The sequence below is a fragment of the Solanum dulcamara genome, chromosome 10, assembly GCF_947179165.1.
Source record: "Solanum dulcamara chromosome 10, daSolDulc1.2, whole genome shotgun sequence".
Taxonomy (NCBI): Eukaryota; Viridiplantae; Streptophyta; class Magnoliopsida; order Solanales; family Solanaceae; genus Solanum; species Solanum dulcamara.
The window spans coordinates 1,917,841-1,986,259 of record NC_077246.1 but is presented as its reverse complement, the minus strand read 5'-3'; the positions used below and the strand labels follow the sequence as shown (position 1 = coordinate 1,986,259).

The window sequence follows — 68,419 nt, the reverse complement described above, 5'->3', positions numbered from 1 at the left end:
TATGGCAAAATGAAACATACCTCAAGGGAGAGTAACGTTGGTTCAAATATCTCAACTCAGAAAGATAAGAAAGACTCAATCAAAGTGTCATAAGTCCAAGGTAAGAATACAATTTTTTTTGACAAAGACCAATCCTATACCATACAATCCAATCCAATCATGTACAATATAATTCAATTAAATCATTCACAATTCGATCCCATCCAATCATGTATAATCCGATTCAACGTAATCACATCGTATATCCAATCCAATAATATACCCTTCCATCGTACATTATCTAATCACATATCATATAATCCAATCCATCGCACATCACCTAATTCGATCATATATAATCAACTCAACAATCAACTCAATAATCAACTCAACAATCAACTCAAAGGACTCAACTCAATAAATATGCAAATTAAATTATGCAATGTTTTACAATCCAACTCAATCATCAACCAATCTCAATCGAACCAATCATATCATGCACGAACCACTCAATTTGGGAGTTTCTCTAACCGACAATAATCCCACCACCTATATATAGGTGATGCACAACGAGTCACGCTGTTGCTCCGTCCATTCATACTTGCCAAGGTATGAACAATTCAAACCAATCATGGATCCGTCAATCAATCAAGTCCTATCATTTCAGAACAATAAAATAGGGAAACATCTGACACGGTACAATCCCTTCCTACGTTGGCGGCGTAGTTTATGGAATTCGAGTATGGACTATACTCTTACCCAATTCGGTGCTCAATACTCCTCCCAAAACTCAATACATGCATAGTTATTAAGTGAGTGAAATATTTAAAATACTCATTTAGCCTCATCGGACTCTTCAAATCAACTCATTTAGTCTCATTGGACTCTCTTCAAAACTCAATCAAATCTGGCCTCATTGGACCCTCTTTCAAATCGACTCATCTCCAATCATCAAACTCTTCTATTTAAAAATCTATGTAAATCTCAAAATTTACATTTTTAAGGAAAATAATGCTCAACTCATTTATACTCCAAATACTCATGTTCAAAAATATTTAAAAGACTTCTCAAACTCAAATCATGCTGAAACTCTTTTTAAATCGTAGATGAAAATAATCATCCTTTAAAACTCCAAATAGTGTATAAATAATTTATGCAAAAATATTCAAAAAAGCATTTATTTAAAACTCTTTCTCAAAAGATTATTTATTTTCAAAATATTCGTAAGACTCCAATCAACTCAAATTATGCACATCACATACCACAAAATCACATTAGACTCCAATCCACTTCATCACCCAACATCGTCAAATACCATTATTCACATCGTCATCAAACATCATCATCATCATATCATCATCAAACATTAGCATCACATCATTGTCAAATATCATCATCACATCAATCGTCAAACATCTACTCCAAGATCCTTATTTTAGTCTTATGTTCAATTTATGGAAGAAAAAGGACATTCTTAACTATCCAATTCATTCTTTTCAATCCAATCAATACATATATACACAAAACCATCCACCTCAACTCAAGACAAATTATGACCAAAGAAATCTCATCTTGGGTTCATGTGAATGAAACATGAATCCATACTCTCAACAAAACTCAACTCAAGAATGTCGTCAACATCTATAAATCTATATACAAAGATACATTTGAAATCAATAATATAAAAGATAACTATTTAGTAACTCAAGTCATTAAAAACATCAATCAACTAATAGTCCTTAAAAACATCCAATAGTTTAGGAAAACTTTCAAGAAAACCTTCTTAGGAGGTTCAACTCTTTCACAACTCCTATCCAACACATCTATGGGCATATGGAAGAAATAAATCCATATTTTAGGTTAGCCTTACATACCTTGTTTGAAGACTTGAAGAAAACCTTGTGTTGGGTCTTCAATGGAGAACTCAAATCTTGAAGCTCTTGGACCCTTCTTGTTGGAAATGGAGAAGAAGAAGAAGAAGAGAGAGAGAGAAGCTCCTAGGGCTTTTAGAGAGAGAGTGGGGGCTGAAAAATGGTCCCAAAACGTTCAAGGATAGGGTATATATAATTAGGGAAAAGTTCAAGTTGTCCCTCTTCAAAAATTTGAAAAATGGGCAAAAATCTTGCTGGCGCTATAATGGCGCGTCGCGCCACTGCAGCGCCAAGTCAAAATAGGCTTAAAACCCTGCACAACTTTTAGTGGCGCGTCGCGCCAAACCCCAAACTACAGAGGCTATTTTCTGGCGCTATAGTGGCGTGGGGTGCCACTGGAGCGCCAAGCCTGAATTTCGCCCAGGCCTAAAATTCCTACAATACAGTCTGTAGTAAAATGGCCATAACTTTTGACTCCGAACTCCAAATATTGCAATCTTGGTGGCGTTGGAAAGAAAACTCAAAGACCTTTAATTTGATAGGTCGTGGTCCACCCAGTTCATTATATCCTAGGATATATGGTCGTTTGAAGTTGACCCTTATACTAACTCGTCTGAAAACTTAATCGATTGGAGTTCTTTGGACTCGACTTGGTGTTAGAGATCCCTCATGACCCCTAAACACATCTAACACATCAAATAATTAGGAATTAATCCTAAATCATGTGTATAATTACAAGTCCTCCGGTCCGAGTCTACCCACACGTAAAGAAATATTTGAGTTTTTGTGAAAAAATTTCCGGGGTGTCACAGATATGGTACTTCAGCACTAAAAAGTTCTTTATCCTCTTCTGGAGGTCGAAATAGATCTTTTTCCACTTCAAGTGATCGAACAACCATTGGAGTACTTAATGGATGTGCTTTGTCCATGTAAAATTGTTTTAAAATTTTCTTAGTGTAGGCAAATTGATGGACAAAAACCCCATCTGCTAAATGTTCAATTTGCAGACCTAGACAAAATTTTGTCTTTCCAAGGTCTTTCATCTCAAATTCTTTCTTTAGATATTCAATCGTCTTTTGGACCTCTTCAAGGATTCCAATGAAATTTATGGCATCAACATAAACGGCGACTATAACAAATTTTGATTCCATTTTTTAAATAAAAACACATGGACAAATAATATCATTTATATAGCCTTAATTTATTAAGTACTCACTAAGGCGATTATACCACATACGCCCTGGTTGTTTTTGACTATATAATGATCTTTGCAATTTCATTGAGTACATCTCCGAGACTTATTACATGCTTCAGACAATTTTAATCCTTCTAAAATTTTTATGTAAATTTTATTATCAAGTGAACCATAAAGGTAAGCTGTAACTACATCCATTAGATGTATTTCAAGATTTTTATGTATAGTTAAACTAATGAGATATCAAAAGGTTATTCCATTCATAACAGGTGAATGTGTTTTTCTTCATAATTGACCCCGGGTCTTTGAGAGAATCCTTGTGCAACAAGGTGTGCCTTGTATCTTACAATTTCATTTCTCTCATTTCGTTTTCGCACAAAAACTCATTTATAACCAACTGGTTTTACACTTTCAGGGGTTTGGACTATAGGTCCAAAAACCAGACGTTTAGCAAGTGAGTCTAATTCTGAGTGAATTATCTTTTGGCATTCTGGCCAATCACATCTACATCAACATTCTTCGATGAATTTAGGCTCAAGACTTTCACTATCTTGCATGAGGTTAAGTGCAACATTATATGCAAAAATATTATCCACCATTTTTGATCGATCTAAATTTACCTCATCATCGGTAGAACTTATTGAAAGTTTTTCATTAACTTGAGTCTCGGGTTCACTGATTTTATCAGGAATATCAAGATTATTCAAATCTTGTCTTTCTTCAAGAGGTTCTTGTGTTGTATCATCTTTATTATTAACCCTCACGCTTCTCTTTCTAGGATTTTTATCCTTTGAACCCAATGGTCTACCACACTTCAGGCTTGTTTGGGATTCAGAAGCTATGATACTAGTAGATGATCCTTTTGGGACATCAATTTGGATAAGCACATTCACTACATGGATATGTGACTTAGTTATCTGTTTCAAATCAGTAAATGCATATGACATTTGATTTGCTATTTTCTGTAACTGGATGATCTTCTGGACCTCTTGCTCACGTGTGCGATTACGTGGATCAAAATGAGATAGTGATGAAACTTTCCACGCAATTTTTCTTGCGGGTTCCTTTTTCTCTCCCCTTAATGGCGGGAAAGATGTTTCATCAAACCGACAATCTACAAATCGAGCAGTGAATAAATCTCCAGTCAACGGTTCAATGTATCGAATTATAGAGAGTGACTCAAACCCAACATAGATGTCAACCTTTGTTGAGGGCCCATTTTGTACATTGTGGTGGTGCTACAGACACATATACTGCACAACCAAAAATACGTAAATGGGCTATATTTGTCTCAATTGGGATGTTTAATTTTTATCATAATTTTTCATTAGCAGTTCGTTGTGGCGTTCAGCAATTAGAAGGTGAGAAACTAATTCGGAATATTTTTTAAATCTCTTTTCGTGATATTGTTGTTATAGAAGCATATTCACGGGTGGAAATGTGGAGTATATTTTTTCAAGTTTATCTTGCTCAGTGATTTATTCTCCGCATAAATTTAACTGAGCTATAATTCTAAATAAGGCAGAATTATATTCAGTTATATTTTTAAAATTCATTAATCTCAGATTTAGCCAATTATGACGTCCATGTGGAAAAATGAACAACTTCAGGTGGTCATATCTTTCTTTAAGGTTCTTCCACAGTTTAAGAGGGTCTTTTAATGTGAGATATTGCAATTTTAGCCTCGTCAAGATGGTGATGGAGAAATATCATGGCTTTGACACGGTTTTGACTAGGTGCCTTATTGTCAACTTTAATGATGTCTGTCAGACCCATCAATTCTAGATATATTTCGGCATTTAGTGCCCATGATAAGTAGCCTTTTCCAGAAATATCAAGAGCAACAAATTCAAGTTTTGAGATATTAGACATTTTAAGAAAATAAAATTATTACCCTTTATTGTTACCTTCTTAAAAATTGCTCAAAGTGATGGAGACTCGTGCTGATAACATGTTATAAACTAACGTCACAATTTAATAAGAGATAGAAATCATAGGAGAAAAGAGAAAGAAGATGATTTTGTGTATGTCCCATTTTATTGTCAAAATCTGGAAATTTATAGCCAGAGGGAGAGAAAAAATATAATGGGCGACTCCACACAAAAAGCATCCACTAGTACAAAGTGGACAACAACTAATTCTCTAACACTTTGTATATATATCAAAGTTTCTTACTTGTCTTTTTCTTCTCTCTGAATTTTGTTTTCCCAATTTTAAAACTCCTACATCTCCGTATCACATTTTCAATTCTCGATTTCGTAGTTCAATTCGTGGGTTCCTTTCTAGTAGGTGAAAAATTCATATCGACTTTGTATAATTTTTGGTTGGGTACGTATATTTTAGTGCGTTGATATAGTGTATCCACCACATTTTGAAATTAATTGTTGTTACGTTTTGTAAATACGCAAACTATTACTATGTTTCTTAATTATATATAAATGCAACTGTCGCTATTTATGAATTTCTCTCTCTATGTATATAATAGATTACGGCCCACTTTTGCACAATTTGGATATGGGCTACGTTTAGAACATTTTACTTGGGCTATATATATAATGGACCCAAAAAGTTAGTTCAACAAATGGGCCGGCCCAGGGGACAAATTTCAATCAAGTGCCTTTATATTAGGAAAAATTACCAAATTACACACCTTATATTCTTATATTTTTAATTATTCCCTAATATTTATAAAAATTTCAAAAATCTCTCTTCTGATAGATAGGAATGATGCTGATACATCGCGATGTATCATGAAAAGTACTTATGTATCAAATCGCGATATATCAGCGTCATTCGTATGTATCATAAATTTGGAAAAAAAAGGGAAATTCGGGTACTTACCAAAAAAGTCGGGATAAATTATAATTGAGTTTTTTCACTATGGTATTTAAGTAAAATACCCTTTATATTACTCATAGATTATGAGGGGAAATATCAATTTTTTTGTGGAAAAATTACCTTAATATATTTACCATGTTCTCTAAAATTTTCTACCATTTGAAAAAATAATAAAAATATCTATTGTCTCTTATTCTCGAATACATCATTTTACGTGATGTATCGGTCGGATGCATCACTTTACGTGATGTATCGGGGCGTAGGATATATCACTTTAGGTGATGTATCGTTATGTGATGTATCGGGACGTTGAGTGATATATACGAAATCGAGACGTGATGTATCGGAACGTTGAGGGATGTATCCAGAATCGAGACATGATGTATCGGAGTGTTTTTTAGATGTATCCGGATTTCACCAAATTTAAGAATTTTTTGTAATTTAAAAAGAAAGTAGGGATAGAATGTAATTAGCTCCTAACACTATGAAATTTGTGTAATTCGTCTTAAAATTTATTTCCATTTACAAGTGTGTCATATAAAATATGCATCAAAAAGAAAACTATAAGTGAATAACGAAAAAATAAAATAAGCAAATTATAAGTCATATATACTTCCTTTACATGTTACCAAATTATTTAGGCCATCTCCGATTCATGCCAAATGTTGCATCAAATTTGGTGTGTGAATAGTATAGAACCAAATTTGGTGTTACATTATTCATCACACCAATTGTCATTTATTATTATTTTATTATACCATACTTTTAATTAAATATTATATAAATTAGTATGTTTTAATTAAAATATTTTATTAGTTTTATGTAATGTTTTTATAATATTAATTTTAGATTAAAATTTTAATTTTTTTATATATTATTTTCCTTTACTTGAAGTTTTTTGAAATTAAATTTATGTTAATTCTACTATAAATTTAAATTGGATATAAATACAATTAACCTTGACAAAAAATAAATATGCAAAAATATAAATTGGTGAATATATTATCTTCATGTATTATAATGCACAACATGATAATTGAGGATAAGCGTGATCTTAACTCACCAATTCAAGATGCTTTAGATGGTTCAACTCCGACGGTAGAAATGATAATAGATGAAAATTATCGATTTTAACAATTTCTTGCTCAACATAAAAAAATTAAGAACAAAAAAGCTCATTTTGAACTACGTAATACATTAATAGAGCATTTATGGAAACACCGTGGTGATCTTAAAAGTTGAATATCCATGTAAAAATAAAATAAAATTTTCACTTGTGTAATGCTTATTTAATTATATTTCGTTAATGATTTCACTTTTATTTGTGCTATCCATTATTATGTACAATATGTAATATTTGCTAGCAATTTATACTATTTAAAAAATTATGATATAAAATAATTTTATATTAAACGACTATAATTTGAAATAATATGAAAATTATATATAGTGAATGTTTTTTAGAAATAATTTTGTTTTATGAAATAAAAAAATATAAATAAAATAAGAAATAATAATATAATAATAAAGAGAGAACCCCTAATGAAACGAGTCCAATGTTTTAGAACCAACGTAATTTATGACATATTTTTTATATGTAAAGATGAATTCAATATTTAAACCTGTGTATGATTATGAAGCACATGTATAATATTTTTTTAAAAAAAAATTAATCAAAGTCTTTTCATAGATATGTAATGTGTGAATAATTCGAAGGTACTCTTAATTCCCCAATTTTCATTTCTAGACACAATCTCAGGTTTAAAAGATTAGTGAGCTAAGTAAGACCGATTAATAACAAAATATTTTAAAGAAAGAGAACTCCTTATAATAATTAGTGGCGAAATCAAAGTTTCACTAAAAACAAAGTAAAATATAAAGAAGTATATACACATAAAATCAAAGAAATTCATTATATAATACTATAGATATAATACAGTATCATTTTGCAAATTAAAAATTTGTTAATTGACACCTTTTGATAGAGTTAACTTCGCCGCGTTTTCGGAGAACTTTTTTGACTATTTACCTTCGCCGGAAGCAAAGGGCCCGAAGGCTGCTATCCCAATAGGAAGGGCGGAACGAGGAGAGGGGCGTTCAGCCACTTGACTGATTGGAGAGAGGGATCTTTCATTTTTCTTTCTTATATAAGAGTGCCCAATACAACCACTATCAGAACCAAAAGAGAACCTGAGATAAGGAATGGGACTTTTGGCACATGTTCGGCTTAGCTAAAGATCCATTTCCATTACTACTTTAAGGAGATTCCGCATATTTTGATTAATTCAAGGTGAAAAATGGGGTTGGACTGTAACCTTGAATTAGTGGGGAGACTGTTGCTACTACTATTTCCTCGCTGAGGGTCTATCTTTGACACTCATCAATCAGCTAAAAGACGCCGATTGCAAAAATCAGCTAAAAGCCGACTATTGCGAAGCAAGAATAGAAGAAATTTGAATTTGCATCATGTACGACCCACTAGATTCAAGATTCGAATTCAAGATTTTTGATTAAATCGGATCATTCGTTACATAGGGCACTAGGTAAGTGGTCAACTACATAGCTATTGCCGCAAGGAATGATACTTCTCCTACGCCAGCCACTAGCTAAGAGGTCAACTACATAGCTATTGCCGCAAGGAATGATACTTCTCCTGCGCCAGTTTGCCCGCTCTGTGTCAGCGCATAAGTGTGAAGTTTGATAAGTTATACGGAAGATGTTTGACAGATAGATAAGAAATAAGTTATTTATGTATAAAATTAATATGACGTTTAGTTCATAATTTATAAATTCGCATAATTAATGCATATATAAGTTATGAAAAATCTATGTATTATTTTATGTGCTATAGAAGTTGGAGTAAGTAATACAATAAATAACTAATTCGACTCTAACCAGCTATCAAATGACCCAACATATATTAATTATTTCATCTTCTATACATAGAATCCCTCGTAACTTATATATGTATTAGTTATATGATTTTTAAATTGTAAACTAAATAACGTATTAATTTTATATATGAATAACTTATTTTTTGACCAGCTACAAAATATAATATTACTTATATAAAATTTAATATTTACATGAATAATACACTTTCAAAATAGCTATCAAACGACCCATAGTGTATTGTTTTTTATCCATTTAATAATAAATCATTAAGCTAGTTGACAAGTACAGCTGTGCCAGTTGTATGAATAATGAAATGTTATATTGGCTTAGATAATATAAGGAACCATAATATAATACTCTAAACAGGTCCAACAACAAAAGTGATTAAAAAAGGAAGAATTTAAATGTATATTCCATTTTGATTAGTGCCATTTGGTTACAGCTTGCACCATTCACAAATATTCCTCACCCAACTATTTTTGACCACAAAAGAGTGTTTAAACGGTAAATATTTCTTCACTCTTAATGAAAATTTTTAAAATTAAATATTGGGTTTTATTAACCGAATAGAATACTTCATATCAAAAAGTACTGTGCTCCATTTTTTTAATTAAAAGTAAAGGAATGTCGATTGATTGATATTTGATATTTAATATCTATCTTTTGATGTTTGGTTCCAAATTCTCAAATATTCTTGACAAATTATTTTTGGTTGAAATTTTATGATGCGTTTGACCACAATTTTTTTCAAAAATATTTGACTATTTCAGAAAATATGGTTTATACTCATAAGTTTTAAAAATTATTTAAAATATCCATAAATTTATATTATCATTTTATAATGACATGTTCTGTTAAAAAAATAAGCTTATAACATAGTTGATAACAATCAACAATAATAAAATAACAATATGCACAAGAACCATACATTAATTGCATACTCAAACTTTTCATTGATTCAGTTGGAATTATAATCCATTAAAAACAAAATGTTCTTTTTTATTAATTTTGTCACTCAAATTATAACTCAAACTTTTTCGGAGGAGATAGATAAATATTAATTGAAATAAATAAAGGCATAATACATAAATATGTCTTTTAACTTGGTCACATTTCACATTTATGCCATCCAACTTTGGCTGTGTACAAGTAGACACTTAAACTTGTATAAAATTGAACAAGAAGACACGTATCCTATGTGATACAATACACGTAGCATGTCACCTAGGACACAAAATTTCCATGTAAGACGAATGTGTCTATTCATTCAAGTTTTGGATAGTTAAAATGTCTGCTTGTGCACTAGTAAAGTTAGAGATCATAATTGTCAGCTGAAGTCAAGTTAAGAGTTATATTTATGTATTATGCCATAAATAAATGATGGATTTTTTTTATAAAATATAAAGTTTGGGATAATTTTTAAATATTTAAACTTTTCAAATACTAGTTTTTTCTAGTATTTAAAAACTTGGGATGTTGCCAAATATATTTATCAAGTTATATGGCCAAACACCACTTTTTAAATTTTTTTCAATTTTTTAAAAAATTATTTCCTAAGAATATTTGTGACCAAACAGGCTACCCGTGTTTTCACTTATTTATAATTTGATGAGTGCAAACTAATAACGATAATACAACAACAACAACCCAGTGAAATCCCACACGTGGGTTAATGATATTGTTAATTATTTAATTAATTTGATAGGTTTAGAAAGATTTATTTAATTAAGACATGGAAATTGGTTTTTAAAATTATTGAAGATCCCTTTTAGTACTTGACTAAATCAAGACCAAGTCTGGGAAAATCGATGAAGTAATAAAAAAATGAAATAAAAGGTGTTAAGGGTCCAAATTACTATTTAGATTTTTTTGGAACTACGTGTTTCACTTTTATATGAGTAGAAATTAAAATATTACACCAATACGTGGATTGTGGTGGATAGTTTGTGATACTTTCATCCTTTATTATAAATTTTAAGTGTTTGAGAATGAACAAAATTTTGTTGGCTGCGCTCAGTGGAGTAAAAATTTAAATTTAGCGATTTTAAAATTTGAAGAAGTAAACACACAAATTAGTTGGAGAGAATTTAATATTTACTATATATACATAAAAAAATATTTTAATTATATATAAATAATATAATTTTCTATCGAAGGGCGGATGAATTTCCTAACCACAAGATGATTCCGTCATTGGATGCACTATCCACATAAATTAATCATGTAATACGCTAATTCAGATTTAGTGAAACTTTAATGTTGTACCAAACATCAAATAAGAAATAAAATAAAAAATAAAAAATAGAATATTTGATTTTATGTGTATCATTGTCAGTGGCGGAGCCTCGGTAAATTACACTATTTAAGTAGCTCAAAATTTTAATTTTAAGTGTATATATTATATGTTGGCTTCCCTTATTTTTATGTATATCGACTTTTAATATATTATGATATTCTTTAGATAAATTTCTAGCTCCGCCATTAATTATTATAATTTCGTTTGAAATGGACACTAATAAAAACACCTCAGCACGTGTTAATTCCCACGCGCCTAATCCCAAAGAGATTCCTTTTTATTACACTATAAAGTGAAAAATACTTTTTCTTGCATTTTATAAAGATTCTATATTATTTTATTTAATGCAACTTTAAGAATTATTCATCTCATAAACAATAATGTTAATAATTTCAAAATTAATAGCGCACTTGGTAGGTAAATGACTCACCCCACGTGCGTCATTTGATGAAAACACTTTTTGCTAATGATCTTTACCTTTTTTCAAAATTGTATTCCTCAAAAATACTTTTTCTTGGGGGGTTTGAATTAATATACTAATGAATTATTTGCTTCAGAATCCTATCATCTTAAAAGCAAAATGTTGATTGAGATGGAGTGTTTTAATTAGCCCTTTCTTTGGGTTTATCCAAATTTCATATTTTCTAAGTGGAACGTAATATATATGTGACATTTTATTAAAATTTTAGTAAATACTATATTTTGCACACCAAATTTTAAATATGTATATATAATTATAAAAAAATATGTGTATGATTTTTGTTTGGTTATTTCTTTATTTTTTTTAGCAAAATAAGATCAAATCAAATATTATCGATTTTAAAAAATATAAAATCAAATCAAAATCAAACTCAAATAAAATTGATTTATTTAATAGTTTTTGCGATCTGAATCAATTGTAACTCAAATCTTGATCGTCCCTACTTAAGACTATATATTAATTAAAATGAGTATTATGGTAAATACTCATATTGATCGTTGTTTTTTAAGAGACATTCAAAGTCCGAAATACACCGGTAAAAGTAAAGCAGAAAGACCATTTGTTTCCTTGATAACCAATTTTAACATATAATCCATTTGTTTCAATTTTGTTTGGCCTACTTTTTTTTAGTCCATTTTAAAAAGAACGACTCTTTCTCAAATTATAAAATTAAATAATATTTTAATACATTCGACGTATTTTTAATTTTAGATCTTAATATTTATAAATCTTCTTTACTTTCTTAAATACAGTGTCAAATCAAAAATAGAGGAAACAAATTGAATCGGAGGTAGCATAAGTATTTTTTTTATTTCCATTCGATGTTCGGTTATTCAGATTAAAATCCAACCAAATTTAGATTCGTGTTAAAATTTTTTAAATAAAGACAATTCCATATTTAAATAGACTAAAATTCAAAATCTTCTAATTAAAGATTAACACCCATCACAATTCTCTGTGGCATAAAGTTAACATATTGAGAGCACTTACTAGAAAAAGGAGAAATGAAGCATATTCTTTCTCTAATTACACCAAAATCCATTTCCCCCCTTCGAAATATAAAATTACGCGGTCTCTCACAATCTTCCCTTTTTTCCTCCTTTCATTCCTTTTCTCTTTCTCTCTCTAAAGTGTTTCTCTCTCTTCTTCTCCATCCATGGTGATTGATCTGAGAGAACACTGAATAACTTGAAGAATTTCTCTCTCTCTGTCTCTCTCTCAGATCTAGGGCATTGTTTTTCTTGCCCTAGCACATTTGAGTTCTCAGGAGATTGGAGATATACATACATATATCTCGTAAAATTTGAAAAAAAACAAGTATATTGTGTGAAAAAAATGGTGACAATTGATTCATTTGATGCTTTTTTATTCAATGCTAGCAGAGCATTGTGTAGTCCTCTTGCAGTTTTCATTCAGATCCAGGTATGGATTGTTTTTTTTTGGCTGCTCTTTTTTTTGTGTGTTTTTGATTAGCTATTTTGTTTGGAAAATGAGGAATAAATTGCTTATTCGCTGTTTTTTTCGGATTTGGAACGGTTCAGATCTAAGTATTAGACTTAAATTTTTTGTCAATTGCTTAAATTTAGCTTACATTATCCTTTTTAACGAAGAATTTCGTTTCGTTCTCTATATATTGCTGAAGTTTGAGTTTTCAATTTGTATCATGCTGCATTTTCATGTTAAATCCCCATACTTTACTTGTGGGATTATAATGTGTATGTTATTGTTGTTTTCTGCGTTCATGTTAAATTGCAGCTTGAAAGATTCTCTTCTTCCTGTAAATTTATTATGTTTCTGTTTAGGATTCAAAAGTGAGCGTTATTGAAAAGCCTATATTTTGTTATTTCCGGTTATTCTTCCCTATTAGTAGGCGCATCAGCGCACTATAATTTCTTTTGTGGAGGACACAGATTAGGATAAAATGCTAGATGACTTATTCTTACACCATACTAGTTGTAGTTCTGCTCAATGTTTATTGCCATTTGATTTCTGCATTGTATTGCTGTTTATATTTCCGGAGCCATTGTACTTTGATTATATTATTTATTTATAGTAGTAAATGCCTTTTTCTTTCCGTACTATTCTATCATGACTTTCTCACTTTTGCTATTTTTTGTTTTCATCTTGTTTTCGATATGGTTGTCCCTATCTTACCTTTTATCTTGTTTTCCTCTCTTGAGCCGAGGGTCTTTCGGAAACAACTGCCCTACCTTTCAAGGTGGGGTTTAGGTCTGCGTACACTCTACCCTCCCCAGACCCCACATGGTGGGACTATACTGGGTTTGTTGTTGTTGTACAAGTTTTTCAGTAATCAATTGTTGGAGAAGCTTATTTGGCAAGAACTCTGGCTTGTATGTTCCTCTAGTTTGTCATTTAAGCAGAAAGGATTTTTTTCCGAAGAAATTAATAAGCTTTCATCACATTTCAATGACTCCACAGCTGTATAGGAAGGCTTCGTATGCCCTTGCTATGAATGACTGCAAGAAGTTGCTCTTCAAAAATCATTTTGTACAGCTTAGACTTAGTGATAGAACAGAGAAAGAATTCGACAAAAAGTGGCTCATTCGTGCTTGTAGTTGCAATGTCCTTTCATATTGGGTTTAATAGGATAAGACGGATACATGGATAAACTAAGAAAGTGAATACCTACGATAACATACTGCACAAGGCAATCAATATAGTGTGAAATCTAACGAAGGGAAAAGGGAAATTATTAGGGTGCAGATTGCCGAATGAATTGATTTAAATTATGTCAAGTCATGCTGGCTTATACTACAGAGTGCATGAAAGCTACTACCTTCATCCCAATTTTAAATCTTAATTTTAAAATATTGGCCTGATCTAATCCAATTTAACTTCAAAGATTAGTCAAATTGACTCTCAAAAAGAGAAAAGTGCCACAAAATTGGGATGGAGAGGGGGGAGTATCTATTTAAGGTTGCTGATAAAAAAAGCTATCTATTTAAGGTCGTCTTCTATGTCTCTTTGTTTGGTTGAGAATAAAAAGGTTTGATATGCCTAAGACAAATGAAACCAATTGTCTGTTAATGTTTCTTTAATATTTACTGTTAATGGTTCAAGTGTCTTGGGTCTTTAGTCCAAGAAAATGAGGAGATCAACGATGATGTCACACATCGTATTGGTACGGGGTGGATGAAATGGAGGCTCTCTTTCGGTGTCTTGTGTTATAATAATGTGCCACCAAAACTTAGAGGTAAGTTTTTACAGACCGGTGGTTAAACCGACTATGTTGTAGTTGTTCTAATGTAAAAAAGATGAAAGTTGCAAACATAAGGATGTTGAGGCAAATATGTGGGCATATTATGAGAGATGAAGTTAGGAATGAAGTTATACAAGATAACTAGTGAGGAGGTGTGAATAGTTGGTAATGGTGGGTGTGAGACGAGGTAGAGGTAGGCCGAATAAGTATTGGGGGGATAGTTGATAATGGTGGGTGTGAGACGAGGTAGAGGTAGGCTGAATAAGTATTGGGGGAGGTTATTAGGCATGTCATTCCGCATCTTCAGTTTACCGAGGACATGACCATAGATATCAGTGTATGGAAGCGTGAGTTAGGGTAGAAGAAGGTTAGTTGAGTTGAGCGCTATCTCACTTTTCAGTGGGATAGTCTTGGTTGTAGTTTGAAGCAACTTATATGTCACATCTGTTTTCACTTTCTTACAGTAGTAATAGCATTATTCTCGTGGTTTCTTGTCTTCAATTTTTCTGTTACCACATGTGTTTCTTGTGCTTTAGTTATTGCATTATTTTACTATTGTCAGTTTTTTTTTTCTGGATGCTTTACTACTTTCCTTTTGTTTGTCATGTCTTCTTCATTTCCGTACTCCCTTTCTAAAACTGCTCTGAAATGCTTTTCTTGAAGCTAAGGGTCTATTGGAAACAACCTCTCTACCTACATGAGATAGGGGTATGGTCTGCGTATACCCTGTCCTCCATAGACCCCTCCATAGACCCCACCTGTGGGATTTCACTGAGTATGTTGTTGTTGATTGTCCGGTAATCAATGTTTGGTGATGTGTTTAACATGAATAAATCTCTGTGCATCTGCTAAACTGTTCTGCGTTCTATCAGTGTGTGTTATTTAATTATTTGATCTGTTACTGATAAATTAAGAAAACTATAATTCTCATCGCACTTTTCAACTTTCCTGTCTTGTTTCTTTATCTATTCTTCTGTTGTTTTTATGGGACTTTATGTCTGCAGGGATGTATAATCGTCTTAGTCCTGGCTCTTGGATGGGCTTTAGCTGCTTATGTTAGGTATGGGATCTTTTTAATCTATCTTTAGAGTTTATGGTGGATATTTATCTTTGCTTGTTATTTATAATCAACTTAGGTAATGGATGGATTCTAAGATTAGTGATTTTCATGCAGCTTTTGGTTTCTTTTTGCAGGGGCAGGGAGATTCGACGCATGAAGAGTAGTATGAAAAGTGGAAATAGCTTTGCATTCCTTACATTGGACATTAATGAACTTGAGCATTCAAATCAGGCCAATTTGCCCCGAGTCACAGTTGTAATGCCTTTAAAAGGGTTTGGCGAGCACAATCTACACAATTGGAGAAGCCAGGTAAACGATAATAAACCTTTTGCCTTGGAGTGTTATTTGAGTTTTCAATTAAGCTGTTTCTTTATGACATCTTCTCAACTTGAAAATAATCTCAAGTTTGCTGCCTAATTTCTTCCTTGTTGCTTCTGAGAAGCCTGCACTACAACATAATGGACTCAGACACATATTGTTGTGTCTTTTAGTCTTTTTGTAAAGTTCTCTACTTTTTGGTATACTTGTCTTATAATGAAAAAATTATACGTCATAAATAACAAAGGTAAATGTTGTCTTTTAGCTCTCCATTTGGTATCTAGTTTATATTCATGTTGTTTTGGATGTGCGATGAAGACCTTGAGTTACATGCTCCATTTTTTCTCACTTAGTCCAAATAATTTATAGTCTGCTCGGTCTGCTTATGTTCTCTTTGTGAATGGTGCAGATCACGTCTCTTTATGGTGGTCCTTTGGAGTTCCTTTTTGTGGTTGAAAGTACAGCTGATCCTGCTTATCATGCTGTGAAATGTTTATTAGCGGATTTTAAGGTGTGGTATTAGGGTTCTTTTGCATTCAAAGAGTTGCTTTCTGTTTATATCTTCTTATTACACAGTTCTCATGATATTCGTTTTCTAAGTTGAGCAAATGAATATATCCAAAATTGAAGAGATTCAGCATTAATTTGATGTTTACTATCATTTTAATTTGAAAAGACTAATATTCTTTGAGAAAGATTTTGCATAGCAGTAATATTCATCACAATATTTCACAAGAAGTGGTTATTGCCTTTGAAACTGGAATATAGGTTTTGTGTTGACTTCCTTGTTAAATTTTCATCATTGGACCGATCCCTTGTACCCCTTCTTTCCCTTCTCTTATTGTTATCTTTCCTTGCCAAGAACCTTTCATTTTGTTCTTCTACTTTGTCTTTCTTGGAATTTATGTTCGACAGTCGCATGTTAATTGGAAATGGACAAAGCAGAGGCATGAGAACAATTTGAAGTTTGCTAATAAAGGAATTTGTGAAAACAGTTTACGAAGCAAAATAGCCTAAAGAAAAAAAAGGAAAGAAAGAAAGAAAAGGAGCATGAAGAAGAATTAGAGGTACTCTATGCACATTACCAGGGGTTTCTTTGAATCAATATTTAGTTGACGGCTGGAGCCATTGATATATGTTTTTTTCCTAAGATGATAAGTAGCTACATTAGGAATGTCATTATTTTAAAGAACCTCCCAGGTATTCTCTCCTTTCTCCTCTCTCTCTCTCTCGTGGGAAAGTAACCAGATTTTCCTATCACCCATCAGATCTCCTGAAGATTCAATCTCTTCCGTTTTCTGATCATTAATCTTGTGCCCAAATCAAAAGATGGTCATTATTATTTGAAGGATGGAAATATTTACCTAAATTATGTCTTTGATATGACATTTTCCTATGTGATGCAGTTATAATTTTACCTTTCTGTGTGTCCATGTCAAGCACATGTAGCATGTATGCATTGCATTCTTAAACTCATCCCTTGTTTCATATTCTGCATGCAGGATGCTGTTGAGGCTAAGGTTATTGTAGCTGGTCTGTCAACAACTTGTAGTCAGAAGATTCACAATCAATTGGTATGCATCATGATTTTATTGTTTACCGTTGGAAATCTTGAGAAGCTCTTTTTTGGTCCATTTTTCTTTATATTGATGAGGCAAACCAATCCTTACCTCTTTTAGAATGAAGGTTACAGACTTACAGGCATTTTTATGACCATTCTTTGCTTTTCTATGATGGAACAATTTGTGTTAGCAGAGTTCAATGTTGTGCTTTTCTTATCGATGCATGAGTTATAAGAGATGATACTCTAAACTTATCATTAAGAGAACTCCCATTCAAATTAAATAATTGAATGATCTCTTAAAATTTCATATACTTTGTATTGTGACTTGTGAGTATGAAAATCTTGAAAATTGAAAGCATTTAATGGTAGGATAAACTGACGAAAGGGAAGCAATAAAGCAAGTAAACAGTTTTCTGTTTCAACTGCTTCTAGGCTTCTATAGGTAAAGAAATAAGTCATTAGCTGCACGAAAATCCTTCCTATTTCTCTCTGGTTCTGTTCTCTTTCTCTCTCTCTCTCCTCTTTCCAATTTCCAAATTATGCTTCTTCAGCTTTTTGTTGAGGGACAATTTGAACTATTGTTCCTTAGAAGAGCCAGATTGCAGTCAGTTCTTGTTCAAGCTTATATAACCCCATTTGATGTGACTTATGGACATAAATTAAAGAAGAGGGACAAGTGTAGCACCAGGGCAGTGTTAGTTAATCAAAATTTAATGTTTGGATGGTCGCTTAAGATAGATTGTTTTATGAACTAGTACTTCTTTGGTCTTCCTTAGCTAAAACAGTGGTGTTTTTTGCAGGTTGGGGTGGATCAAATGCACAAAGATACAAAGTATGTCTTATTCCTTGACGACGATGTTAGGTTGCACCCTGGGTCAATTGGAGCCCTTACTACTGAAATGGAGAAGAATCCAGATGTAATTTCTATCCTGAAGCAACTTCTCTGGCATAGCATGCGATCTCGCTAATCAAATCTTCATTTCATCTGTTTTGGTAGAGATGTAATATTTTGTCTTTCTGCTTGTCAGATCTTTATTCAAACAGGATATCCTCTTGATTTACCATCTGGAACTTTGGGAAGTTACTGCATTTATGGATATCACATGGTATGGAGGCGGTTATGCCCTTATCTCTATATCTATCGTCTGTCAAGTTTGTTTTTTCTTCTATTTTTGGTAGTTCATCTCTCTGTAATGTGGAGGGTGATTTTAGAGTAAGATGGCCTATAAAATATTGGTTGTAGTCTTTGTTTACATTAAATGAAAGGTGTTAGATTAGTACTTTGGTCACTCAGCTATTTGTTTTTAGTTTTAGATCCTGGTCGACCCAACTTGCTTGGGATTGAGGCTTTGTTGTTGTGTTGTTGTCCAAAGTTTTTATTTTTCCATAATATTTTTGATCCTAAAGTAAAAGCTGTAGTAAAGACTTTATTGTTGACACACAAATCTTTCCATGATAGTTTAAAGTTATGTAGTTTGCGCTCTTTGTTATATTAATGTAAATTGAAGTCAGCTAGAGTGAGCTACGCACTATATCTGTAATTGTTTTTTATTTGACTCTTTTTGTGTTTATATCTTGTATGGGCGTGGACTCCAGCTTCTAAATGCTGTTTCCTGTCCAAGTTGAATCTTCTCCTCTAACTCTGACGGTTTATGAGCTTCCTATAAGATGTGGGGTTATGCGTTTATGTTGTCTTTGCATGTCTTTAGTGCAAATGATTTGCTTTATAAAGGTCCCTTTTTAACTTCGTTTGTAGCTTTGCTGACTTTCTTTACCTTGTTGGTTCATTTCCATTTATTTACAGCCATGTTCTATGGGATTTGCTACTGGTGGAAAAACATTCTTTCTCTGGGGAGGATGCATGATGGTTAGTTTTTACCATCACATTTGTTCCCAGTTTCATGAGTACAGTCATGTTCTCTATTTGACAAACATTTTACTTGTGTAGCATCTGGTTACAAGTTGTTTTGTACCTTTTTAATTCCAGATGCATGCAGACGATTTTAGAACCGACCGCCATTGTGTAGTGTCAGGGCTTCGAGATGGGGGCTACTCAGATGACATGACTCTAGCAGCTATAGCGGGTAAAGTTTACCTCCAGTTGCTCACCCCTAAATAAATATTACTGCACAAGAGTGGCAATGCAGCTGGTGCATATCCCCCTCGCTGCTGTTGGGAAAGCCGAAATTCATGGAAAACAGAATTTTGAGTTATTGTCTTATTTTGCAACTATTGACATTTTAAGAGTTGTCCTGACTGCATATCTTCACCTGCAAATATGTATAATGATTTAGTCTTTTCCTCTGAAATTTTGTCTTTTCTCTTTACGTAGTGATATTCTTGTCACTGGAAGATATTTCTCAGGACATTTGTAACTTAATCAGTTGTGTGCATTTTTTGTTGCAGTAATTGTTTTGGTATAATTACTTTTGTTGATTTTATAACCCTCTTGGAGATGAATATTGGCCCTCTTAATGACCACTGGCAATACGGTGCTTTGGTATTTCTTGTTTTTAGCTTTAGGTGCTCTAGGGACTAGTTGTGAGATATGATTCTTTGCAAAATCTTTCTTTTTGGTGGAAGCTATCATTTCTTAATCCTTTTCTGTTTTTTGCTACTTTTTTCTAGGTGCACACAAGAGGCTCATTACATCACCACCTGTTGCAGTCTTTCCACATCCTCTTGCAACCGATCTTACCTTCCCTAGGTTTCTGAACAATAGATTAAAATCTTTTATGACATATTGATATACATTGTGATAACTGTTTTCTGTTGGCTCACCTTGTACTTGTGGTTACGTGTAGATATTGGAATTATTTGAGGAAGCAAACATTCGTACTGGAATCATATACAACAAAGGTTAACTGGATCATGAATCGGGCTTTATTTACATCCCACTGCTATCTGTCATGGGGTTTTGTATCTCCATACGTCATGGCAGGGATTCATGTGGCAGCAGCACTGAGATATTATCTTAAAGAAAGCTCTCTTGAGGAGGATACAGTCATGACATGTAGTGGTGAGCACACTTCTCTTGTGTAAGTAGAAGTAGAGTCCGTTGTGGTAGCCAATTCGGTCACATGTTTTTCCTTTTCCCAGAACTATTACATGTAAACCTTGCCATGTCCTCATTATTTTAGTATTATGCTGATATTATTCTGAATCTTTATATTGGACTGTTTATTTATCAGCATGCTATTCCCAGTAGTTGGAATTACTAGATCTTTGTTTGGGTGGGTGGTGCTTCATGAAATGTTAAGTAGCTCATAGTTGTTCTCGAAATTCTGTCTATCCTATTATTAGTTTAATGTATTCCTCATTCTCTAGAAATAATCTGTTTATGCTAGAGTAAAACTAATATTTTTTATTTGGGAACGGGTCACACGATTTCCAGTTATTGCTTCTTCGGTTGCATATTCACCCTCTTAGATGCACATATCTTTTGTACTTTGTCAGGGTTGTTACTTGCTGGATACCTTGCCATATGCACAGTGGTTAAACTCCTTTCTATGTGGAACTTGACAAGAATTGAAGTTCACTTGTGCAATATGTTGTCTCCCGAAGCACCTCAACTATCACTTGCTTCTTATAACTGGTGTCTTGTAAGTTCATTCAGACTTAGCCATAAACTAAACAGTTTATTTCCTTTTCTTCCAACTTCCCTTTGAATGTTTGATATTTTTCATGGACTACAAGATTTCTGCTGAACATAGTCTTGCTAACAAATATAAGATTAAAATTTAGGCACATTTGCACTTGAATTAGATAACCACATGTGGTTAAAATGTGTGGCTCAAGAAATTTATTTGTTTGTTATATATTGGAAAACAAAGGATTCATATAGTCAAGCCTGACTAGTTCAAAACTGAGGAACAATCGTTGGACCAATGTGGTTTAAAAATGATCAAGATTTCAGTATGAAAATCCTGTATGGTCCTGTTTGCTTTAGTTTTTTATTACAATACAATAGTCACAAATGTTTTATAGATTGATGTCTTAATTGAGCAGGTATTCATTGCAATGCTGGTTGACAATTTTTTATACCCACTATCTGCAATGCGTTCTCATCTTTCTCAGTCCATCAATTGGTCTGGCATCCGGTATCATTTGAAGGATGGGAAGATATGCAAGGTATCCCTTCTGCTTGTTCAAAGATTCTGAGTTCTCTTTATTCCTCAGTCTAGATGTAGCAGAGAGAAATGTTTTCTACTGTGTTGAAAGGGAATGCCTTTTTGTTGGATCTGGAAAAAGAAAACTTCCACTAGCTCTCAATCTGATATTTTCTGTTGCCACATTAGGTGTACAAGAGTATCTACAGGAGTTCACAAAGGTTTTGAGTTGCGCTACTCCACCCTTTAAGGTTTTTGTTTAGATGCTCAAATTACTCACAGTGGAGGGTAGGGTGTTAGAGTCTTATAACAGTTTTTAGAACAACCGTTCCAAACTCCCATTGTCCTTTGTCTTGTATCTCATGTTTATGCCGAATGCTCCAGTGTGTCTGAGTTGGTCTGTTTTGGGTCAAACGTATTGAATAATAACAACGGAGGCCATCATCTCTTCCTTTTTTTCTTTTGCAGATTGACAGACACAAGCATTTGGTTCCCAAAATTACAGATTTGGCAGGAAAAGATTTGCTTGGAAAACAAGGATCAAAACCTAAGGTTGCTATTATTAGCACTTTGTCCAGAACTCTAGCGCAATGGCGACAACCAAAGAAATATAACATTTAGATAAGATTCAATCAGTGGTAAATTTTATGTGATTCTTTTGCTCCCCTTGGTAAGTAGTGACCAAGCATTTGCATGACCAATTTTTTTTTTGGGGGGGCTTTTTTTAATCCCTTCTGATCTTAAGAGGCACATCATTGATATAGGTTGTAAGTTGTAAGTCTTATTGTTTCTGGCTATTAAATTCATCACTTCATTCTTCTCACTCAGGTCTACCATGCTTTGGGCTGGTTTTTGTAATTGTAATGTTTATTTGTAATTTCATGTCCATTTCAAAGTTAGCTTAAGATGTATTTTGGGTGGTGGCTGACCAATAGATAACAGGTGTAAGGTTATGTTGTTTTTGGGTATTTAATTCATCACTTCATTCTTCTCATTCTGGCTTAATTTTCTACTTGTAATGTTATTAAGGGTCCATGACAAAATTACCTTGCACATATATACCTGATTGTGGGATCATTGTTTAAGTAATGTCTTTATGTTTATAAAATTTTGCATGTCTATTCACTTCGGAACTACAAGAATGCAACGTCTCAAGTTACGCTTGCCAAATTCTAACTTCATCTATGTTTCTAACATAAGGGAGAGGAATGATGAAATATTTGTTTGAACTTTAGTTACAGATGGTTGAAGTGTAGCTACTTTTTGAAACTTTCATTCATATGAAATTTCTAAAGTGAGAAGACTTATACATTTAAAATAAAATAAATTAAATACAAATTAAATAATGACGTTCAAATAAAATACTCGTAAATTTTTTAGTATTTGTAAAAACATAAATGAAAAGAAAAGGCATAATGTAAGTGAGCTTGGAATTCTCAATTTGTTCTCGCTGTTGTATTCAATTCTACCAACTATTTCTCTCAAGCAAATGTAGATCCAATTAATGGTTTTTTTTTAATAAAAAATAAAAAATAAAAATTGGGTTAGGGGAAAAGAAAATATAAGGGGATTACAAGATGGGAAAATTGAATCCTCACTAACAAAGTGAAAGTTCAAATAGCCAATCAATTGACCCACTAAAATTTACCGAGTTTTTCTTTTTATATATATTAAAGAAGAAAAAAGTGAAACACAAAAGACTAACTATCTAGGAGATCATAACGACAAAACTAACCATTTTTCAATACAATCTTGATGAAACACATGTGAACAAGGTGTGCACATCAACTCTCCCTCCTTCCCAAGCTCTTCAAAACAAATCACACAATCATCACTCAAAATACTTTCATCAAGAAAATGTTCAACGACGAATATTATACCAACATATACCTCCACTTTTTTGCATCCCTTGTTAGACTCATTATCCACAATGTCACGTACTTCGTCTATCACATCACAACGATAATTATTCTCAAACTCTTCTCTCAAATTCTCCATATTTTCTAGCAAGGCGTGGTAGAACAAGTCGTATGACATGTATATTGAAGGGTGAAGTGCATTGGCAAGAGTAGGTCGATACTATTGGAATTGTTCATGGTCATGGGGTGGTTTATACCAACATCGATCCTCTATACAAAGGTCAAATTTAATAGATAAGAGGGGTAAAGAAGAAGAAGAAATATTGTTATCTTTATTAAAGTTTAATTCTTCTTGTGGTGTTTCTATTTGAGAAATTAGTACCCAAGCTTCAAGGAGGGAAGGTTGTAACTCAAAATAGTCTCCATATATATAGTTTTTTTTTTGTATTTTTGTTTTTTCACTAGGTGTGAGAGCGGATGGTGATAGTTGTAGATAGTAACTTGTGATAATGTTGCGGGGGTTGATGATATAGGTAAATATGTTGTGATTCAAAAACTCTGATTAAGATTTTTTTTTAAAAATTAAATGTAGAAAGTAGTTTCAAACGGTCTTTATGTATTTAAGAGTTGAGAAGCAAAAATCCTAAACCAATTCGACTTAGGAACTCGAATTTAATAAATAAGGAAAGGGTTAATTAATTCTGTCCCAAGAAAGACCCAAAAATAAATACCTTTTCACTTTGGGAGATGGATTGTATTTATATTATATCATAAATAAGTTGAAATAACAAATTTTTGGATTGCATAGATGGACCGTGAATTTTATTGACAAAAAATTATTTTAGAAAAAAAGAAATGTTTTTGGATTTTTTAATGTAAAAATAAAATGGAGTTTTTATGTCTTATATTCAATCCTAACAATATGTATGTATCTAATACTAATAGGTTAATTTTTTAAAAGTCTAATCGAAGAGTAACATCAGCAAAGACCTTATTAAGTCAAATATAGAATTACATGTCATAAGTGACAAGATGACCTCAATCCTTGTCAACAATAAAAGGTTATTCATTCTAAAGAGAAAATTATTACGTGAATTGAGGTTGTTAACTATTATACCCTGCCTTTAAAAACTCAAAAATTAAAATTGAAATTCAAAACATCCAAACAGATTAATGCATAATCGAACTTAAAGAATCCAATACAAGTCGAGCTTATTTAAATTAGATTTGAATTGAATTCTCATATGCAATCCGAACGGCCTGAAGCCCCAACCTAATTGGGGGGTAAATATCAAAATTTGACAATATCCCAAATCTACCTTGGTAACTTCGAGAAATATGTTTAAATGGATATGGAATTAGAAGTAGAGCCTTTGAGCATGCACCTCAACTATTTCAGCATTTACCTACTATCCTATCACCTATACACATATCAAAGTAACTTTGTACACTAAGACCTAAATAAATTTTGGGTGGATGGGGGCGTGATACAACACTTGTATCGAGTAACTCTGGACACCAAGACCTAAGCTGATGAGAAAAAAGATCATCTAACACTTTAAACCCTAATCTCTCGTAATTTCACCAACTTCACTATCGTTGAGCCAAAATCATGAGTGCTAGTGTAGCGAAAATATTCCAAGTGCTGCATAATTTCTAACATAAGAGAGAGGAATGATGACATTTTTGCTTGAACTTCAAATACATATAATTGAAGTTTTAACTATTTTTGCAAACCTCATTCAGATGAAATTGTGAATAGACGTATACATTTTTTTCTTAAAATTAAATATAAATTAAATAGCGTTATTCAAATAAAAATACTTTACTATTTTGGTGCAGTATATATATCAATGAAAAGAAAAAGCATAATGTAAGTGAGCTTGGAATTATCAATTTGTTCAAAGTGTTGTATTCAATTCAGCTTCCTTAATCACATCAACCATTGAACATATCCTACCAACTATTTGTCTCTAGCAAGATAGATCCAACTAATTTATTTATTTATTTTTAAATAAAAAATAAAAAGTAAAAATTGGGGTAGGGAAAGAGAAAATGGGAAGGGGATTACAAGGTGAGAAATCGAATATTCTCTAAAAAAAATGAAAATTCAGATAACCAATTAACCGAGCTACTAAAATTTCTCGAATTATCTTTTTTTTTATATATGTTGACGGCAAATAGGGCAAGAATGACCATTCTTCAACCATTTTGCAATACAATCTTGATGAAACATATGTGAACAAGGTGTGCACATCACCTTTCCCCTCTTCCTAAGCTCTTCAAAACAAATCACACAATTATCCCTCAAAATATTTTCATCAACAAAACGTTCAACGACGAATGTTATACCAACATACACCTCCACTTTTTCGCGTCCCTTGTTAGACTCATCATCAATAATGTTACGTACTTCACCTATCACATCATCAATGATAACACGACGATATTTATTCTCAAACTCCTCTCCCAAATTCTCCATATTTTCTCGTAAGGCGCAGTAGAACAAGTCATATGACTTGTATATAGAAGGGTAATATTCAAGATGAAGTGAATTGGCAAGAGTAGGTCGATAATATTGGAATTCTTCAGGGTCATGGGGTCGTTTATACCTACATAGTTCATGTGTACCAATGTGAAATTTAATAGATAAAAGGGGTAAAGAAGAAGAATAAATATTGTTATCTTTATTAATATTTATTTCTTCTTGTGGTGTTTCTATTTGAGAAATATCTACACAAGCTTCAGAGGAGGGAAATTTGTAATCGAAAATAGTCTCCATATGATTTTTTTGTTGATTTCCCACTCGGTATGAGAGCAGATGGTGTTAGTTACAGGTAGTAACGTAACTTATGACTTATGGTAATGACGGGGTTGATGATATATGATAATGGATGTTGTGATTTGAAACCTCTGATTAAAATTTTAAAAAATAATTAAAAGTTGAAAGTGGTCTCAAACAACGTTATGTATTTATAAGAGTTGAGAAGCAAAAATATTCCTAAACCAATTCGACTTAGGAACTCGAATTTAATAATGAAATGGTTAGTTAATTCTGTTTCAAGAAAGACTTTTTCCCTTTGGGAGATGGATTATATCATAATTAAGTTGAAATAACGAATTTTTGGATTATATAGATGGACTATGAATTTTTATTTTTAAAAATTTATAATTTTTTAAATATATTTGGATTTTCTAATATAAAAGTAAAATGAAGTTTTTGTGTTATATTACCCGAACCATATAATATGTATCCAATACTTATAATTCCAATTTTCAAAGATCTAATAGATTAGTATCCTATGACCTTATCTGTTATATAAATCAAACAAACAATTACAGACCAGACCTGATGACCTCAATCCTTGTTAATGATAGAAAAATGTACATTCTAAAGAGAACTATTTGATGAATTGAAGTTGTTAATTATTATGGCGTGCCTTAAAGGCTCAAAAATTTAAACTGAAATCCAAAAGTATTCAAATCGATTAATCCATAATCGAACTTAAAGAATCCAATCCAATTCAATCCAAGCCCATTTAAATTAGATTTGAATTATAATTTTCATATACAATCCATACGGCCCGATCGTATTATAACTTCGAGAAATATGTTTAAATGGAATTAGAAGTAGAGCATTTGAGCGTGCACCTCAAATATTCTACCATGTATCTGCTATCTTACCACCTACACATTTATCAAATAACTCCACACACCAAGACCTAAATATATTTTGGGTGGGTGGGAGTCAGGGTACAACATTTGTATCGAGTAACTCTGAACACCAAGACCTAAGCTCATAAAAAAAAAACCACCCAACACTTTGAACCCTAATCTCTCATAATGTCACCGACTTCACTGACCGCTAAGCCAAAATCTTAGGTGCTAGTGTAGCAAAAATACTCCAAGTGCATAGCTTCATAACTCCCAAAACTACCAAACATTTCAATGTCAGGAGCAAGCTCTTGGTCAGCATAACTACTTTATAAACTTGAAGGGGACTTAGGAACAAAAGGCATGTCTAAATAACAACTAATGGATGATACATCGGGTTTCAAATCCATGCAAAGCTGATTAACAAAAGAAGACGACAGTACAATTGAATTCGGGAAAATCAGCAGTGCAGAGCGTGATATGGGAAGATGGTAAACAGGGCAACAGGTCATCGTAGACGCAAGTGATGCTTTATTATGAGGTAGGCAAGCTCCTCGAATTTTGTCATCACATGAACAATTCATTACCAATCAATCGATGGAAGTAATCATTTATGTTCTAGATCTCCGATGCAGAAGTCATCAATCATCTCAAATACCCGTGTAGCATGTTGTGGTCTGTAACAAGAATGTGACCGCGATTTGAATGGTTAATACAACAACATTGAAACTTAGATGAAATAAGACAATGAAGGGCATGCAGAACCACAAATGGAATAGGATCAAGTATGATCGGTGATTACATAGTTAAGAGGCTACTTTAAGTTTCCTATCTCTGGGAAAATGAAATTAGAGGACAATTAAAAGAGCGAGTTAACCAAAACTTTGACTTTGATCATGCATACGTTCACAAAAACTAATATAAAACAAGAAAAATTGGATTCAGTATAAGAAGATGAGAATTAGTAAAGCTAAGACAAGAAAATTTCCCAAAGATTGTAAGAATATGAAGGACTTGTTGGAAAATCACCTGGTGTCAAGCCATAAAGGATTATCGGAGGGACATTACAGCAAAGAGACAAATGTAGATATTGTTTTGTAATAATTTATCTCCTCAGATATTTTTTTCCTACTGTTACAGAATTAGTGGAAGATTGAGGCGAGGCCTATTGGAAACAACCTCTCTGCCCCGCAAAGGTAGGGGTAAGATCTTCGTACATTTTACCCTCCTCAGACCCCATTTCTAGGATTACAATATCGTTATTAACTGAATTAGTGGAAGAAGGAAATTTGAAAAGGCTTACCCATAGAAACCTTCAGTTGAATCATCACCTGCATGATCTAGGATGGCATCGCCCCCTGGGTGTTCTTCAACATACGAGGTAACATCGAACACCTAAAGACAGAAAAAGCGGAAGAGAGAATATATTAGGAAAAGAATGTGACCAGGGAAAGGTTAATATTCCACATGTTTAAGTAATGCTTTATGTGGTCAAGTAGAGAATCAAAAAGACCTTATCTTTGATAATAATCCAGCAATCAGTTCTCTTGTTATGCAGAGCAACTTCAGCTTTGCTATATGATTTGACTGCCTTCAGTTTAAAAGAACACATCCCAAAAGAAAGAAAAGCAATCAGCATAATCACACAACCTAGGGAAAATTTAAAGACAAGAAAGTGATTGTACAACTGCTGGTGCACAAACAATATGCTTAACAACAACACGCACAAGAAAAGAAAATTATTAAATCGGTCAGTTATGAAGCTTTGTGCAGTCATCTAGCAAAATAATTTGCTAACAAGAACAAACAATGATAGATGCAGGACTTGTCAATTGCTTTAAACACCAACACACAATTTATTGTTCTCAAAGGACTTCCCTTCCTTTAAGTTTTGCCCTTCTTTCTTAAAGACATTGCACTCTCCCCTCACCCCCCCCCCACCCCACCCCACCACTATACCCAGTGTAGTCCCACAAAGTGGGGCTTGGGGAGGGGGTAGAGTGCGCACAAACCTTACCCCGGCCTTAGAAATAGAAAGGTTGTTTCTGATAGACCCCCTACCAACAAGGTTTAAGAATAAGAATAATTCATGCAGGGCGTCACCTATCATCTATAAAGAGATAAATCTAGTACATGAGGAGTAATCTACAAAGTAAACTAATATATCCAGTTGTTTTGCAAATAAACAAGAGAAATCTGAGATATAAAACAATCTTTGCTTCTTTGTCTTCTCCAAATTTTCATATCAGTTAATTAATTGTATGTGTTGTAGTCTCCTTATATGATCTTGAGTAATCCTTACAACTTGAGCTAACTTTAAGGTAGGCCAAGGTCCATTTCTTAACATGGTATCAGAGGTAGAAGTATCCCTACTCCGTAGTGTTCGGCTACCCAGTTGAGCAATCCATGTCATCTTACTCTATGCTCTAGATGTCCAACCCTCAGCCTACCGGCAGTATTAAAATCCCACGTAGTATATGAGTTGTAGTTTCCTTACATGGTTTTGGGAATTCCTGAATACTTGAGTTGGCTTGTGGAGTTGAGTCAGAGCCAAGATGAATTTTTTTCCACACAATAACCACTAAAACTATTATCTTGACAAACATAGTTATTAAGTGAACAATTGAAATGAAGTGCCTAAAAATTTGACAACAAAAGTAACCTATCAAGGACCTATTCAAAAGGTAATATATGATATAAGTGTAAGTTAAAGTACCTTGTTCTGAGCCTTTGAGGCAACCTTTCTTTTAGGCTGATCTGTGGTGAACACAAACGACAATAATCAAACATCAAATTCTTTCTGAGTATAAGAACATTACAAACTTGAAACTTATAAAGCTATGGCAATTAGCCTTAACATAACCCAAAAACTAGCTCATGAGGAGAGGACTTGCCCGAAATCATCAGTCCATTCTCCAACCAATGCGGGACTCTAACCAACTCTAATACCCGTTCGACCCAGGCCCAACTAGAGCGTGAACTAGGAGCGAGGATGACCATGACTATGATACTATGTAAAAATATGACATTTGAGCCTAAATCAATCTCAAAAGCTGACTCATGAGAGGAGAATTGCCCAAATCCACATAAACAAACCACCCCCTTCACGCCCTGACCCAACTGAAGCATGGACCACAGGCCCAAACAGGATGAACCTGACTCCAGTACTATATAAAGATGTGACATTTGAGTCTAACTCAACTTCAAAAGCTAAAGCTAACTCACGAGGAAGATTTGCAAGTCTATATAAGCAAACCACCGTGGAACTCTAACCTACTCTAACAAAACCCATACAGAATCGGCTAAAAAGCTCACCAGATTTACCGCGCAGTCGGGGTATCACAATGAGCACAGCTAGCAAGATACCGAAAAATATTGTCGCCAAAATGACATCCATATCTCAAATTTAGCTCTATAATTGAACAAATGAGCAAAACAATTAGAAAATTGGAGCATATATATAGTTACAATATCAGACAAAATTGACACATCTCATCAAAATATTAAAGTTGAGGTTGTTACCGGCGATAAATGTGGATGAAGGAGCTGCTGGAATCTTGATTTTCCGGCGAAATTTATTGAAGTGAGATTCGCCTGGGAGGACTGTTGTTGACAAGTGTATCTATGGACTATCGCCCGGGCATTGGGTAATGGGCCGGGTCGATTGACTTATATACAGTAGCCAATTGTCACATTACTATTTAACTTATACAAATGATTAAATTGAAGTATAACTTGTAAAAATTTCATTAGTTTAGAAATTAATTGCTTATTTCACGCTAATTTATAATATTATGAATCTTATAAGATTTTGGACTTCGAATACATATACATAGTGCGTTCAAATACATGTATCTAAGATACAGGAGGTCAAAATTAAATTTAATTTATTTTAGATACACTGTATCCAAGTAGATTCACATGTATCTGAATCTCTCGCTCGCCTCTCTTTTATCTCTCTCTCCACTCTCCTATCTCGCTCGCCTCTCTCCTTGTATCTGGTATTCCAGACACATGTATCTAGTGTGATTCGCGTGTATCTGGAATACATATACTATCTCGCTCGCCTCTCTCCTTCTCTCGCTTGCCTCTCTCTCTATTTTAGTATATCTGATAGCAAAAATACATGTATCTAAGTGTATTTGACTTGAAATATAGTATGAAATTATTAATTAGTAGGACAATATGTAATTACATCAAACTATGAAAATAGTTAGTAAATATGATAGGATTATTTGTCTAATTAAGTATTTTTTCCTAAATTAAATTGAGGCACCATAAATGAAATGAATGAGGTACATGAGTGAAATGATATGATATGGATGAATAAATTAATTTTGGATGATGAAATGAATGAGGTATCATAAGAGAAATAAAATGAAGTTATCACAAGCAAAATGAAGAGTCTTGAGTTTTAAAATATATAGTTAGACTTCATGTAAAAATGTCTAAATTGTCAAATTAAATTTCATACAAACTTGTCTGAAATTTGCTCGTACAAACAATATGCCAAACTTGACTCTCATATGTCTAAAGTTTGTAACTTTTTTTTTAACTCTAATCTCGTAATTCTAATAATAATTTTGAATCGGCTAAACTTATAAAAATATATATACTTATGACTTAATTAGTGGTGCTCAAATCGGCTAGGTAAATATTAAACGTCAAATAATTATTATTAATAAATAATAAATAAATAAATTTTTGAGCCTTCGACCTTGTTTATTAAGATTTGAATTTCCAACAACTTCTCTTTGAAGAAAAGAATAAGTAACCAATACGAACAATATGTAGAATCAATTAAAGTACTAAACTTTCTCTATTAACCATCTCCTTTACATCTTAATATTCCCTTTAAATCTATCATCCTTCTTTTCAAAAGAAAAAAAAAAATCCTCTCGTATTTGTTCTCGATTTTCATAGAATTTTAAAGTAAACTAAATATATTTTACGCGTCAAAATACTTTTGAAATTATTTAAACTTTTATATGTTTACTTTTGATTATGACTTAAAATTATCATATATTATACTTCATTGAAGCTCCATAAGAGTCAATGATATAAATACGAAACGATCAACTCACTCAAAAATATCTATAAATAAATCATAAGCCTCCTTAAAATATGAAATTTATAATCTTGAAAATAAGACTTACCTGCTGAAACATAAATTACCCCACCCTACCCACACTCTTTTCCCTTCCTTTTTATATCTCAAAGTTCTTCCAAGGTGCAAAGAAAGAAACAACACCAAAATAGAGAAAATGAGTTGCTTTAAGACAAAGAGATCCAAAAGTTTGCCCATAGCCAAAACCTCATCACAAAAACAAACCCCAAAAATCGAGAACATCAAACATGAAGTTCTTGTAAACATTCCATCATGCAGAGTTCATCTAATGGATGAAGGGGAAACTCTAGAACTTGCCAATGGATTTTTCACAATATTTTCTATATCAGAAGAAGATGTTTGTGTAGCTACAATTATAAAAGTTGGTGATGAACTTCAATGGCCACTTACAAAAGATGAACCAATAGTAAAGCTTGATTCTTTACATTATTTGTTCACTTTGCCTATTAACAATGGACATCCTTTGAGTTATGGTGTCACATTTTCAGAAAAGGGTAGTGGAAATCTTGGAGTTTTAGATGCTTTTCTTAAAGAAAATGCTATGTTCACTTGTTCATCATCATCAATTAGGAAAAGTGATATTGATTGGAAAGAATTTGCTCCAAGAATTGAAGATTATAATAATGTTTTGGCTAAAGCAATTGCTGAAGGAACAGGTCAAATTGTTAAAGGGATTTTCAAATGTAGCAATGCTTATACAAATCAGGTTTGTATTTTTATTTACCTAATTAGTTTTGTTCTTGTTTTTTTTCTTTCATATTCTTAGATTTTTATTACTGCTGCTTGTTTCGTTAGCCTGGATTATTGTACTATCTTGTTGTTGTTTCTGCTTTCTCTTACATCTTCTCTTTGAAGTGAGAGTCTATCACAAACAATCTCTATACCTAGTTAGGGGTAAGGTGTACACTCTGTCGGCCTCCTCAAACCCCATTTGTATTACCCTGAGTTTATTGTTGTTGTTGCTTTGTCTTTTATTTGTTAAAATGTGTCTGTGTGGTCGAGGGGATTAGTTGTGGTCTCTTTATATGGTCTCGAAGAATTATTTGTTGGACATTACCGCATTTTGATTCAAAATTTAAAATTTATGAGTTTGTAAAGCGATCTCAAGTTAATATTATACTATAATAACTGAGTTTAACCTTTATATTTATAGATATTTGATGAATTTCTTAATACATATCTCGTGTAGCCTACAAACTAAGTCCACCTTTGTATAGTTTGTTCTCCATCAACAATGATTTTGGAAGTTGCTTCATTGGGGAGCGGAAAGGGTACATACTATTTATTAAAAACACCGGGTTTTATTTAGTGGTAACACAATGTATAAAGTCTGACACCTTTTCGGTGCTAGAAGATCAGAAGAAAAAGTGTTATAAGCCTTAAATGGAAGCTCCGTTAATCGTCAATAGTAACTCTATTTCGAAGTTAAGTTAGCCCTAAACTCTGTTTTCTTGTCAGAATCCGACTCTAAGTTGACGGAATATGTAGTTGTCTCTTATATAGTCTTAAACAAACCTCACTTTATACTTATAATTTTTAAGATTGAATTAGATCTAAATTTCATTTTTTCCGTTACGTTATTAAATGCAGATGCAAAAGGGAGGAGAAAACATTTTACTTCCAGCTATAGAGAATTCTGGTTCTACTATTACCAAAAAGAAAGGCAATAATACCACAAATAAAAATGCTGTCAATGAAAGCCTACAACGGTACTAAATTCCTTTCTCATTATCTTTTATCATTTTGTCAAAAAGCTAAATAAAGAAAAGAAACAGAGTTATGTCTACCAATAATGATTCTTTTATCTCATTATTCAAAAAGTTAAAAAGGGTATCCATATATTATACGAAATCTCTTAATTGTTGGAAAAAAGGCATAAATTTGCTGGTGAATTTATTTTGAAAAATCAGTTACACGTTTAAATTATCATATTGACCTATTACACGCTTTTATTATTCAAAAATCAAATACAAATACGAGGCAATTTGCTAATATATGACATTGAAAGGCAGGGGCAGATCTATGTAGTTGGAAAGGGTGTCACGCCATCCCATAATTTCAATTGAAAATCTATATATACATGTATATTTGTATATATATTTATAAGGAAAGTATAAATATTATATATGGCACTCTTAGAAATAATGAGTTTTATGGTGTTCGTGGTTAAAACTCAGATTTACCACTGTAAGAATGCAAGTTTGAGCCCATAAGTAAAATTTTAACTAAGCCAACAGAATAAGTCTAAATTTTGTATGCAAATTTGCTAATAAATATTAAGTATTATTTTACTCTATATTGAAGATTTTTCCATAGGTTACTGTTTAAAGTAGTGTGACACCCAAAAATTTAAAATTCTGAAACCGTAGTAAAGGTGTTTTTATCTTGTGTCTACAAAGTCAAAAAAACTTGAACTAAAAAAGTTGTCATTGAATTTGTTTGTAGTGTGAGGAAGCTGTCAAAAATGACAGAAAAAATGAGCAAATCTATGCTTAATGGAGTTGGAATTGCAAGTGGATCAGTTATGGGGCCTATGGTTAGGTCCCAAGCTGGCAAAAAATTCTTCACCATGGTCCCTGGAGAAGTTTTATTGGCTTCACTTGATGCTGTCAGTAAGTAATTATATCTATGTTGTTTGGATTCTTAAAAAAAAACTCTTATAATTGTGTTAAATAGGATTCGACAGACACTCAATAACATTTTTAAAGAAAAAAATGACATTTCAAAATTTGATATTGCGTTTGAACATGTATTTCACCTCAAAAAGAGTTGAAAGTTTCATGAGTGAATGAAAATTTTACTGAAAAACACTTCTTTAAAAAATAACCAACAAAATAAGTCTTATATGTATAACTAAACATATATTTTTTTGAAAAGAATAATTCATGTCCAAACGGACCCTTAATAGACGTTTGAACATATGTATGGTTGGAATTTAGAAAAAAATGGCATAATATATAAATATGCCACTTAACTTGGATTTAGCTGGTATCTATGCCCTCCAACTTTGGGTGTGCATAAGTAGATACTTAAACTAGTATAAAATTGAACAAGTAGACACACGTGTCCTCCGTGACATAATACACGTAGGACGCCACGTAGTACACAAAATTGCTATGTAGGATGAATGTTTCTATTTGTTTAAGTTTTGGATAATTAAAGTGCATACTTCTGCACTAGTAAAATTAGAGGTCATAATTGCCGGCTGAAGTCATGTTAAGGGTCATATTTATATATTATGCCAAACAAAAAAAAGTGTTTGAAGTTAAAGTTATATTTGAACATGTTGTCTTATTTTTTAAAAAAGGTTGAAATTTTGTGACCGGAAAATTTCACTTTATAACTCCTTTTCAAAAACTAACCTACAAAATCAGTTTAATGTATAATCAAACAACTTTTTATATGTCCACACAATTCCTTATTCTTTATTTTTCCATTTCAAGAATATTTATGATTAATTTCTTGTTGAAACTGCAGACAAGATATTAGATGCTGCTGAAGCTGCTGAAAAACAAACATTATCTGCAACTTCTGGTGCTGTTACTAGGATGGTCACTAACAGGTACAATTATATTCTTTCACAAAACAGCGCTAACGAGTACGAAAATAGATTTGCTAAATATTCCCTCCGATTCATTTTACATGGCCGTATTTGATTGAAAATGAAATTTAAGAAATAAGGAACGATTCTTGGAACTTGGTTATGAAAACATGTCATATGAAAGTAAAATGAGAAGCTTAAAATTAAGTTAGTTTCACATATGTCAATCGTTTTGGAACAGACTAATAAGGAAACATTATGTTTAGGTCACACGTTAGAATTGCTTTAGGTCATACGTTTAGGTCACACGTTTAAATCCCAAATGTTGCTAGAGATGGATCCATGATTTAATCATTAAGGTTCTTATTATTGAACCTATTGTATTTTAAGTTCTGAGTTTATATCTACCATTTGTTGCAATTTAGTAAATTTTTACACATAAAATTATGCTTTGCATTGAGAGTACGGGGTTAATATGATCCCATACCATAACATTAAATCCGCCCCTGATTATGTGGCGTTGTCTCGTTACTAGTAATCACTTTGTTAGAATATGGTTTGAACTATTTGAGATCGCCCTCATTAAACCAACTTGAATCTGAACAACGATTCAGATCAAGTCTTACCGAAACAGAATTTTATTTTCATGTCATATCACAAATGAAAAATATTTGATTATATTTTTTTTTTTGAATGAGAAATAGGTATGGAGAGAATGCAGGGGATGCAACAGAAGATGCACTAGCAACAGTAGGGCATTGTGCAGGAACTGCTTGGAATGTATTCAAAATTAGGAAGGCACTTAATCCTGCTTCTTCTGTCTCCTCTGGTGCACTCAATGCTGCTAAAAATAGAAAATAGTTAAAAACGTATGGAGAAAAATGAGGGTCGATCGTAAGCAATCTCTCTACTCTACAAAGCTACACGTAAAGTTTGCGTATATTTTATCATCCTCAGATCCTACTTGTTGAGTTACACATGGTATGATATTGTTGTTTGTTGTAAGGAGTGAAAAAGATAAGTTGTTGTAAGACATGAAATAATGAAAATGACATTGTTTTTCAAGTTGCTTGAAAAATATATTAACAATTTTGAATCATTACAATGGAGTTGATCGACTGATTTCACAAAATATGCATGATAAACACATAAGATCTAGAATTCTTATTACGTGACGTTGAAACACTAAAAAAAGAGATGTCATTAGTGAAAATATAACAAGTGTTGATCGCCAAGCCTATGAGGCTCGGCTTAGCCAAGTTTGGGGGCCAACAGAGTCAGTTGATTAATTTCTAGATAATTAGTGAAGTAACACACCTGAAAAATACTTAAAATCTTGAATTTCTATTTCGTGACATCTTAACGCTGAAAATAGAGATGTCATTAATGAGGATGCAATGTGTACTCGTCTCTAGGCCCGCGAGTCCCGGCCTGGCCATGTTTGGGGGCCAACGGAGTCGGTCGACTAATTTTCGAAAATCAATGAACTAACACACACTAAAAATGCTTAAAATCTTGTATTCCTATTACGTGACACCGAAATGCTGAAAAACGAGACATCATTAATGAAAATATACACCAATCATGTAAGGCCCGACCTAGACAAGTTTGGTCCAACAGAGTCGATCGTCTAATATTCAAAAAATCAGTAGACTAACATATACGAAAAACGCTTAAAATCTTGTGCTATAGATATAAAAACAAAAAAGGGCCAACTTTTTTTAAAGGGAAATTACAGAAGTTCCACTAGTTTATGTACTAATCACTTAAATAGACTCTAGTTTGCAATATTACGAATCTTTCCAAATTTTTGATGCATCCAGATACATGTATTCGGAATACGTCGGGTCAAAATTAGGTGTAATTTATTCTAGATACACTGTATCCAAGTGAATTCGCATATATCTGGGATACATAGACAAATATCGTTCGCCTCCCTCCCATCTCACTCGCTACTCTTCTATGTATCTGGTATTCCAAATACATGCGAATCACACCAGATAATACGTATACCTTTATCTAATGTGATTCACATGTATCTGAAATACATGACTATCTCCCTCGCTTCCCTCTCCATCTCACTCGCCCCTCTCTCTATTTTTAGTGTATCTGATAGCAAAACTACATGTATTTAGGTGTAACTTTCTCAACATATAGTAGAAAACTCTTAATTAGTGATAAAATACATAATTATTTAAAAGTATAAATAGAATTAATATATATGATATAATATATATATCTAATTAGATAATTTCTCATAAATTATATAAAATTAAACAAAAAATATGGCCCGTTAATAATTGAGAATAATTTGGTAAAAACAAAGGGGATATTTGCACTTGGAAAAATTACTTGATTGAGTGCTTTTTAAAAATTAATTACTGATTTTAGCGATATTTTTTATTTATTACCATTTATAGTAATACATAGCAATATTATGATAAATCTACACTTGTATTAAAAGTGAATTATGCATATAATATAAATGTATTATAAGTGTTTTAAAATATATATTATGTTTGTATAGTAAGAAACTGACATAATGTATCATAAGTCTATTAAAATATGTGATAAATGTATTATTCATCTATAAAACTTGTATTATATATGTTTTATAAATAGTTCTCTGCAATATGTATTAAAACTGTATTATAAATATATTATAAGTGTTCAGTGAAATTATTTTTTTATTGCTATAAATGATTTACTCAAGTTTCCCTTTGCACTTCTCCCTTATGACACCACAGAAGCCCAAATGCCTATAGCCCAAACTTGTACTTCCCCCTTATAGCTGCAAATTTTGCGATCGGCAAACTCTGTGTTTTCAATGGAGAATCGTGAAAACTTGAACATATACAAAGCTTCGAGAACCATAAAACGAAGTGAAAACACTCTCTACAACGCTCTACGATCAATTTATGAGGATTCAATATTTGTCGGCGAGATTGCTCAGCTATGGCCGGAGCTTCCGCTGCTAGCAAATCTCCGTTGTGGACTTTGGTACTCTCAAAAATTCCACTCTACCTGCTATTTCAAGTCAACTGATGGACACACCAATAATTGGTCTTTCAATACATCTCGAATTAACCTCCATGTTGCCCTCCTTGCTGGTAACCTTCCTTATGTCATAGATTTTGCTATATGTATATATATTTAAAACCTCTTAATATTTAAGTGAGCATATGTCGGTTCATAGTCGTCCCTTTTATTTGTTTTTTCAAAAAATTGCAGTATTGGACGTGTCATGGAAAAATGATAAATATAAAGATTTTATTTTGGGCAAACAACGCAAATCCCACTAGTTTAGGAGCAAATTACTTTCCTTTAGGAGTTGTCAATATTACAAATCTTACCACATACATGTATCTTGGATACATGAGCTGTAATTTGTTCTAGATACATGGTATACAAGTCAGATTCACATGTATTCTGGCTCTCTCATTCGCCTCCATCCCTCTCTCCCTTTGTATATTTCAGGATGTACCTGGTATCCCAAATACATGTATCTAATGTGATTCACATTCGTTTGGGATACACAGTCTCTCTCGCTCACCTCCCTTCTCCCTTCCTCGTCTCTCTCCTATGAATATGTATTTCAGAATGTATCTAGTGCATCTAACTTGAAATCTTGTATGAAATTATTAAATAGTGAAATAATATGTATTTTTTTTCAAACTATAGGGAGAATTAGTAAATATGGTAAAAATGTTTGTGTAATTAAGTAGTTTTTCCAATTTTTTCCACACATGAGCTGAGATGTTAATGTGCCAAAAGTAAGTTTAGCATCTCGTTGTCTTAAAATGCCAAGGGGAAATATGGGAACATTATGATTAAAGAGTTTTCAAATATAGAATGTGTTAATCATTTCGGAATGGACCAAAATGAATGTGTTAATCAACTAGAGTTTTTTTTATATCTAGTAGATTCTAACATGTGAAATGGATAAAAACGTCCAACATTTTTTTGAGTTGAGATGTCAGGAACTTGTTTGCAGGGACATCCTAGTTTGGCTATTTTCTTACTATGAGTTAGTTTTATTGGAGATGCTTTCGTACAAGTGCTTAATTATTGGCATATGTGAAAAACCCCATCGAGCCAATTCCTTGCTTGAAAACATTGTTTGTCTGTGACTGGATGAGCTACATCACATACCACTAAAGTCACAATCATATTTCATATCGATCCAAAAACCATTGGATCAATTGCGGGTGCTTTTTAGTATCTGGATGAGAACATCAAAGTAATCATCTGTTACCATGAAGAAGTAGAGGGTTTGGAATTTAAGGTTGGTTTTTCTTGTTTCTAATCAAGAAATAAATATAACTAATGTTAAACTAAAATACAACAACGACAACAACAACATACCCCAGTGTAATCTCACAAATGGAGTCGGGCTAGGGCAGGGTGTACGTAGAACTTACCCCTACCTTGGGAGGTAGAAAGGATGTTTCTGATAGACCCTCTGGATATTAAACCAAAATTATTGTTTACTTTATATCTTCTCTTTTAATATAACTTGATTCTAATTTCAATTAAAAACTGAAAAAAATAATCTAAGCTTGTCTCACATCACATTGAAAATATGACTCGAAAAAAATAAATGCCCACATAAATAAAAGGAGGATTTTCCTCTTTCTTCCATTTTGTTCCACATCACTTGGTTAGATGTTTGTATTTAACAACGTTATAATGTATCTATCTATATATATAATATCTTTATTTACTTTGATGGTTGGAGGTGGACTATATTTGTTTGTATACATGATATAGTTGGAAGCTAATTGCTAATTGATGGTTAGGACAGAAGGGAGGGTGTATGATTGTTGATTCAACAAGGAAAGGGAAGAGGTTTCCAGATAGTATGTCAAAGACAATACCTATTTGGACCTGTGTATTGAATCGTGCCATTTGGAATTACAGAGCGAGATTTGGTTCGACTGGTAGAGCAGAAAAGAATGTAAGTTACAACTTATTCTTTCAATGTATGATAATATTTTTAGGAATGAAGATAGTTTAATATATGATGAAAGAAAAACATCTGGATTTTTATGAAAAGAAATTCAAGGCTTGTGATCTGTCTGGCTTTTTGCTTGTCTATCTTGTCAAAGACTGCATCAGGCCTGAAACTTTATGCATAATGTGCAACATAGATTTGTTATTTATGATAAGTTGTAATTATGCCCCTGCATATGCACATCCATACACACACACAAATGCCTTATGTGTTCATGAGCTTATTGATATCTTCCGTGAATTTGTTTGGACAGGAGTCAAATGATTCCACTGAATGTCGTAATACTATTAATGAGGGCTCATATAGCTGGGATTGTTCCTTGCATCTCCCTTTGTGGGTCTCAAATACTGAAAGAGCGCTTATTGAGAAGCGTTTAGATGGATGGACCAAGGATCTGGAGGTCAGTGGAGCTGATATTGCCTCCATTGCTTTGTCCCTGAAAAAACCGCTACGCCCATTATGGATTTCACAAAAAACTGTGATCTGGTTAAATGAAGTACCTGATTGCGATTCTTGGGACTTCACTCCAATAATACTTGTTTCTACGTCCTCCCCAAGTAGCAATTTTCAGCAAAGAACAACCTCTGAATTTAGTTGGAGGTACATAGCTGGAGCTGGAGACGATGAGGAAAGTTGGGCAAGGGGCTTGTCACCAAATCTTTTCTGGAAACATGCTTATGATCTCATAAGCTCTGGTCCTGATACGTGTAATAAGAATGTAGCTGATATTGTTGAAAAAGACAGGGTATACCGTGCACAAAGGGGAGAAAATGCTCCTCAAATATCTATTAAGCCTTCAAAATCTTCTGCGAGTAGTGGCCATTTTCCTGCTCAAGAACAACTAGACCTGGAGCCTCAATGTATGAACATAGATGAGAATTTGTATGATAAAAATTCCATATCTTGGCTGGGGGAAACAAATCTAGCAGTTGGCACAACTCAGCTTGGTATGCTTCCTCTGTGCTGTCATTGAATTTACATTATTTCTGAATCTAGCAATATGCACTATGAATTGAAAGTGTAGGTTGGTTAACTACTTGGTAGTCCAAAGCATGGGCTATGCTTTCGGATCTAAATGCTGTACGAATTATATACTTCTTACATGGGATGTAATTAACCATTTCTCTGTAATATGCTGCCGCCTTATTTGAAATTTCATCATATTCATTGTGAATGGATACCTAAATTTCTGCGGTCTAAGCTCCATGACTACTTTGTGTTTTTTTTCTTTTCAACTGCATAGATTTTTTTTCGATTTAGAGAGGTTAAAATTCGTAAGCTTTATGCTGCAGAATCGCCACATTTGCTGGATATTCATTCATGCGTAAAATAATGCCACTGTTCAGAGCATAAATCTCCTTTTTGTCTAGAAGGCATACGGAGTACGGAATTATGCTTTCTCGAATAGATTGCATCTGTAGGTTATATGTCCATTGCATACTCATGTAATTCCTATCTCGTTTTTTTTTAATTGATTTTCTAATCTTTATTTGGTGCCAACGTTTTATTTTTGTCATGAACCTCTTGCAATGGTCACTCTGACTGAAGATTTACCATGCAGCTAAGGATGCATCTGGTGTTGATTGTGTATTGAGTTGTGATTTGGAGACTAATTCTCTTCGTTTCAAGGAGTCTGAAGCCCATCTAAACCTGTCTATTGTGGTGTGTATAACTTCCTTGAATGTCTATTGCCCATTTACCTAATTGTTGACTAATAATTATTCTCTCGTCTTTTGTTTTTTGGGTGGTTGGGATTGTGTACAATACAGAGCTCGAAGTTTGACAGGTCTTCTTTGTTAAGAAATCTTCCTTCAGCTGTGAATTTTGCCAAGAACAACTTGACAAAAGGGAAGAGACTCCTAGTTTGCTGCAGTAGTGGTAAGTATGACTTTACTATGTTGCTGAGTTTGTTTTCCACGTGCCATTTGACTTGTGCTAACTGAAGGTGAAAACTGAATATATTTGGTCCACATCAAATTTCTTGGGGTGAGGTTAGTGTGGGGTGGGGGCACGTTCGATCTACTTCTATCTCCATTTTTGCATGTTATGGTAACTTGTCTGATTTCTTCTCAATACACCAACTGATTGTGCTATTGCTTTAATTGTCTTTGACTGTAGTTGCAAAACACAAAATCATCGCTCACAAAATTATTTTGTGTTTTCAGGGGAAGATATTAGCATCTGTGTGTGCTTAGCAATCTTGATGTCATTATTTGATGACAAAGGTACATGTGCTTTGCGATCTTGATGTCATTATTCTCTAGTTTCATCGCAATAACTGGGAAAACGTAGCTCTGCTTAAGGTTTTCAGACAAATATTCTAATTTTCGAATACTTTCCTTAGGGCTCTTTGATGAAGGGAGATTTTTTAACGAGACACGAATCAATAAGTTGGAGTTAAGGCGACGATTGGTGTTTATTTGTCAATTTGCTGTGAATGCTCGCCCGTCAAGAGGGAATGTTAAGCAAGTATTTAGTTATCTCTGTGGAGGAAATGTCACGACAACTTCTTGAGGGAACTTGCTTCAATATGCGTTGAATGAGACTTAAATGAATAGTTTGAAGTTTTATAAATTCAATGAATGTTTAGCAGCCTTGTATTTTTATTATAGTATCATGCAGAAATTCTGTTTTCTACTTCATTTGCTATTTCATAACTTCAAAACAATGTTCTCACAATGGTAGAAGTGGAGTCTTGAGAGGGTGAAGTGTATGCAGATTTTAGACCCTCGGTTCAAGTGCAGCAAATTAAAATGTACATGGAAAGGGAATACGACAGTGGACCTGACTTAGTCAAAGAACTAATATATTAAGTAATCAAATTTGTGGGCTTAGACGACTCAGTCAATTTGTATCGCCACTTGCCAAATTGTATTTAAATATGTTCACCTAATTTCAGATAATTCATTGACTTATTATACCAAAAAATATTGCCGCAATACTCTAATATTAATTACTGTTATGATTTTATATGTACGCAATAGTCTTAAATCAGCTTCCATATGTAGAATTTTATTGGATATAATATTAATGTTGTTGCAATATAACATTGTCTTAAAAATATTGAAAAAAGCCTGGTCAAGTGGCAGTGTGATAAGAGAATAAAAAATGTTACCTCTCTTTTATACACTAATATTTTATATAACTTAAACTCAAAATTTATTTACACTGTCAATATATAATTATATTTTACTCGAACTCTTAGATATAAACACATTGACTCTTTCTTTCCTTATGTAAATTAATTAACATAACCAAACTATTTTTTAACAAAGTTTTCTTAGTCAACAGAAACTATACGTCGATTCTTTCTAAGTAATTATATTGTAATCTCATATATTTAATTTGTACTTATATTATAAAGCAAAAAAAAACTAAATTCATGGCATTAAGGTTGTTGTCCAACCCACCTTCCAAGTAGTGTAGCATCATAACTTCTTCTTTTTTTTAATAATAAAAAACGTCTATATATATGTTCAACAACCTTGTAGAATTAATCATCATAAGTTACATATTTTCATTTTATATGGATAAAGCTTTCGATCTTGATTTGGCTTTAACGACGGTCGGAATTTCAGGCGGTGACACGGTGGAGCCACCGCGGTGTTTTACGCCTTCCGATGATCACGACGTGAGTACTCAAGTTCAATTGCCTAGTGTTAATTGTGAAATTGGCCTTTGTATAGTATGCATAGAAGGTTTTCAAAGAAATATTGATAATCATGGCAAAAAAATGCCTTGTGGTCATGTTTTTCATGCAAATTGCCTTACCAAATGGCTCTCCATTAGTAATTCTTGCCCCCTTTGCCGTTACAAAGTCTCCCCCACTTGACGCAGTGAATTCAGAATCTAAATTTGATCGGCCTCGACTTTCAAGGTTCTTAACATTACACTTACTTTATTTTTGGAATAATGGGTTCATATATATATTTCTATGGGTCTCAATTTATGTGAATTTATTTCCTTTTCTAAATTTACAACAATTTAACTTTACTTCCTGTTTTACCCTTCTAGTTATATATTATGACATGTTTAAGACTATAAATTTCAAAAATCTTTATTTCATACACCTTATGCCCAATCAAATGAATTCATGTTTCGTAGGTTTATATATGTTTCATGATGAAAATTGAAAACATTGAAACCGAAGACGAAGAGCTACATCCACCACACATCTCTATTACAAATTGACACAAAGGTTCGTTGAGGTAACTCATACGACGGTCGTAGAAGACTGCGGGTATAAGAGAAGACGGACGACGAAGATGGCCCAATTATATTACACATAATTTAATTTAATTTGGGTCTTCCTCAAACTGGTCACAATTTTCTTATCCTATTAGTTTTGTTCTCTTTTACAAAATTCTTATGTTTAACGTGTAATACACTGAGTTAGAGTAATTTTGTCATTTTAAAAATATTATAATAGTTTTATGATAAAATTAAATTTGAGTGACTATATTTTCGACGAATTTTTTTAAGGTGATATATAGATGTTATTATCATTCTTTTTATTTCTATTTTAGCTTATAATCTAAAAATCTTTTTTCATCAAATTGAAAAATCTTATGAAAAAATATTATTAGCTCATACTAAAAAACTTATAAGTTATCCTAACGTTAATCTTAGACAACAATCTAACATTATCTATAAAGTTAACCAATATATAAAAGACATTTGCATAAATCAACCAAAATACTCCCACCATCTGTAGAACAAACAACCATTGCACATTAGGATCAAGTTTTTTTTAGCATTTAGGGGTCATTGAAATTAGGCGATTTTATCAATTTTTCATGTGTGTTAGTTAATGAATTTTTGGGTAATATGATTTCGGGCACTTTCTTTCCAAAACCTTTAAAACACCCTCCGTAATGACCTGAGATAACAGTACGTATAGCCTCACCGTGATCTACACCATTTTTTTTAGCATTTAGAGGTCACTCAATAGAAATTATGCGATTTTCTCAGTTTTTTTGTGTGTGTTAGTCAATGAATTTTTTGATGATATGTTTTTCAACACTTTTTATTTCAAAACCCTTATTATTACAGAATCCTCTGTAATGACTTGAGGAAAAGGTACGTATAACCTCACCATGATACACATCATTTTTTTTAGTATTGACTAACACACAAAAAAAGAGAAAATCACTTAATTCCTATTGTGTGACCCCTAAATGATAAAATAATAATGTGGAAGAATTCCTATAGGCTTGCCATGATCCACGCTACTTCTCTTAGCATTTAGGGTCACTCAACATGAATTGGACGATTTTCTCAGTTTTTTCGTGTGTGTAGACCATGAATTTTTTGGTGATATGACATCGGTCAATTTTTTTGCAAAACATTTACAGAAGGTGTTCTATATTTTTTTTGTGTGTTAGCCCATGATTTTTTTTTAATGAAAATCGTCTAATTCCACTTGTTCAACCTCTAAATGCTATGACTGTGTCTTAGATCATGCCGAGGCTACACGTACTAATCTCTTGGGTACTTATGGAGGGTCCCAAAAAGATATTAATTTTTTTGACCAGAAGTCAGTTCACCAAAACTGGGTTAACACACACGAAAAATGAGAAAATAGCCTAATTACACTTGTGCAACCTCTAAATGCTATGAATGTGCCGTGGATCATGCCGAATCTAAACGTACTGATCTCCCAGGTACTTACGAAGGGTCCCATTAAGGTTTTGAATAAAGATTATCCGAAAGCTAATTCACCAAAATATTCATATGCTAATATACATGAAAAATGAGAAAATTGCTTAATTTCGCTTGTGCAGCCCCTAAATGCTATTAATAAGCAATGGATCATGCCGATGATACACGTACTGATCCCCCGGGTACTTACAGAGAGTCACATAAAGGTTTCACAAAAAAATGATCGGAAGCCAATTCACCAAGATATTAATGGGCTAACACACACAAAAAATGATAAAATCGCCTAATTCTGTTTGTGTGACCCCTAAATGATATGAATGTGCCGTGGATCGTGCCAAGGCTAAACGCACTAATCCTCCGAGTACCTACAGAGGGTCCCATAAAGATTTAGTAAAAAAATTGATCAAAAGCCAGTTCACCAAAATATTTATGGGCTACCACACACGAAAAATAAGAAAATTGCCTAATTCTCCTTGTGCGACCCCTAAATGCTATGAATGTGCCGTAGATCATGCCGAGGCTACATGTACTGACCCTATGGTACTTACGAATAGTCCCATAAAAGTTTTAAAAAAAAATTGATTGAAAGCCAATTCATTAAAATATTCATGGGCTAGCACACATGAAGAATGAGAAAATTGTCTAATTCCGATTGTGCAGCCTCTAAATGCTATGAATGTATTGTGGATTGTGCCGAGACTTAACATACTAATCTTCCGAGTACTTATGAAGGGTCCCATAAAGGTTTCAAAAAAAAATTAACAAGAAGCCAGTTCACCAAAATATTCATGGTCAAACACACATGAAAAATGAGAAAATCGACTAATTCTCCTTGTGCGGCCCTTTAATGCTATGAATGTGTCGTGGATCATGCCGACGCTGCACGTACCGATCCCCTGGATACTTATGGAGAATCCTATAAAGGTTTTGGAAAAAAATTGATAAGAAGCCAGTTCGCCAAAATATTCATGGTCAAACACACACAAAAAATGAGAAAATCGCCTAATTCCGGTGTGCGATCCCCAAATACTATGAATGTATCGCGAATTATGCCAAAGCTACACGATCGATTCCCGAGGAATTTAAAGAGGGTCCCATAAAGGTTTCAAAAAAAAATTGACCGAAAGCCAGTTCACCAAAATATTAATAGGCTAACATACACGAAAAATGTTAAAATCTCCTTATTCTACTTGTGTGATACCTAAATGCTCTGAACGTACCGTGGATCATGCAAAGGCTAAACGTAATGATCTCCCGGGCGGGGAGGATCTTATAAATGTTTCAAAAAAAATTTGACTGGAAGTCGATTCACAAAAATATTCATAGGCTAACACACGAAAAATGAGAAAATCGCCCAATTCTGCTTGTGTGGCTCCTAAATTCCATAAATATGATGTGGATCTTACCGAAACTACACATACTGATGTCTCGGGTACTTACATAAGGTCCAATAAAGGTTTTGGAATAAAATTGATCGGAAGCCAGTTCACCAAAATATTCATGGGCTAACACATATGAAAAATCAGAAAATTGATTAATTACGCTTGTGCGATTGATAAATAATATGAATGTGCCATGGAACATGCGAGGCTAAACATAGTGATCCCCCGGATAATTATGGAGGGTCCCATAAAGGTTTCGAGAAAGAATTGACTAAAAGTCAGTTCATCAAAATATTAATCGGCTAACACACACGAAAAATAAGAAAATCATCTAATTCTACTTGTGCGACCTATAAATACTATAAATACATCGTGGATCATGCTGAGTCTGCACGTATCGATCCCTAGGGTACTTATGGAGGGTCCCATAGAGGTTTTGGAAAAAGATTGACCGAAAGTCAATTCACCAAAATATTCATGGATTAACACAATAAAAAAATGAGAAAATCACCTAATTCCGTTTGATCGGCCCCTAAATACTATGAATGTGCTGTGGATCATGCCGAGGCTACACGTACTGATCCCCCGGGTACTTACTAAGAGTTCAATAAAGGTTTCAGAAAAAATTAATCGAAAGTTGGTTCATCAAAATATTAACGGGCAAACACATACAAAAAATTAGAAAATTGCGTAATTTCGATTGTACAACCCCTAAATGCTATAAATATGTCATGGATCATGTCGAGGCTATGCGTACCAATTTCCCAGGGAATTTTCGAAGGGTTTCATAAAGATTTCAGAAAAAAATAATTGAAAGCGAGTTCACCAAAATATTCAAGGGCTAACACACACGAAAAATAAGAAAATTGCCGAATTGCTTTTATGACCTCTAAATCCCATAAGTTTATCGTGGATCGTGTCTTACTACACGTAAAGATCTCTGGATACTTATGGAGGATCCCGTAAAGGTTTCTGAAAATTTTTATCGAAAACCTGTTCACTAAAATATTAATAGGCTAACACGCACGAAAAATGAAAAAATTGCCTAATTTTACTTGTGCAATCTTAAATGCTATGAATGAGCCGTAGATCGTGCCGAGACTAAAAGTAATGATATCTTGGGTACTTACATATGGTCTTATAAAGGTTTTGAAAAAATTAATCGAAATCTAGTTCACCAAAATATTAATGGGCTAATACATACGAAAAATGAGAAAACCACCTAATTCCGCTCGTGCGACCTTAAAATGCTATGAATGTGTCGTGGTACTGCCAAGGCTACACGTACTGTCCCTAGGTACTTAAGGAGGTTTCCATAAAGGTTTGAATTTTTTTTTTGATCGAAAGCCAGTTCACCAAAATATTCATGGGCTAACATACACGAAAAATTGGCAAAATCGTCTAATTCCTGTTGCGTTGCTAATAAAATGCTCCTAACGCCCTTTAAAGCGCTGCTGGTGCTACTGACGTCGTTCTTCAGGTCGTCATGGAAGCTATTATGGAAGAATCCGAGAAAATTTGACTTGGACCCCCAACACCTAAAATATCCGTGGGCTAACACACACGAATAACTGATAAAATCGCCTAATTCCTGTTGCATCATCAATAAAATATTTCTAAACCCTTCTAAAGCATAACCGGGGCTACTGGAGTTTTCCCCCAGGTCATTACGGATATTACTATGAAAGAATCCAAGAAAATTCGACCTGACCCCCGGCACCTACAAAATCTATAGGCTAACATACATGAAAAACTGACAAAATTACCTAATTCCTATTGCATCACCAGTAAAATATTTCTAAACCCCTCTAAAGAGCAGCCGAGACTATTGGAGTCGTTCTGTAGGTCATTACGGACACTACTATGGATGAATCCTTAAAAAATTATACTCGAACCCCCGGTAACTAAAAAATTTGAGGGCGTTAACACACAAAAAACTGATAAAAATCACCTAATTCCTATTGCATCGCTAATAAAATGCTCCTAAACCCCTCTAAAGCACCATCGAGGCTACTATAGTCGTTTCCTAAGTTGTTACGGATGCTACTGTTGAAGAATCCAGAAAAATTTGCCACGAATGCCCGACACCTAAAAAATACGTGGGCTAACACATATGAAAAACTGGCAAAATCACCTAATTCCTGTTGTGTCGCAAATAAAATACTCATAAACCCCTCTAAAGCGCCGTCGGGGCTACTGGAGTCGTTCCCTAGGTCGTTACGGACGCTACTATAGATGAATAAATGACAATTCGACCTGGACCACCGACACCTAAAAATCCGTAGGTTAACACACATGAAAAAACAGGCAAATTTGCTTAATTCCTGTTGCGACACCAATAAAATGCTCCTAAACCACTCTAAAGCACCATCGGAGCTGCTGGAGTTGTTCCCCAGGTCGTTACAAATGCTACTATAAAAATATCCATGAAAACTCGACCAGGACCCCCGGCACCTAAAAAATTCGTGGGCTAACATACAAGAAAAACTGGCAAAATCACTTAATTTATTGTTGTGTCGCCAATAAAATGCTCCTAAACTCCTCTAAAGCGCCGCCGAGGCTACTAGAGTCGTTCCTCAGGTCATTAGGAACACTACTATGGAAGAATCTAAGAAAATTCGACCCAGAGCCCTGGCACCTAGAAATCCGTGGGCTAACACACGAAAAGCCTATAAAATTACCTAATTCTTGTTGCATTACCAATAAAATTCTTCTAAACCTTTCTAAAGCACTATCGGGGCTGTTGGAGTCATTCCCCAGGTCGTTATGAATGCTACTCTAGAAAGATCCAAGAAAATTCGACTTGGACCCCCGACATCTAAAAAATCAATGGGCTAACCCACATGAAAAATGGGCAAAATTGCCTAATTCTTATTGTGTCGCCAATAAAATGTTCCTAAACCCCTCTAAAGCATCGATGGGGCTACATGAGTTGTTCCCCATGTCCTTACAAATGCTACTATAGAAAGGTCAATTAAACTTTGACCCGGACCCTCGGTACCTAAAAAATCTGTGGGTTAACATACACGAAAAATAGGAAAAATCACCTAATTCTTATTGCGTCGCCAGTAAAATGCTCCTAAACACCTCTAAAGCACCGCGGGGGCTACTGGATTCGTTTTCTAGGTCATTACAAACTCTATTATGGAAGAATCTAAGAAATTTGACATGGACCCCGACACCTAAAAAATCCATGGGCTAACATACACGAAAAGCTGGCAAAATCGCCTAAAATATTTTACATCGCCAATCAAATGCTCTTAAAATCCGCGGGGTAACACACACGAAAAACTGGCAAAATTGCCTAATTCCTTTTGCGTCGCCAATAAAATGCTCCTAAACCACTCTAAAGTGCCGCCGGGGCTACTAAAGTCGTTCCCAAGGTCATTACGGAAGCTACTATGTAACAATCCAAGAAAATTTGACCCGGACCCCTAACACCTTAAAAATCCGTAGGCTAACACACGAAAAACTAGCAAAATTGCCTAATTTCTATTGCGTATATAATAAAATGCTCTTAAACCCCTCTACAGCGCCGCCGAGGCTACTGGAGTCATTCCCCAAGTCGTTACGGACGCTTATATTGAAGAATCCAAGAAAATTTGACCTAGACCCCCGACACCTAAAAACTCCATGGGCTAACACATACGAAAAACTGGCAAAATTGCCTAATTCCTATTGCATCGCCAATAAAATGCTCCTAAATCCCTCTATAGCGCCGCTGGGGCTACTGGAGTCGTTCCCTAAGTCATTACGGACGCTACTATGGAAGAATCCAAGAAATTTCGACTCGGACCCCCGACACCAAAAAAATCCATGGGCTAAGACAAACGAAAAACTGGCAAAATCGCCTAAATCCTATTGCGTCGCCAATAAAATTCTCCTAAACCCCTCTAAAGCGCCGCCAGGGCTACTGGAGTCGTTCCCCATGTCTTTACGGATGCTACTATGAAAGAATCCAAGAAAATTTAACCCGACCCCCCTGCACCTAAAAAATCCGTGGGCTAACACATACGAAAAACTGGCAAAATCTCCTAATTCCTATTGTGTCGCTAATAAAATGCTCCTAAACCTTTCTATAGCCCCGCCGGGGCTACTAGAGTCTTTCCCCAGGTTTTTACGAATTCTACTATGGAAGAATGGAATAAAATTTGACCCGTACCCCCGGCACCTAAAAATTCCGCGGGCTAACACACACGAAAAACTGGCAAAATCGCCTAATTACTTTTGCATCGTCAATAAAATGCTCCTAAACTACTATAAAGTGCCGTCGGGGCTACTAGAGTCATTCCCCTGGTCGTTGCGGAAGCTACTATGTAACAATCTAAGAAAATTTGACCCGTACCCCCGACACCTTAAAAATCCGTAGGCTAACACACACGAAAAACTAGCAAAATCGCCTAATTCTTATTGCCTCGCCAATTCAATGCTCCTAAGCCCCTCTATAGCACCACCGAGGCTACTGGAGTCGTTCCCCAAGTCGTTACGGACTCTACTATGGAAGAATTAGAGAAAAATTCAACCCGGACCCCTGGCAACTAAAAAATCCTTACGCTAATACACACGAAAAATTGTCAAAATTGCCTAATTTCTATTGCGTCGCCAATAAAATGCTCCTAAACCACTCTAAAGTGCCGCCGGGGCTACTAGAGTTGTTCCCCTGGTCATTACGGAAGCTACTATGTAACAATCCAAGAAAATTTGACCTGTACCCCTGGCACCTTAAAAATTCATGGGCTAACATACACGAAAACTAGCAAAATTGCCTAATTTCTATTGCGTATATAATAAAATGCTCTTAAACCCCTCTACAGCGCCATCGGGGCTACTAGAGTCGTTCCCCAAGTCGTTACGGACGCTTCTATTGAAGAATCCAAGAAAATTTGACTCGTACCCCCGGCACCTAAAAACTCCGTGGGCTAACACACACGAAAAACTGGCAAAATCACCTAATTCCTATTATGTCACCAATAAAATGCTTCTAAACCTTTCTATAGCACCGCCGGGGCTACTAGAGTCTTTCCCCAGGTCCTTACAGACTCTACAATGGAATAATGGAAGAAAATTTGACCCGTACCCCTCGCACCTAAAAAATCTGCGGGCTAACATACACGAAAAACTGGCAAAATTGCCTAAATCCTATTGCGTCGCCAATAAAATTCTCCTAAACCCCTCTAAAGCGCCGTCGGGGCTACTGGAGTCGTTCCCCATGTCGTTACGGATGCTACTATAGAAGAATCCAAGAAAATTTAACCCGAACCCCCTGCACCTAAAAAATTCGTGGGCTAACACACACGAAAAACTGGCAAAATCTCCTAATTCCTATTGTGTCGCTAATAAAATGCTCCTAAACCTTTCTATAGCCCCGCCGGGGCTACTAGAGTCTTTCCCCAGGTTTTTACGGATTCTACTATGGAAGAATGGAATAAAATTTGACCCGTACCCCCGGCACCTAAAAAATCCGCGGGCTAACACACACGAAAAACTGGCAAAATCGCCTAATTCCTTTTGCATCGTCAATAAAATGCTCCTAAACTACTCTAAAGTGCCGTCGGGGCTACTAGAGTCATTACCCTGGTCGTTACGGAAGCTACTATGTAACAATCCATGAAAATTTGACCCGTACCCCCGGCACCTTAAAAATTCGTAGGCTAACACACACGAAAAACTAGCAAAATTGCCTAATTCTTATTGCCTCGCCAATTCAATGCTCCTAAGCCCTCTATAGCACCACCGAGGCTACTGGAGTCGTTCCCCAAGTCGTTACGGACTCTACTATGGAAGAATTAGAGAAAATTCAACTCGGACCCCTGGCAACTAAAAAATCCTTACGCTAATACACACGAAAAATTGGCAAAATTGCCTAATTTCTATTGCGTCGCCAATAAAATGCTCCTAAACCACTCTAAAGTGCCGCCGGGGCTACTAGAGTCGTTCCCCTGGTCGTTACGGAAACTACTATGTAACAATCCAAGAAAATTTGACCCGTACCCCCGGCACCTTAAAAATTCATGGGCTAACACACACGAAAAACTAGCAAAATTGCCTAATTTCTATTGCGTATATAATAAAATGCTTTTAAACCCCTTTACAGCGCCACCGGGGCTACTGGAGTCGTTCCCCAAGTCGTTACGGACGCTTCTATTAAAGAATCCAAGAAAATTTGACCCGTACCCCCGGGCTAACACACACGAAAAACTGGCAAAATCACCTAATTCCTATTATGTCACCAATAAAATGCTTCTAAACCTCTCTATAGCACCGCCAATCAAATGCTCTTAAAATCCGCGGGCTAACACACACGAAAAACTGGCAAAATCACCTAATTCCTATTATGTCACCAATAAAATATTTCTAAACCTCTCTATAGCATCGCCAATCAAATGCTCTTAAAATCTGCGGGCTAACACACACGAAAAACTGGCAAAATCGCCTAATTCCTTTTGCGTCGCCAATAAAATGCTCCTAAAGCACTCTAAAGTGCCGCCGGGGCTACTAAAGTCGTTCCCCAGGTCGTTACGGAAGCTACTATGTAACAATCCAAGAATATTTGACCCGAACCCCCGACACCTTAAAAATCCATAGGCTAACACACACGAAAAACTAGCAAAATTGCCTAATTTCTATTGCGTATATAATAAAATGCTCTTAAACCCCTCTACAACGCCGCCGGGGCTACTAGAGTCATTCCCCAAGACGTTACGGACGCTTCTATTGAAGAATCAAGGAAAATTTGACCTAGACCCCCGGCACCTAAAAACTCCATGGGCTAACACACACGAAAAACTGGCAAAATCGCCTAATTCCTATTGCATCGCCAACAAAATGCTCCTAAATTCCTCTATAGCGCCGCCGGGGCTACTGGAGTCGTTCCCTAAGTCATTACGGACGCTACTATGGAAGAATCCAAGAAATTTCGACTCGGACCCCCGACACCTAAAAAATCCATGGGCTAAGACACACGAAAAACTGGCAAAATCGCTTAAATCCTAATGCGTCGCCAATAAAATGCTCCTAAACCCCTCTAAAGCGCCGCCGGGGCTACTGGAGTCGTTCCCCATGTCTTTACGGATGCTACTATGGAAGAATCCAAGAAAATTTAACCCGAACCCCCTGCACCTAAAAAATCCGTGGGCTAACACACACGAAAAACTGGCAAAATCTCCTAATTCCTATTGTGTCGCTAATAAAATGCTCCTAAACCTTTCTATAGCCCCGCCGGGGCTACTAGAGTCTTTCCCCAGGTTTTTACGAATTCTACTATGGAAGAATAGAATAAAATTTGACCCGGACCCCAGACACCTAAAAAATCCTTACGCTAATACACACGAAAAATTGGCAAAATTGCCTAATTTCTATTGCGTCGCCAATAAAATGCTCCTAAAGCACTCTAAAGTGCCGTCGGGGCTACTAGAGTCATTCCCCTGGTCGTTACGGAAGCTACTATGTAACAATCCAAGAAAATTTGACCCGTACCCCCGGCACCTTAAAAATCCGTAGGCTAACACACACGAAAAACTAGCAAAATCGCCTAATTCTTATTGTCTCGCCAATTCAATGCTCCTAAGCCCCTCTATAGCACCACCGAGGCTACTGGAGTCGTTCCCCAAGTCGTTACGGACTCTACTATGGAAGAATTAGAGAAAAATTCAACCCGGACCCCTGGCACCTAAAAAATCCTTACGCTAATACACACGAAAAATTGTCAAAATTGCCTAATTTCTATTGCGTCGCCAATAAAATGCTCGTAAACCACTCTAAAATGCCGCCGGGGCTACTAGAGTCGTTTCCCTGGTCATTACGGAAGCTACTATGTAACAATCCAAGAAAATTTGACCCGTACCCCCGTCACCTTAAAAATTCATGGGCTAACATACACGAAAAACTAGCAAAATTGCCTAATTTCTATTGCGTATATAATAAAATGCTCTTAAACCCATCTACAGCGCCACCGGGGCTACTGGAGTCGTTCCCCAAGTCGTTACAGACGCTTCTATTGAAGAATCCAAGAAAATTTGACCCGTACCCCCGGCACCTAAAAACTCCGTGGGCTAACACACACGAAAAACTGGCAAAATCACCTAATTCCTATTATGTCACCAATAAAATGCTTCTAAACCTCTCTATAGCACCGCCGGGGCTACTGGAGTCTTTCCCCAGGTCCTTACATACTCTACAATGGAATAATGGATGAAAATTTGACCCGTACCCCTCGCACCTAAAAAATCTGCGGGCTAACATACACGAAAAACTGGCAAAATCGCCTAAATCCTATTGCGTCGCCAATAAAATTCTCCTAAACCCCTCTAAAGCGCCGCCGGGGCTACTGGAGTCGTTCCCCATGTCGTTACGGATGCTACTATGGAAGAATCCAAGAAAATTTAACCCGAACCTCCTGCACCTAAAAAATCCGTGGGCTAACACACACGAAAAACTGGCAAAATCTCCTAATTCCTATTGTGTCGCTAATAAAATGCTCCTAAACCTTTCTATAGCCCCGCCGGGGCTACTAGAGTCTTTCCCCAGGTTTTTACGGATTTTACTATGGAAGAATGGAATAAAATTTGACCCGGACCCCTGACACCTAAAAAATCCTTACGCTAATACACACGAAAAATTGGCAAAATTGCCTAATTTCTATTGCGTCGCCAATAAAATGCTCCTAAACCACTCTAAAGTGCCGTCGGGGCTACTAGAGTCATTCCCCTGGTCGTTACGGAAGCTACTATGTAACAATCCAAGAAAATTTGACCTGTACCCCCGACACCTTAAAAATCCGTAGGCTAACACACACGAAAAACTAGCAAAATCGCCTAATTCTTATTGCCTCGCCAATTCAATGCTCCTAAGCCCCTCTATAGCACCACCGAGGCTACTGGAGTCGTTCCCCAAGTCGTTACGGACTCTACTATGGAAGAATTAGAGAAAAATTCAACCCGGACCCCTGGCACCTAAAAAATCCTTACGCTAATACACACGAAAAATTGTCAAAATTGCCTAATTTCTATTGCGTCGCCAATAAAATGCTCGTAAACCACTCTAAAGTGCCACCGGGGCTACTAGAGTCGTTCCCCTGGTCGTTACGGAAGCTACTATGTAACAATCCAAGAAAATTTGACCCGTACCCCCGGCACCTTAAAAATTCATGGGCTAACACACACGAAAAACTAGCAAAATTGCCTAATTTCTATTGCGTATATAATAAAATGCTCTTAAACCCCTCTACAGCGCCACCGGGGCTACTGGAGTCGTTACCCAAGTCGTTACGGACGCTTCTATTGAAGAATCCAAGAAAATTTGACCCGTACCCCCGGCATCTAAAAACTCCGTGGGCTAACATACACGAAAACTGGCAAAATCACCTAATTCCTATTATGTCACCAATAAAATGCTTCTAAACCTCTCTATAGCACCGCCGCGGCTACTGGAGTCTTTCCCCAGGTCGTTACAGACTCTACAAGGGAATAATGGAAGAAAATTTGACCCGTACCCCTCGCACCTAAAAAATCTGCGGGCTAACATACACGAAAAACTGGCAAAATCGCCTAATTTCTATTGCGTATCAAATAAAATGCTCCTAAACCCCTCTAAAGCACCACTGGGGCTACTAGATTCGTTCCCCAGGTTGTTATGGATGCTACTATAGAAGAATGAAAGAAAATTTGACCCGAACCCCCGACACCTAAAACATTCGTGGATTAACACACACGAAAAATTGTCAAAATCGCCTAATTCCTATTGTGTCGCCAATAAAATGCTCCTAAACCCCTCTATAGCACCGCCGGGGCTACTGGAGTTGTTCCCCAGGTCATTAGGAATGCTACTATGGAAGAATGGAAGAAAATTCGACCCAGTCCCCCGCCACCTAAAAAATCCATGGGCTAACACACACGAAAAACTGGCAAAATCGCCTAATTCCTATTGCGTCGCCAATAAAATGCTCCTAAACCTCTCTATAGCTCCGCTGGGGCTACTATAATCCTTCACCAGGTCATTACAGACGCTATTATGGAAGAATCCAAGAAGATTCGACCCGGACCCTTGTCACCTAAAATATCCGTGGGCTAACACACGAAAAAGTGGCAAAATTGCCTAATTCCTATTTCTTCGCTAATAAAAACCTCCGAAACCCCTCTAAAGCGCCACCGGGGCTACTGGAGTCGTTCCCCAGGTCGTTACGGACGCTACTATTGAGGAATCCAAGAAAATATGACCAGACCCCTGGCACCTTAAAAATCCGTGGCCTAACATACACGAAAAACTGGCAAAATCACCTAATTCCTATTGCCTCGCCAATTCAATGCTCCTAAGCCCCTCTATAGCACCGTCGGGGCTACTTGAGTCATCTCCCAGGTCGCTACGGACGCTAATATTGAAGAATCCAAGAAATTTTGACCCGAACCCCTGGCACCTAAAAACTCCGTGGGCTAACACACACGAAAAACTGGCAAAATCGCCTAATTCCAATTGTGTCGCCAATAAAATGGTCCTAAACCTCTCTATAGCGCCGCTGGGGCTACTGGAGTCTTTCCCCAGGTCGTTACAGATGCTACTATGAAAGAATGTAAGAAAATGCGACCCGTACCCCCGGCACCTAAAAAATCCGCGGGCTAACACACACGAAAAACAGGCAAAAACCACCTAATTCCTATTGCGTATCTAATAAAATGCTCCTAAACCTCTCTAAAGCACCGCCGGGGCTACTGGAGTCGTTACGTACGCTATTATGGAAGAATGGAAGAAAATTCGACCTGGACTCCCGACACCTTAAATATCCGTGGGCTAACACACACGAAAAACTGGCAAAATTACCTAATTCCTATTGTGTCGCCAATAAAATGCTCCTAAACCTCTCTAAAGCACCGCTTGGGCTACTGGAGTTGTTCCCCAGGTCGTTACGGATGCTACTATATAAGAATCTAAGAAAATTTGACATGGAACCCCGACACCTAAAAAATATGTGGGATAACACACACGAAAAACTGGCAAAATTGCCTAATTCCTTGTGCATCGCCAATAAAATGCTCCTAAACCCCTCTATAGCGCTGCCGGGGCTACTAGAGTCGTTCCCCAGGTCGTTAGGGACGCTACTATGGAAGAATGGAAGAAAATTCGACCCGGACCGCCGGCACGTGAAAACATCCGTGGGCTAACACATACGAAAAACTGGCAAAATCGTCTACTTCCTATTGCATCGCCAATAAAATGCTCCTAAACCCCTCTATAGCACCGCCGGGGCTACTGTAGTAGTTATCTAGGTCGTTAAAGACGTTACTATGGAAGAATCCAAAAAAGTTTGACACGGACCCCCAGCACCTAAAAATTCCATGGGCTAACACACACAAAAAACAGACAAAATTGCCTAATTCCTATTGCGTATCTAATAAAATGCTCCTAAACCCCTCTAAAGCACCACCGGGGCTACTGTAGTTGTTCTCTAGGTCGTTACGTACGCTACTATGGAAGAATCCATGAAAATTCGACCCGGAACCCCGACACCTAAAATATCTGTGGGCTAACACACACGAAAAACAGGCAAAATTGCCTAATTCCTATTGCGTCGCCAATAAAATGCTCCTAAACCTCTCTAAAGCGCCGCTGGGGCTACTAGAGTCGTTCCCCAGGTCGTTACGAATGCTACTATGGAAGAATCCAAGAAAATTTGACACGAACCCCAGTACCTAAAAAATATGTGGGATAACACACACGAAAAACTGGCAAAATCACCTAATTCCTATTGCGTCACCAATAAAATACTCCTAAACCTCTCTATAGCACCGCCGGGGCTACTAGAGTCGTTCCCCAGGTCATTAGGGACGCTACTATGGAAGAATGGAAGAATATTCAACCCGGACCCCCGGCACCTAAAAAATCCATGGGCTAACACACACGAAAAACTAGCAAAATCGCCTAATTCCTATTGCGTCGCCATTAAAATGCTCCTAAACCTCTCTATAGCACTGCCGTGGCTACTGGAGTCTTTCTCCAGGTCGTTACGAATGCTACTATAGAAGAATGGAAGAACATTATATCCGTACCCCCGGCACCTAAGAAATTCGCGGGCTAACACACACGAAAAACTGGCAAAATCGCCTAAATCCTATTGCGTCGCCAATAAAATGCTCCTAAACTACTCTAAAGCGTCGTCGGGGCTATTGGAGTCGTTACCTAGGTCGTTATGGAAACTACTATGGAAGAATCCAAAAAAATTTGACCCGGACCCTTGGCACCTTAAAAATCCATGGGCTAACACACACGAAAAACTAGCAAAATCGCCTAATTCCTATTGCGTCGCCATTAAAATGCTCCTAAACCTCTCTATAGCGCTGCCGGGGCTACTGGAGTCTTTCCCCAGGTCGTTACGGATGCTAGTATGGAAAAATGGAAGAAAATTTGATCCGTACCCCCGGCACCTAAGAAATTCGCGGGCTAATACACACGAAAAACTGGCAAAATCGCCTAAATCCTATTGCGTCGCCAATAAAATGTTCCTTAACCACTCTAAAGCGCCGCCGGGGCTACTGGAGTCATTCCCTAGGTCGTTATGGAAGCTACGATGGAAGAATCTAAGAAAATTTGACCCGGCCCCTGGGTACCTTAAAAATCTGTGGGTTAACACACATAAAAAACTGGCAAAATCGCTTAATTCCTATTGCCTCGCCAATTCAATGCTCCTAAGCCTCTCTATAGCACCACCGAGGCTACTGGAGTCGTTCTCCAAGTCGTTACGGATGCTACTATGGAAGAATTAGAGAAAATTCATCCCGGACCCCCGGCACCTAAAAAATCCTTACGCTAATACACACAAAAAACTGGCAAAATTGCCTAATTTCTAATGCGTCTCCAATAAAATGCTTTTAAACCCCTCTACAGTGCCGCCGGGGCTACTGGAGTCATTCCCCAGGTCGTTACGGATGCTATTATTGAAGAATCTAAGAAAATTTGACCCGAACCCCCGGTACCTAAAAAATCTGTGGGCTAACACACACGAAAAACTTGCAAAATTGCCTAATTCGTATTGCGTTGCCAAAAAAATGCTCCTAAACCCCTCAAAAGTGCCGCCGGGGCTACTAGAGTCATTCCTAGGTCATTACAGATGCTACTATGAAAGAATCTAATAAAATTTGGCCTGAACCCCCGATACCTAAAAAATCTGTGGCTAACACATATGAAAAACTAGCAAAATCGCCTAATTCCTATTGCGTCGACAATAAAATGCTCCTAAACCTTTCTATAGCGCCGCCGGGGCTACTGGAGTCTTTCCCCAGGTTGTTACGGACGGTACTATGGAAGAATGGAAGAAAATTCAACCCATACCCCCGATACCTAAAAAATCTGCGGGTTAACAAACACGAAAAACTGGCAAAATCGCCTAATTCCAATTGCGTATCAAATAAAATACTCATAAACCCCTCTATAGCACCGTAGGGGCTACTGGAGTCGTTCCACAAGTCGTTACGGATGCCACTATGGAAGAATCCAAGAAAATTCGATACGGACCCCCAGCACCTAAAAAATCTGTGGGCTAACACACACGAAAAACTGGCAAAATCTCCCAAATCCTATTGCGTCGCCAATAAAATGCTCCTAAACCCCTCTATAGCACCGTCGGGGCTACTGGAGTCGTTCCCCAGGTCGTTACGGACGCTATTATGGAAGAATGTAAGAAAATTGATCCAAACCCCCGGCACCTAAAAAATCCTTATGCTAATACACACAAAAAATAGGCAAAATTGCCTAATTCCTATTGCGTCTCTAATAAAATGCTCCTAAACCCCTCTATAGCGCCACCAGGGCTACTGAGTCTTTCCTTAGGTCGTTACGGACGCTACTATGGAAGAATCCAAGAAATTTCAACACAGACCCCCGGCACGTAAAAAATTTGTGGGCTAACACACACGAAAAACTGGCAAAATCGCCTAATTACTAGTTCGTCTCTAATAAAATGCTCTTAAACCCCTCTAACGCACCGCTGAGGCTACTGGAGTCGTTCCCCAGGTCGTTATGGACGCTACTATGGAAGAATCCAAGAAATTTTGACCCGAACCCCCGTCACCTAAAAAATCTGTGGGCTAATACACACGAATAAGTGGCAAAATTGCCTAATTCCTACTGCGTCGCCAATAAAATGTTCCTAAACCCCTCTAAAGCGCCACCGGGGCTACTAGAGTCGTTCCCCAGGTCGTTACGTAAGATACTATTGAATAATCCAAGAAAGTTTGACCCGCACCCCCAACACCTAAAAACTCCGTGGACTAACACACGAAAAACGTGCAAAATCGCTTAATTCCTATTGTGTCGCCAATAAAATGCTCCTAAACCCCTCTATAGCGCCGCATGGGCTATTCGAGTTTTTCCCCAGGTTGTTACAGATGCTACTATTGATGAATCCAAGAAAATTTGACCCAGACCCCCGGCAACTAAAAAACCTGTTGGCTAACACACACGAAAAATTGGCAAAATCGCCTAATTCCTATTGCGTCTCTAATAAAATTATCCTAAACCCCTCTAAAGCGCCGCCGGGGCTACTGTAGTTATTCCCCAGGTCGTTACGGACGCTACTATGGAAGAATCCAAGAAAATTAGACCCGGACCCTCGACACCTAAAATATCTGTGGGATAACACACACAAAAAGCTGGCAAAATTGCCTAATTCCTATTGCGTCGCCAATAAAATGCTCCTAAACCTCTCTAAAGCGCAGCTGGGGCTACTGGAGTCGTTCCCCAGGTTGTTAAGAATGCTACTATGGAAGAATCCAAGAAAATTTGACACGGACCCCTGGCACCTAAAATATATGTGGGATAACACATACGAAAAATTGGCAAAATCGCCTAATTCCTATTTCTTCGCCAATAAAATGCTCCTAAACCCCTCTAAAGCGCCACCGGGGCTACTGTAATCGTTCCCTAGGTCGTTACGGACGCTATTATGGAAGAATCCAAGAAAGTTTGACTCGGACTCTCAGCCCCTAAAAATTCCTTACGCTAACACACACGAAAAACTTTCAAAATTGCTTAATTACTATTATGCCGCCAATAAAATGCTCCTAAACCCCTCTAAAGCACCGACAGGGCTACTAGAGTCGTTCCCCAAGTCGTTACGGATGCTACTATGGAAGAATTCAAGAAAATTTGACCCGGACCCCCTTCACCTAAAATATTTGTAGGCTAACACATAAGAAATACTGGTAAAATCGCCTAATTCCTATTGCGCCGCCAATAAAATGCTCCTAAACCCCTATATAGTGCCGCCGAGGCTACTAGAGTCGTTCCCCAGGTCTTTACAGATGCTACTATGGAAGAATCCAAAATCGCCTAATTCCTATTGCTCCGCTAATAAAATGCTCCTAAACCCCTCTATAGCGCCATCGAGGCTACTGGAGTCGTTCCCCAGGTCATTATAGACGCTATTATGGAAGAATCCAAGAAGATTCGACCCGGACCCTTGTCACCTAAAATATCCGTGGGCTAACACACGAAAAAGTGGCAAAATTGCCTAATTCCTATTTCTTCGCTAATAAAAAGCTCCGAAACCCCTCTAAAGCGCCACCGGGGCTACTGGAGTCATTCCCCCGATCGTTACAAACGCTAATATAGAAGAATCCATGAAATATCAACACGGACCCCTGGCACATAAAAAATCCGTGGGCTAACACACACGAAAAACTGGCAAAATCGCCTAATTACTATTGCGTCTCTAATAAAATTCTCCTAAGCCCCTCTTAAGTGCCACCGGGGCTACTGGAGTCGTTCCCCAGGTCATTACGGACGCTACTATGGAAGAATCCAAGAAAATTTGACCCGAACCCCCGGCACCTAAAATATCTGTGGGCTAACACACACAAACAAGTGGCAAAATTACCTAATTTCTATTGCGTTGGCAATAAAATGCTCCTAAACCCCTCTAAAGCGCCATCGGGGCTACTGTAGTCGTTCCCCAAGTTGTTACAGATGCTATTAGAGAATAATCCAAGACAATTCGACCCGCACCCCCGACACCTAAACAATCCGTAGACTAACACACACGAAAAACTTGCACAATCGCTTAATTCCTATTGTGTCGCCAATAAAATGCTCCTAAACCCCTCTATAGCATCGCTGGTGCTACTGGAGTCGTTCCCCAGATCGTTACGGACGCTACTATGGAAGAATCCAAGAAAGTTTGACTAGGACCCCCGGCACCTAAAATATTCGGGGGCTAACAAACAAAAATGCGGCAAAATTGCCTAATTCCTATTTCGTCGCCAATAAAATGCTCCTAAACCCCTCTAAAGCTCCGCCGGGGCTATTGGAGTCGTTCCCCAGGTCGTTACGGATGCTACTATGGAAGAATACAAGAAACTTTGACCCGAACCCCCGACACCTAAAAAATCCACGGGCTAACACACACGAAAAACTAGTAAAATTGCCTAATTCCTATTTCGTCGCCAATAAAATGCTTCTAAACCCCTCTAAAGCGCCGCCGGGGCTACTGGAGTCGTTCCCCAGGTCGTTACGGATACTACTATGGAAGAATCCTAGAAATTTGACCCGGACCCCCAGCACCTTAAAATTCCATTGGCTAACACACACGAAAAACTGGAAAAATCGCCTAATTCCTATTTTGTCGCCAATAAAATGCTCCTAAACCACTCTATAGCGCCGCATAGGCTACTGGAGTTTTTCCCCAGGTCGTTACGGATGCTACTATTAATGAATCCAAGAAAATTAGACCTGGACCCCCGGCACCTAATAATTCTGTGGGCTAACACACACGAAAAACTGGCAAAATTGCCTAATCCTATTGCGTCGCTAATAAAATGCTCCTAAACCCCTCTATAGTGCCACCGAGGCTACTAGAGTCGTTCCCCAGATCGTTATGGACGCTAATTTGGAAGAATCCAAGAAAATTCGACACGAAGCCCAGGCACTTAAAAAATCTGTGGGCTAACACACACGAAAATTTGACAAAATCGCCTAATTCCTATTGAGTCTCTAATAAAACCGCTGGGGCTACTGGAGTCATTCCCCTGGTCGAAATTTCAACCCAGACCCTCGGCACCTAAAAAATCCTTACGCTAATACACACAAAAAACTAGATAATCGCCTAATACCTATTGCGTCTCCAATAAAATGCCCCTAAACTCCTCTATAGCGCCGCCGGTTCTATTGGAGTCGTTCCCCAGGTCGTTATGGACGCTACTATGGAAGAATCCAAGAAAAGTTGACCAGGACCCCTGGCACCTAAAATATCCGTGGGCTAACACACGAAAAAGGGGCAAAATTGCCTAATTCCTATTTCGTCGCCAATAAAATGCTACTAAACCCCTCTGAAGCGCCACCGAGGCTACTGGAGTCGTTCCCAGGTCGTTACGGATGCTACTATAGAAGAATACAAGAAACTTTGACCCGAACCCCCGACACCTAAAAAATCCACGGGCTAACACACACGGAAAACTGGTAAAATTGCCTAATTCCTATTTCGTCGCCAATAAAATGCTTCTAAACCCCTCTAAAGCGCCGCCAGGGCTACTGGAGTCGTTCCCCAGGTCATTACGGATACTACTATGGAAGAATCCTAGAAATTTGACCCGGACCCCGGCACCTTAAAAATCCGTTGGCTAACACACATGAAAAACTGGAAAAATTGCCTAATTCCTATTCTGTCGCCAATAAAATGCTCCTAAACCACTCTATTGCGCCGCATGGGCTACTAGAGTTTTTCCCAGGTCGTTGCGGACGCTACACATGAAAAACTGGCAAAATTGCCTAATTCCTATTGTGTCGCCAATAAAATGCTCCTAAACCCCTCTATTGTGCCGCCGAGGCTATTAGAGTCGTTCCCCAGATTGTTATAGATGCTATTTTGGAAGAATCCAAGAAAATTCGACACGGAGCCCAAGCACTTAAAAAATCCGTGGGCTAATACACACGAAAAACTGGCAAAATCGCCTAATTTCTATTGAGTCTCTAATAAAATGCTTCTAAACCCCTCTAAAGCACCGCCGGGGCTACTAGAGTCATTCCCCTGGTCGTTACGGACGCTACTATGGAAGAATCCAAGAAAATTTTACCCGAATCCCCGGCACCTAAAATATCCGTGGGCTAACACACATAAACAAGTGGCAAAATTGCCTAATTCCTATTGCGTCGGCAATCAAATGCTCCTAAACCCCTCTAAAACGCCACCGGGGCTACTGGAGTCGTTCCCCAAGTCGTTACGGATGCTACTATTGAATAATCCAAGAAAATTCGACCCGCACCCCTGACACCTAAAGAATCCGTGGACTAACACACACGAAAAACTTGCAAAATCGCTTAATTCCTATTGTGTAGCTAATAAAATGCTCCTAAACCGCTCTATAGCGTCGCCGGTGCTACTGGAGTCGTTCCCCATGTCGTTACGGACGCTAATATGGAAGAATCCAAGAAAATTTGACTAGGACCCCCGGCACCTAAAATATTCGCGGGCTAACAAACGAAAAAGCGGCAAAATTGCCTAATTCCTATTTCGTTGCCAATAAAATGCTCCTAAACCCCTCTAAAGCTCCGCCGAGGCTACTGGAGTCGTTCCCAGGTCGTTACGGATGCTACTATAGAAGAATACAAGAAACTTTGACCCGAACCCCCGACACCTAAAAAATCCACGGGCTAACACACACGGAAAACTGGTAAAATTGCCTAATTCCTATTTCGTCGCCAATAAAATGCTTCTAAACCCCTCTAAAGCGCCGCCAGGGCTACTGGAGTCGTTCCCCAGGTCATTACGGATACTACTATGGAAGAATCCTAGAAATTTGACCCGGACCCCGGCACCTTAAAAATCCGTTGGCTAACACACATGAAAAACTGGAAAAATTGCCTAATTCCTATTTTGTCGCCAATAAAATGCTCCTAAACCACTCTATTGCGCCGCATGGGCTACTAGAGTTTTTCCCAGGTCGTTGCGGACGCTACACATGAAAAACTGGCAAAATTGCCTAATTCCTATTGTGTCGCCAATAAAATGCTCCTAAACCCCTCTATTGTGCCGCCGAGGCTATTAGAGTCGTTCCCCAGATTGTTATAGATGCTATTTTGGAAGAATCCAAGAAAATTCGACACGGAGCCCAAGCACTTAAAAAATCCGTGGGCTAATACACACGAAAAACTGGCAAAATCGCCTAATTTCTATTGAGTCTCTAATAAAATGCTTCTAAACCCCTCTAAAGCACTGCCGGGGCTACTAGAGTCATTCCCCAGGTCGTTACGGACGCTACTATGGAAGAATCCAAGAAAATGTGACCCAAACCCCCGGTACCTAAAAAATTTGTGGGCTAACACACACGAACAAGTGGCAAAATTGCCTAATTCCTATTGCATCGGCAATAAAATGCTGCTAAACCCATCTAAAGTGCCACCGGGCTACTGGAGTCATTCCCCAAGACATTACGGATGCTACTATTGAATAATCCAAGAACATTCGACCCACACCCCCGACACCTAAAAAATGCATGGACTAACACACACGAAAAACTTGCAAAATCGCTTAATTTCTATTGTGTCGCCAATAAAATGCTCCTAAACCCCTCTATAGTGCCGCCGGTGCTACTTGAGTCGTTCCCCAGGTCGTTACGGACGCTACTATGGAAAAATCCAAGAAAATTTGACCAGGACCCCCGGCACCTAAAATATCCGCGGGCTAACACACACAAACAAGTGGAAAAATTGCCTAATTCTTATTGTGTCGCCAATAAAATGCTCATAAACCCATCTAAAGCGCCATCGGGGCTACTGGAGTCGTTCCCCAAGTCGTTACGGACGCTACTATTGAATAATCCAAATTTGACCCGCACCCCCGAAACCCAAAAACTCCGTGGACTAACACACATGAAAAACTTACAAAATCACTTAATTTCTATTGTGTCGCCAATAAAATGCTCATAAACCCCTCTATAGCACCGCCGGTGCTACTGGAGTCGTTCCCCAGATCGTTACGGACGCTACTATGGAAGAATTCAAGAAATTTTGACCAGGACCCCCGGCACCTAAAGTATCCATGGGCTAACACACGAAAAAGCGGCAAAATTGCCTAATTCCTATTTCATCCCCAATAAAATGCTCCTAAACCCCTCTAAAGCGCCGCCGGGGCTACTGGAGTTGTTCCCTAGTTCGTTACGGATGCTATTATGGAAGAATCCAAGAAACTTTGACCCGAACCCCCGGCACCTAAAAAATCCGTGGGCTAACACACACGAACAACTGGTAAAATTGCCTAATTCCTATTTCGTCGCCAATAAAATGCTCCTAAACCCCTCTAAAGCGCCGCCGGGGCTACTGGAGTCGTTCCCCAGGTCGTTACGGACACTACTATGGAAGAATCCTAGAAAATTTGA

At 36.2% G+C, this 68,419-nt stretch overlaps 4 protein-coding genes and 1 long non-coding RNA gene across 8 annotated transcripts; 4 read left to right on the top strand and 1 right to left on the bottom strand.

Annotated features, from left to right (window-relative positions):
• The first annotated feature begins 12,630 nt into the window (after nt 1–12,630).
• On the top strand, nt 12,631–22,934 carry LOC129871507 (uncharacterized). 2 transcript variants are annotated; one of them, XM_055946437.1, is made up of 14 exons: nt 12,631–12,977; nt 15,780–15,835; nt 15,970–16,144; nt 16,563–16,664; nt 17,656–17,727; nt 18,518–18,634; nt 18,746–18,823; nt 19,522–19,584; nt 19,705–19,801; nt 20,346–20,424; nt 20,522–20,736; nt 21,174–21,319; nt 21,726–21,848; nt 22,295–22,934. In XM_055946437.1, the coding sequence occupies exons 1-14, from the start codon at nt 12,891–12,893 to the stop codon at nt 22,445–22,447; spliced, it is 1,563 nt and encodes a 520-aa protein (XP_055802412.1). In that variant the 5' UTR covers nt 12,631–12,890; the 3' UTR covers nt 22,448–22,934. The 2 variants fall into 2 exon arrangements, with proteins under 2 accessions (XP_055802412.1, XP_055802413.1); XM_055946438.1 differs by having other exon boundaries at nt 12,954–12,977; nt 15,950–16,144.
• A 4,651-nt stretch (nt 22,935–27,585) lies between these two features.
• Nucleotides 27,586–30,992, bottom strand: LOC129871610 (cytochrome B5-like protein). Its single transcript, XM_055946568.1, has 6 exons — nt 30,862–30,992; nt 30,655–30,751; nt 30,056–30,096; nt 28,853–28,930; nt 28,643–28,734; nt 27,586–28,016 (listed from the first exon to the last, which is right to left on the bottom strand). The coding sequence occupies exons 2-6, from the start codon at nt 30,734–30,736 to the stop codon at nt 27,947–27,949; spliced, it is 363 nt and encodes a 120-aa protein (XP_055802543.1). The 5' UTR covers nt 30,737–30,751; nt 30,862–30,992; the 3' UTR covers nt 27,586–27,946.
• Nucleotides 30,993–32,467: 1,475 nt separating this feature from the next.
• Nucleotides 32,468–37,088, top strand: LOC129871624 (senescence/dehydration-associated protein At4g35985, chloroplastic). The gene is made up of 5 exons (XM_055946580.1): nt 32,468–33,173; nt 34,058–34,176; nt 34,913–35,079; nt 35,945–36,029; nt 36,713–37,088. The coding sequence occupies exons 1-5, from the start codon at nt 32,604–32,606 to the stop codon at nt 36,867–36,869; spliced, it is 1,098 nt and encodes a 365-aa protein (XP_055802555.1). The 5' UTR covers nt 32,468–32,603; the 3' UTR covers nt 36,870–37,088.
• A 1,663-nt stretch (nt 37,089–38,751) lies between these two features.
• On the top strand, nt 38,752–43,941 carry LOC129871243 (uncharacterized protein C3F10.06c). 3 transcript variants are annotated; one of them, XM_055946142.1, is made up of 7 exons: nt 38,752–39,118; nt 40,808–40,965; nt 41,276–41,969; nt 42,584–42,684; nt 42,792–42,900; nt 43,188–43,247; nt 43,367–43,941. In XM_055946142.1, the coding sequence occupies exons 1-7, from the start codon at nt 38,836–38,838 to the stop codon at nt 43,534–43,536; spliced, it is 1,575 nt and encodes a 524-aa protein (XP_055802117.1). In that variant the 5' UTR covers nt 38,752–38,835; the 3' UTR covers nt 43,537–43,941. The 3 variants fall into 3 exon arrangements, with proteins under 3 accessions (XP_055802117.1, XP_055802118.1, XP_055802120.1); XM_055946143.1 differs by having other exon boundaries at nt 38,802–39,118; nt 40,813–40,965; nt 43,367–43,940; XM_055946145.1 differs by having other exon boundaries at nt 38,848–39,008; nt 40,813–40,965; nt 43,367–43,940.
• A 718-nt stretch (nt 43,942–44,659) lies between these two features.
• Nucleotides 44,660–45,442, top strand: LOC129870848 (uncharacterized). Its single transcript, XR_008762137.1, has 2 exons — nt 44,660–44,899; nt 45,127–45,442. It is a non-coding gene; the product is annotated as an uncharacterized LOC129870848 (long non-coding RNA).
• Nucleotides 45,443–68,419: the final 22,977 nt, after the last annotated feature.

What these genes read in the sequence shown, in the direction of transcription:
- LOC129871610 (XM_055946568.1), bottom strand. Translation starts at nt 30,736, where the DNA reads ATGGATGTCATTTTGGCGACAATATTTTTCGGTATCTTGCTAGCTGTG. An exon ending in CCTCAAAGGCTCAGAACAAG is followed by an intron (nt 28,931 to 30,055) that starts GTACTTTAACTT and finishes TTTAAACTGAAG; the next exon opens with GCAGTCAAATCATATAGCAA. An exon ending in TCAACTGAAGGTTTCTATGG is followed by an intron (nt 28,017 to 28,642) that starts GTAAGCCTTTTC and finishes TTCTTGTTACAG; the next exon opens with ACCACAACATGCTACACGGG.
- LOC129871624 (XM_055946580.1), top strand. Translation starts at nt 32,604, where the DNA reads ATGAGTTGCTTTAAGACAAAGAGATCCAAAAGTTTGCCCATAGCCAAA. An exon ending in GTCAATGAAAGCCTACAACG is followed by an intron (nt 34,177 to 34,912) that starts GTACTAAATTCC and finishes ATTTGTTTGTAG; the next exon opens with TGTGAGGAAGCTGTCAAAAA. An exon ending in GGCTTCACTTGATGCTGTCA is followed by an intron (nt 35,080 to 35,944) that starts GTAAGTAATTAT and finishes TTGAAACTGCAG; the next exon opens with ACAAGATATTAGATGCTGCT.
- LOC129871243 (XM_055946142.1), top strand. Translation starts at nt 38,836, where the DNA reads ATGGAGAATCGTGAAAACTTGAACATATACAAAGCTTCGAGAACCATA. An exon ending in AGTTGGCACAACTCAGCTTG is followed by an intron (nt 41,970 to 42,583) that starts GTATGCTTCCTC and finishes TTTACCATGCAG; the next exon opens with CTAAGGATGCATCTGGTGTT. An exon ending in CCTAGTTTGCTGCAGTAGTG is followed by an intron (nt 42,901 to 43,187) that starts GTAAGTATGACT and finishes TTGTGTTTTCAG; the next exon opens with GGGAAGATATTAGCATCTGT.
- LOC129871507 (XM_055946437.1), top strand. Translation starts at nt 12,891, where the DNA reads ATGGTGACAATTGATTCATTTGATGCTTTTTTATTCAATGCTAGCAGA. An exon ending in AAATGGAGAAGAATCCAGAT is followed by an intron (nt 18,635 to 18,745) that starts GTAATTTCTATC and finishes TCTGCTTGTCAG; the next exon opens with ATCTTTATTCAAACAGGATA. An exon ending in AGGATGGGAAGATATGCAAG is followed by an intron (nt 21,849 to 22,294) that starts GTATCCCTTCTG and finishes TTTCTTTTGCAG; the next exon opens with ATTGACAGACACAAGCATTT.